The sequence below is a fragment of the Aegilops tauschii genome, chromosome 7, assembly GCF_002575655.3.
Source record: "Aegilops tauschii subsp. strangulata cultivar AL8/78 chromosome 7, Aet v6.0, whole genome shotgun sequence".
NCBI classification, from domain to species: Eukaryota; Viridiplantae; Streptophyta; class Magnoliopsida; order Poales; family Poaceae; genus Aegilops; species Aegilops tauschii.
The window spans coordinates 31,158,651-31,230,739 of NC_053041.3; the positions used below are offsets into that span (position 1 = coordinate 31,158,651).

General features: G+C 43.2%; 1 protein-coding gene, 2 long non-coding RNA genes and 1 pseudogene across 6 annotated transcripts; all 4 read left to right on the plus strand.

Moving 5' to 3' along the window:
* The first annotated feature begins 5,779 nt into the window (after positions 1-5,779).
* LOC120967890 (uncharacterized) lies at positions 5,780-7,923 on the plus strand. Of its 2 annotated transcripts, XR_012189178.1 has the most exons (3): positions 5,780-5,875; positions 6,816-7,512; positions 7,611-7,923. It is a non-coding gene; the product is annotated as an uncharacterized lncRNA (long non-coding RNA). The 2 variants fall into 2 exon arrangements; XR_012189177.1 differs by lacking the exon at positions 5,780-5,875 and having other exon boundaries at positions 5,882-7,512.
* Positions 7,924-16,150: 8,227 nt separating this feature from the next.
* Positions 16,151-16,985, plus strand: LOC109745563 (lipoxygenase 7, chloroplastic-like; annotated as a pseudogene).
* Positions 16,986-23,464: 6,479 nt separating this feature from the next.
* Positions 23,465-24,136, plus strand: LOC109745562 (NDR1/HIN1-like protein 10). The gene has a single exon (XM_020304687.3). The coding sequence runs from the start codon at positions 23,465-23,467 to the stop codon at positions 24,134-24,136; it is 672 nt and encodes a 223-aa protein (XP_020160276.3).
* A 3,413-nt stretch (positions 24,137-27,549) lies between these two features.
* LOC120967889 (uncharacterized) lies at positions 27,550-29,700 on the plus strand. 3 transcript variants are annotated; one of them, XR_012189222.1, is made up of 4 exons: positions 27,550-27,662; positions 28,597-28,702; positions 28,979-29,291; positions 29,391-29,700. It is a non-coding gene; the product is annotated as an uncharacterized lncRNA (long non-coding RNA). The 3 variants fall into 3 exon arrangements; XR_006667097.1 differs by having other exon boundaries at positions 28,597-28,674; XR_012189221.1 differs by lacking the exons at positions 27,550-27,662; positions 28,597-28,702 and having other exon boundaries at positions 28,709-29,291.
* Positions 29,701-72,089: the final 42,389 nt, after the last annotated feature.

Genomic DNA, 72,089 nt, shown 5'->3' on the forward strand with positions numbered 1-72,089 from the left:
CAATTAACAAGACAATCTAAGATACTACTTATGATACTATGCATTATGAAACTGGCATACATGCATGATACTAGTATATGATACTTCCCATTATGACCAGCCTCATGGCCATTAATTATTAATCAGACTCTAAACGCCATGTGAGTCTAGCTAGCATTACTCATACAGGGGTGGAGGAGAACGAACCCAGTAAAAAAAACTTACCTTCTCTCACTTAAGAGATGATATCCGAGCAACCGTATCTCTCATCATATTTTAAGCTACATTTAGATAGTAGAGATAAGACTAGAAAACGATCCATTGTACATATTTTTTTAATACAATGTTTGAATTACATTATAGACATAAGATAAGACAATATCTATTTTTTTAGAAGAGATAAGACAATATGTAAACTGATGATGCACATGCTCTAAGATCCTTTGGGTTGCGTGCATAGTCAAGTATACAAACGAAAGAAAATGAGCAACATAATGACTTGGTTATTTAGTCAAATATTTGGAGGGAAGAGACTGAATAAATTCTTTTAGCGAAGTCTAATTTTTTCCTTATATAAATAACATAAGTCAATTTCTTTTGACTTTTGACCAGGTACACAGATGTGGTAAAAGTAAAAAAGAAATCACCCATGATACCTTAGCTACTTTTTAGAATTCGGTGACTCACTGTGGTCAGGAACACCATTTTTTGATAAAGGACATCATTGAGTTGATATATTGAAGTGATATAACTGCATCAAAATAATGCCCGGCCTCTGCATAGCATGATGCACACAGCCAAGTTCAACTCATCCAAAAATAAATATCATTTTACAACAATAATAAATCAATCCAGCCTAGAGTGGGTAAGATCCTATCCGGAGATTACACCGATATCCATGGGCGAAGAAAACCTCGCTGGCCGTGCTCTACGATGTAGACACCGTCATAAAAAGGTCATCATTCTCTGACCTCTACAGGATAGACCAAGTACAGAGTCATCGCGTACATACATCAATAACAATGTGGCCAGGAACAACTACGAAGCATTTTGCTTAGGCGGAAGGTCATACAAGCATTTTGCTTAAGAGTAAATATAAGTTATATGTAATAAAATTTATACCATTCAAATATTTTCTGAATATAAATCAGGTATTATACTTTTTGTGGTGAATAAGACCTCGGCCTACACCCTATAGTGTTCTAAGCCAGATGCAACACTCAGCTTTAAATGATTCAACTATAGCTGGGGCAGCGGGGCACAGCTTTAAATGGTACAAATGAATGATGCTCATATTTTTCTGATTTCTGACTGCCCGATTTGATTTATTCTTCTCAATTCTCAAGTGATAAACGAAATAACAATTATTGTACTCCCTTCGGTCCATGTTAATTGTCGTTGATTTAGTACAATTATTTGCACAGTTATAGCATCAGTCTTTGTTTGCATTTGCAAATCTGCAATCTTCATGTCCTCCTGTTTGCTTCGCTGTTTCCCCCGTCCATTGCTGACGTGCCTGGCTTTCTTAAGCATGTTTACTGCCGCTACGAGCCTTGAAGGTTTCGTCAGTTTTTGTCTCTGGATCTTGCCACATCGACCCCGGATCAGCTTTGAACAAGGGCATCCACTACTATATCCGTCAATTCCTTCATGTCAGGTCACCTGGGTCGTCTCCCTCTAGCCATGTACCAATCAGAGCAAGAACGCCATGTCTATACCTTTGAAACGGGTTACGTCGACAACGGCATCCCCACCCACTGTGCTCCTGATCGGCGTCGGCGGACAGACGCGGTGCGAGCCATGCTCCAAGGGAGCTCCGCCGGATACTTCGATAACGCGACGGGAAGTGGAATGGGTGTCTTCCCCGTGGACCTGTGGGTCGTTGGCACCGTGCGGTACAAGTTTGACGAGCTGACGACAACGCCGGCGAGCACGCTGTCGGTGAAGTGCCCGCTTGTGCTGCAGCTGATGGAGGCCTCAACCAGGGTCGAGTGTATTGTGATCAGCTCTTGAATCTACTACGTAGAGCTTTGTATATCCTGGCCGATGCTGGTGTACTGCTCTCATCTGGAAAACGGCAATAGATACAAGCGCCCGTCCTTGACAGGCCCGAACTGCTCCGAGTTTTTCTTTTTCGGTTTTGCTAATTCCCATCTAGATGAGAATTGACAAAGTCTCAGCTAAGTCCTATGCTATTTGATTAACCTTTTTTTTTTCTTGAATTGTGACTTCCTCCGAATTGGTTCAGTCATTTCAGATGAGAAATAACAATGATTTTTTATTTTGACTTCAAATTAGCCAGGTGGAATCTAATTTAGAAGCCCTTGTTGATACGAAGCCAATGATGAAACCGAATCGCAAATCGGTATAGTCTACAAAGCATTTTTAGTCTTGGAAATACCTTTAAATGGGATAATGTCACCATGATTTGTTCTTGGTTGTGCGCACTTAGCAGCTCCACTTTTTCCTTGTATGTGCACCTAGTAATGATTTCTTTTGCATGTCAAGCATAATTTGGGATTAACTTCATTGCATGGAGCAGGAACAATTTTGCACTAGATTGGATCACGCTATACTGCTCGAATTCTAACATTCGCGTTCGAATTTCCGTTTTACATGGAGTGGACTGTATAACGACTGTTTGGTTGTTGCCAAACTCTCCCGCTCGAGCTCTAGCACGACAAGGCACATGAGGGCAGCCGTGCGTGGTTTCTTGTCGCACCAAGCAAAGAAGAGCAAACGTTCCTTTTGCAGGCGCACGACTCCGAGAAGAGCACTCACGCGAGGATCGCTCCTATTTGTCGCGCAGGTCGCCACCGAGCGACCTGCCGCGTAACCCCCCCCCCCCCCCCCCCCACCCCCACCGAACACACACGCCAGTTCCCATATACCGATTTCATCTCCACCAGTTTCAATTTCTCCACCAGCTGCCAGCCTATTACCGTATTTCATCTCCACCAGTTTTTGGAAGGTTCTAGATCTGAACCGATTTTTTCTCTATCAATTTTTTTTAAAATTTCATTTTCATTTTCATTTTCGTTTTCATTTTTCTTTTTTGTTTTCCATTTCCTTTTTCTTTTTCTCCATTTTTTATTTTTCATTTATTTTTATTTTTTTAATTTCTGAACATAATTTAAATTCTGAACTTTTTTTGAAATCATGACCAATTTTCAAATAAGTGAATATGTTTTCCAATTCCAAACATTTTTAAAATTCATGAACATTTTTTGCAAATTCATTATAAAAATTTAAAATTCACTAGGAAATTTTAAAATTCATGAAAAATTCTGAATTTTTGTAAATTTTTGGACAGGGGACAAATTTTTTTAACCAATGAATATTATTTTTTCATATTTGTGAATAATTTTTGAAAATTAGGAACAGTTTTTATTTTGAAAACCTTTTTATGAGTTCATGAATACTTTTGAATCAGCATTTTGTTTATTTTGGAAACTTTTTTTGAAATTTAGGAACAATATACAAAATTTCCCACTATTTTTGAATATTTGTACATATTATAGAAATTCATGAACACTTCTCGAATTTGTGAGCATTTTCTGAAATAGACGAACATTTTGTGAATCCGAGAGAATTCTTCATTTTTTGAATATGTGAACATTTGTCAGAATCACGGACATTTTCTGATTTGCCAAAAAAATCAAAACTATGATTTTTTTAATTCAAGGACATTTTATGTTCTATTTAAAAATTTGCAAAAAATAAATAAATTCGGTTCTCTTTCGAAATCATGAATTATTTTAAAAATAAAACACAGAAAAAATAAAAATCGAATTGAGAAAAACGTGGGCATCGCGCTCTAGACATGGGCCGGCCCGAAAGGGCACAGGGAGGAGCTGGGGCTACGCGTTCGCTTGATCCCTGGTGCGCAGCCAAATTGGGGGTCCCTCATGCCAGCAGAGCATTTTTTATGTTTGCATGATTATCAGCCCCTAGGAAGAAGAAACAAGACCAAGTCGGCCCAGCCCAACACACTTCATGGAAGAAGAGAGTTATTATTCCCTGCTAGCACATAAGGATTGATGTGGTGGTGAGTGAAAGGGCATAGTTTTAAAGACCAGACCAAAAGCGTTGGTTGGACCCAGAAAACCCAGAACTGGTGTGTCCTGAAGCTCTAGATACGACCCCCCACCCGCGACACTAAGGGCATGTATAATGGTTGATAAGATAGTTTTATGTTAAGTCTTGCATGTAATGTAGAGATAACAAAAAGGAATGTCTACAATGGGTCATCTCTTAGTCATATCTTCAATAATTATCTATTCCTAAAAACGTGGTGAGACATATTATGCTAAGAGATCATCTCTTGTCTGCTCTTAAATAAGAGAAGACAAGTCTTTTCTTATTAATTCTCTCTCTTCCACCTCATCATTTATCCTACGTGGCACACATAAGATAGCACCATTGTACATGCCCTAAGGACTAAAGGAGGCGGAAAACCAGGGCACGACTACCTTTGACAATGAACCTCATTCACATCGTCGTATCATGAATCCACCGGCTTTAAAAATGGATTAGCTTTATTCTTGTGTATGAGTCAGCCAAAAGTATTGGCCGGAAGCAATCAATCATTTGCACTTCGGCCAGTATACATGTACAAGACGTAAGTCGGGCGAGGGGCGCGCAATGATGCCGTGGAAGACATGGTGACTATTAGCACACGATTTGACAACCTCCAATTCTATCTTGATCTAGTAGAGTGCATGTGTTCTTATTATACACATGTCTTCGGCAGCACATACAAAGTACAAAATTTGTTTTGGTAGATCCAGGATATAATGATAGTGTGATAGAAGTTACCTGTAATTAGTTGTCTTGCATCTATGTACCACCAACGCTCCAAGCTCAAAGATGTTTACAATACGTCATGTGTGACACGAGTCTGCCTACAAACAATTATTGGACGATGTACTTTTTTAATATACTTTTGTCTTGTTAAGTAACGTGTTCAGGAGAGAGGAACTAAAGTTGGAAGATGTAGATATTGAGTCAGCAAATTAATCCTAGATTATCGAGATTAGATATGGTTATCTCTCTTCACGCCTTGGCGGCTCATGGTTGTACCTTTTCCAAGACTGACCCCTCCTCTCTTTTTATTAAAAAAATAATCCCGTCCTAATTCAACCATCGATTCAACACCAACAGGTGGAAAATTGATGCACAAATTATTTTACCAGTGGCAAAATCATAATTCGGTGGAAGGAAATTTAGAAATATGCAATCACCGTATATAATGTGCCTTGTATTAGCACCTAGGGAATACATTCTTTGTATTAGATTTATTCATTTTTTTGTAACCCATATAAACCCCAACATATATAAATACACTCTGCGAATTCCAACTGTTAGCCCCAAAAAATGTGTTTGTGCCCCAACAAGAGTTATCCACGTAGTCGGAAAGGTGGTTACCGATGGATGCTGTTCGACATTGTGAATGCTGAGCCAAAATCTGTCGAGAGGAACTTATGTTGAAATATGAAGATGCAAAGCTTGCACAAATCCAAATCATCCGGACATGAGATGGTGGCCCCTCCTCACACTTTAGCAACTCTAGGTTGTTCCTTTATTGGACTCTATTTCGGTAAATGTGCACAGTCACCAACACAAAATTAACCTTCTCCTATTTTATTTTATTTTGAAAATAACTCCCCTTCCCTTCCACACACTACTACCGAAACACGACATAGTGACATCTAAATGTTTGGTGGGAGTTAGGATATTTATCGCGTGATGACTATAAAGGCGGGGGGGGGGGAGGGGGGGGGAGCGGCCGGAAGAGGTGCAGATCCCCCATGACAACCTAAATGTAGGTGAGGGAACCAAATATCGTAGGTGTGCTCTCAGCGAACTTCCAATGAGAGTCTTGTTCGGAGGCAAGGTATTATTCGCTCTAACATCATACTCTGTTGAGTCATTGTACAAAGGTAGATTATTTGGGTAATGGCATACTTAAATTAGTTCACAGATTTGTTCTCATGCCATTAAAAGGTTAATTTTGTGCATAATTGCTCAACCTTACAATGCAAACCTTTGTAGTTGGCAATGCTCAAGGTCTAGCCATGAATTTATTGTGTGCTGGAATTGCTCAGTGATTGGGTTTGTGGTTTACTACGGGGTACGGGATTTGGTTGGTTCAGAACTAGTTACCCACTTAATAGCAATTGTTAGTGTTATACTATATTAGATGCACCCAGGAACTATCTTTTAAGTAATTTTAATGTTCGTAAGTGTCGTTATGCAGCTATAATGAATGAAAGAAACACTCAAATTGCGGAAAAATTTCCTTTTGAAGTAGAAGTAGACAAGGGTGTGAATGTATTTAGTTGGCAGTTCGAGTTAATGAGGTCAAATGAATAGTATGGGCTATTGGACGAGAACCACTGAAAATAGGCCAGTGATGCTTAAGAGGAATATAAGAATAGCAGATTTCCAAATAGAAATATACACGGTATGTAGAACTACATATTGGTACGCCTAAAAAAGGATTATGAAGGTTTGTCCCAAAATGGAATGATTGGAATAGTTAGTTGAAGATATGTGCAAAACCATACAGAAAGTGTACTCCGCATTTACATGGTAATTCTAAAATTGTGAGTTAAAACTAGTCATCTTAATCCAGATTAATTTTCTCATGAAACAATTTAGCTGTACTACTACAAAAGATTGAATTCATATTGTATAGCTATGAAAAAGGTAACATAAGTACTCTTCAAAACATCACATCATGTCTACGAGAATTGTAGAAAATGGCTCCATAGTCCAATGCAAAAGCTTTCAATATTGTTATTTCAAACTAAGGTCGTATCTATGTAATGTAGCAATATCACTGGAATTTGAGAGGAAACAGTTCAATCTTCGCTTGTCGTAATTCGTATGGAGGAGATGGCGCTTGCGACCTATTGGTGTTAACCTTTCTATACGAAGGTACTAACTAGGATAAATGCTTCCCCAAAAGAGAAATCCTTTGGAAGTTATGCAATTACAACATGCCCTGCCAGCACTAAACTAACCCCTCCACCCCTACCCTACACACACACACACACAAACACACAAAGAGATTAAAAAGGTTTTGCAAATACAACATTCTCTCCCAGCACTATATAAATCCCATCCTCCTCCTCCTCCTCTACACGTAGGGTAGTTGAATTCCATCAAAGACAAACTAATTAGGCACCACCTTTGCCACCTGACCGTGCCTGCAATAGATATTCCAGGGGCATCATCTCAGCGCTCCATGGCCTCACTGCTAAAGCGATTCAGCGATGTAGCACAGTCGCCAAAAGGGTGCCGCTACAACCCAGAGAGATCCGGCGTCGGTATTGTCTCAGCTATTATGGAACCAACCGCTACACGCCTACGCATGGTCCGGCCTCTCATCCACACCAACGCGCGTGAGATCCTAGAGGTTACACTACCGAACCTCTGTTGGAGCAATAGGAGGCCATTCCGAGCAGCCATACTGTCATGCGGTCTATGCCGCAGGTGGATCGGTAGTGGCACCATCTATATGTTCAAGTAAGCAATTGATTGTCAAGTCAACACTTCCCCTTAGCATCCAAGAAACGTTAATTATATTCTATGCGTGCATGGCATGATTCATATTTTTTTGGCAGAGGTGAGATGGGATTTTGTAAACAGGAGTGTCTCTTCGACTATATCGTGGAGCAATTGGAAAAAGAGACACAGAGGGTGAGATGGTGTGGAAGAGAAAAGGTGCCAACAATGGAGGACAAGGAAGGCGACCAGAGCTGCATTTTCTTCACCCGCGCTGGCAGCCTATGATGCACCTACATCTATGTTTGAGAGATGTATGGGATTAGAAGGACTGGAACCTATTTTTCACAACTGTATAACTTTGTGCTTTTGTAAGTATAGAACACCTGATGGTTAGTAAATAGCAATACACTTTTGATCATGGCACAAGCATATCTCTTCCTTCACATGTAACGAGGGATGCATACGCCCGAGATAGTGTTCACCTTTTTGCATGCTAGCTATATAACACTCTCACGTATAGATTGTCACAACTAGCTCGACGTGAAAGCTACACTGCTTTATACTTTTGCTAACTATGTAACAAAAGTTGTTTGCCTTCGAGACAAGATCTGTTAGCTCGCTGGGATAGAAGGTTTACATGCAAAACATGCATGGTCCCAGCTGTATATTAACTCATCTAAAATATGATTGGGTGTAATCCATATGTTCGGCTAAGATTTGCCCTTCATTGGAAGGCACCAGTCAATTTCCGTGTATGCCTTCCCCAAAAGCACTGTCCGGAAGTAATCCATCATGAGCAGTTCGGCGAGCTTGCGTCAGCGAAACGCGAGTCGGGGCGAGTGGGTGCGCAACAAGCCCGTGGTGACCCGTAGGCAACACATGATTTGACAATATCTAATTATCCAGACCTAGTAGAGTGTGTGTGTTCTCAGTATTCGCATGTCTCGAGAAGCATAAGAATATACGTCACTCAAAAATTTGTTTTGATGGTTCCAAGATAGCATGATAGTGTGCCACAAGTTACCTATAATAAGTTCTCATGTGTGTACCGCGGAAGATCCAATCTCAAAGGTGTTCACAATACATCAGTGTGACACAAGTATGGCCACAAACAATCATCACAATAAAGTTAAAAATGCTGTAAACGATGGGAGCAATTCTACAGGTTGGTTCGCGCAACCGTTGTTTTTCAGGCTCAAGAGGCCCAGAGGAGCACTCACGCGAGCACAACAGTTTTTTGCCTGCACGATTGTCAGCCCTCAAGTTGAAAAAACAAGACCGAGTTGGCCCAGCTCAACACACTTCACGGGAGAAGAGAGAGTTATGATTCCCTGCTAGCACATAAGGGCTGATGTGGAGGTGAGTGAGAGGCATAGTTTTAAAAACCAGACCAAACCATTGGTTAGACCCAAAAAAACCCAGATCTATCTACATACTGTTGGAATTTTCTACTCGGCTTTTGGCCCAAAGACCAACTAAAATTTTGAAATTCTCTTGGCCCATCCATGCACACATGTGAGTGGTGTAGTGAGACTAAAATTTAGTCCCACCCCTAAAGTTGAGAGAGAGTTGCACCTCTTTATAAGGTGAGCTCTTCTACCACTTGTATGAGCATGAGAAGAGGAGACCTACACGCGCGCTCCTCCTCCTCGCTCGCCGCGGCGCGGCGCGGCGTGGGTTGCGGGAATGAGCAGAGCCGAGGACAGAGCTATGCACGTTGTCTACATTTTTGCGTCTACCCTAGCCGCCGTCGTATCATATGGTTTCGCACCACCGTTCCAGAGCATTGCGCCACCACGCAAGTCTTCTCCATCCCTCCTTCCGGCGTGCACCGCAAGAAGGAACAGCAGGCCTCCGGAACCCCGCCTCTCGTGATCCTGTACGGGAGAGGGGCAATCAGGTTTTTGGGGAGCGCACTCGCTCGACTGCTGGCAGTGACGACTTCGCCGACGATGACTTCTTCCCCGACCTCAGCAACCTCATCCTCAACGACATGAGCGACAACATCAACGTCGGCGGTGCTGCTCCCGCTACACCTTATGTGATTCTATCCTTCTTGTTCGAGATCGTGGTAGAATTTATGTTTCTAGTATGTGCCCTAGATGTGATATGTTCGTTTACTATGCTAGTTCGCATGAGTTTAATCTCTGCTAGTGCTATCATGATTTATCTTCTATTTATTCAGATTAAATCTCGTAGTAATTTGCTCATATTTCAAACAATCCAAAAACCTGATGATAGGCAATTTACTCCGAGTGGTTTTGCTGTGCATTTGAAGCCGCCTGCCTTTAAGGGGGTGCAATATAAGAGGTGTCACACGAGAGCAGTCTATTGGTTTCAGACCATGTGCTGCTATGACGCCACCAAGGGCAAGCCCGAGGGCGGTCTTAATCCTGCACAGCAGGAAGCTTTTGAGAAGATCGATACCCTCTTTAAAGGCGCCCTTCTGAGTGTTCTTGACGGTTCCATTGTGGATTCATATATGTCGTTTGACAACGGCAAGGACATGTGGGCAGCGCTCGAGGCCAAGTTTGGGGCCTTGGACGTTGGCGGTGAGTTATATGTCATGGAGAAATTCTATGACTACAAGATGACTGATGAGCGCTCTGTTGTCCAGCAGGCTCATGAGATACAGTTGCTCGCAAAAGAACTTGAGTACTTCAAGTGTGTGTTGCCGGAGGCATCATTGCCAAGCTTCCACCTTCGTGGAACAATTTTGCTACTTCCCTGACACACAAGAGACAGGAGTTTTCCGTTGCGGATCTCATTGGTACTCTTGATGTTGAAGAGAAGGCGAGAGCAAAAGACACACGTGCTTGAGTTGCTGAGGGAGCTTCTAGTGCCCACATGGTACAAAAGAAGAACTTCCAGCCCAACAAGTTCAAAGATAACAAGAACAAAACTCAGGGCAAAGGCAAGTTTGATGCAAAGAACAAGCCGTCACATTCTACCAACTTCAAGAAGAATTCTCACAATAAGGGGAAGGGACTTTGCCATGTCTACGGTGATCCTAATCACTGGCCTCCAAAGTGTCCTAACCGCTTTGAGGAGCGCGAACATGAGAAGAGCGGCAAGTCCGCTAATGTTGTCATCGGTGATACTGATATGAAGGAATCTCGGTATGGTATTCTTCCTACCATCCTTTCAGTATTTCAATCTCCTGATTGGTTAATTGACACCGCTGCCAATGTGCATGTTTGTGCTGACGCCTCGATGTTTTCTTCTTACCAGGTCACAGGGACTTCTCCCATGCGGATGGGGAACGGGTCACATGCCATCATTCGAGGTGTCGGTACGGTCGATCTGAAGTTTACTTGGGGAAGACTGTGTGTCTGAAGAACGTTCATCATGTGTTGTCCATCAATAATAATCTCGTCAGCGGTTCCCATTTATGTCGAGATGGTTTTAAGTTGGTTTTTGAGTCCAATAAAGTTGTAATTTCCAAGTGTGGACAATTTGTTGGAAAGGCTGTGAGTGCGGAGGCTTGTTCCGCCTATCTTTGTCAGATATTTGCACTAAAGTTATTAATAATGTTTGCCACAATAATGAGTCCGATATTTGGCATTCACGACTTTGTCATATTAACTTTGGTTGTATGACGCGGCTAGCCAATTTGAATTTAATTCCAAAAATCCCTACTGTCAAAGGCTCCAAGTGCCAAGTATGTGTGCAAGCAAAGCAACCTCGCAAGTCCCATAAGACTGCAAAGGCAAGAGACTTGGCGCCACTAGAGCTTATACATTCTGATCTTTGTTAGATGAATGGCATGTGGACAAAAGGTGGAAAGAGATACTCCATGACGTTGATTGATGACTCCACTAGATGTTGTCATACGTATCTTCTAAAATCAAAAGACGAGGCTCTAAATTTCTTAAAAAACTATAGAGATGAAGCAGAGAACCAACTTGATCGAAAAATTAAACGGCTAAGGTCTGATCGTGGTGGAGAGTATTTTTCTAATGGATTTGATTTGTTTTGTGTGGAACATAGTATTATCCATGAGAGGACGCCTCCCTACTCACCTCGGTCCAATGGGGTGGCCGAAAGAAAGAACCGAACTCTAATTGATTTGCTTAACGCCATGTTAGACACATCGGGTCTTTCCAAGGAGTGGTGTGGGGAGGCGCTAATTACTGCATGTCATGTCCTAAACCGAGTTCCCACAAAGCATAAGACCATGACTCCATTTGAGGAATGGGAAAGGAAAAGGTTGAAACTCTCTTACCTACGTACTTGGGGTTGTTTGGCGATAGTCAATGTACCAATTCCCAAGAAGCGCAAGCTTGGACCAAAAACCGTGGATTGTGTTCTTCTGGGCTATGCTTTTCATAGCATTGGTTATAGATTTTTTATAATAAAATCTAAGGTATCCGACATGCATGTTGGTACGATTATGGAGTCGAATGATGCAACTTTCTTTGAGGACATATTTCCTATGAAGGATATGTCGAGTTCATCAAATCAGGAGATACGTACTCCATCTAGTGATGAATTCATTGTAATTCCTGAACCCACCATTGCGGTGAAAAACGTTGAGAATCCTGTTGAGGGTGACAATGAAACTCCTGTAAGGAGTAAGAGACACAGGACTGCAAAGTCCTTTGGTGATGATTTCATTGTGTACCTCGTGGATGACACACCCAGGACTATTTCAGAAGCATATGCATCTTCTGATGCTGACTACTGGAAGGAAGGTGTCCGTAGCGAGATGGATTCCATCATAGCTAATGGAACCTGGTAAATCACTGACCGTCCTTATGGGTGCAAACCTGTAGGATGTAAGTGGGTGTTCAAGAAAAAGCTTAGACCTGATGGTACGATTGAAAAGTACAAGGCACGGCTTGTGGCTAAGGGTTATACCCAAAAAGAAGGTGAAGACTATTTTGATACTTACTCACCTGTGGCTAGACTGACCACTATTCGGGTGCTACTATTACTGGCTGCCTCACACGGTCTTCTCGTTCATCAAATGGACGTTAAGATGGCTTTCCTCAATGGAGAGTTGAAGGAGGAAATTTACATGGATCAGCCAGATGGTTTTCTAGTACCTTGTCAGGAAGGAAAGGTGTGCAAGTTATTAAAGTCTTTATATGGCCTTAAACTAGCTCCTAAGGAGTGGCATGAGAAGTTCGAAAGAACATTAACTGCTGCAGGCTTTGTAGTAAATGATGGTGACAAGTGTGTGTACTATCGCCATGGTGGGGACGAAGGAGTTATTCTTTGTCTGTATGTCGATGACATACTGATCTCTGGAACCAAACTTGATCTAATCAAGGAGGTTAAGGATTTCTTATCTCGCTGTTTTGAGATGAAGGATCTAGGAGTAGCTGATGTTATCTTAAACATCAAATTGTTAAGAGATGAGAATGGTGGGATGACACTGCTTCAGTCTCACTATGTGGAAAAGATCTTGAGTCATTTTGGGTATAGCGTCTGCTCGCCTTCTCCAACTCCATCTGATGCTAGTGTGCTGCTTCGAAAGAATCGACAGATCACTAGAGATCAACTGAGATATTCTCAAATTTTTGGCTCGCTTATGTATTGGCGAGTGCCACGAGGCCTGGCATCTCTTTTGCTGTGAGCAAGCTGAGCCGGTTTGTGTCAAAACCGGGAGATGATCATTGGCATGCTCTTGAGAGAGTTATGCGCTACTTGAAAGGCACTGCGAGCTATGGGATTCACTACACCGGGTATCCAAGGGTACTGGAGGGTTAGAGTGACTCAAACTGGATATCTGATGCTGATGAGATTAAGGCCACAAGTGGTTATGTTTTTACACTTGGTGGTGGCGCTGTTTCCTAGAAGTCTTGCAAGCAGACCATCTTAACGAGGTCAAATATGGAAGCAGAACTCATAGCATTAGACACTGCCACTGTTGAAGCAGAGTGGCTTCATGAGCTCTTGATGGACTTACCTATGGTTGAAAAACCAATACCCCCCATCCTAATGAACTGTGATAATCAAATTGTGGTCGTCAAGATAAACAGTTCTAAGGATAATGTGAAGTCCTCAAGGCATGTGAAGAGGAGACTAAAATCTGTCTAAAAATTGAGGAACTCCGTAGTAATTACGTTGGATTATATCCAAACGTCGAAAAACTTGGCAGATCCCTTCACAAAGGGTTTATCACGTAATGTGATAGATAATGCATCGATGGAGATGGGTTTGAGACCCACCGCATGAGTTGTCCATAGTGGTAACTCACTCTATGTGATCGGAGATCCCGTGAAGTAGTGGAGACAAGCTGTTGGTCAGCTGGGAGGAGAGTATCCCTATGTTAATTATCCCACTCCGTGAAGATGCAATACTCTCCTGATCTGCATGGCAGGGTGATACTTATCTTAATGTGTTCCAAGTGGCTTTTTCGGGTAAGCAGAGATGTTGCCCTGCAGAGCATCTCCTGAGGAACACACCTATATGAATTTGACTGTTAACGTCGCAGTCTATGAGAATTGGGTGCTCTCTAATAAATTCATGAAATGCCCTAGAGTATGATGCATACGCTCCACCCGCGGGGAAGCCTTGCGGCAACCCAGTTTCGGTCGAGAATTTGTGTGAAACTAGTCTCGCAGAAAACTTGTAGTTTAAGGCATAGTCCACTATTCAAGTTGTGACCTAGTCTAGCATACACCTCTAAATGGAAGTTTAACTTTACAGTCTCCACTAATCACCTGTATATAAACAATGATTTGGAAATAAATAATGAGATGTGCCAATGAGACTTTGTGGGGGATTGTTGGAATTTGCTAGTGGGCTTTTGGCCCAAAGCCCAACTACAATTTTGAAATTCTCTTGGCCCATTCATGCACACATGTGAGTGGTGTGAGTGAGACGAAAGTTTAGTCCCACCCCGGAAATTGAGAGAGAGTTGCACCTCTTTATAACTGAGCTCTTCTACCACTTGTATGAGCATGAGAAGATGAGACCTACACACACGCTCCTCCTCCTCGCTCGCCACACCTCGTCACAACGCGACGCAACGCGGCTCGGGAATGAGGCGAGCCGAGGACAGAGCTATGCACGTTGTCTATATTTTTGCTGCTCGGGAATAATTAATAAGTCATTAATTAACAATTATGGACGCGTTAATTACTCAGCCGTTTCCGATCCTTTTGGATCATCGGGCCGTTACTTGGACGTGGGGTTTTCTCCACGACCTACCCGGCCCGCATTATATAGTCAGGCACACGTCTACCCTAGCCGCCGTCGTATCGTATGGTTTCGCACCACCGTTCTAGAGCATTGCGCCGCCACACAAGTCTTCTCCATCCCTCCTTCTGGTGTGCACCGCAAGAAGGGACACTAGGCCTCCGGAACCCCGCCTCTCGTGATCCTGTACGGGAGAGGGGTGATCAAGTTTTTGGGGAGCGCACTCGCGCGACTGCCGGCGACGACGACTTCGTAGACGACGACTTCTTCCCCGACCTCGGCAACCTCATCCTCAACGACATGGGCGACAACATCACCGTCGGCGGTGCTGCTCCTGCTGCACCGTATGTGATTCTATCCTTCTTGTTCGAGATCGTGGTAGAATTCATGTTTCTAGTATGTGCCCCTAGATGTGATATATTCATCTACTATGGTTCGCATGATTAGTTTAATCTTTGCTAGTGCTGTCATGATTTATCTTCTGTTTATTCGGATAAAATCTCGTAGTAATTTGCTCATATTTCCAACACATACGACCCTCCTCTCCTCAGTCAAACCAGTGAAAACTGGTCAAATAGACTGGTTAATTGGGGAATAAACCGGGTGTATGGACCAAAATGTCATAGGAGAAGAGGAGTCGACTGGCCCGTGCATATATTCGCATGTATACACTACTTGTAGGTTGTCACCATACCCGTGACACTAAGGAGTAAAGGAAGAAAATGACACAAGACACGAGACAAATCACTGGCAACAAACCTCGTTCACATGCATCCTATCAGGAATCCATCAGCTTTAAAAATGGATTAGCTCTTTATTCATGTGTATGTGTCGGCCCAAAGTATTGGCCGGAAGCAATCAATCGTTATCAGTTCGGCCAGTTTACATGGGCGAGACGTAAGCTGGGGCGAGCGACACGCAATGAGGCCGTGGAAGACACGGTGGCTACTAGACAACATACGATTTGACAATTGTCAAATTCTATCCTGATCTAGTAGAGTGTGTGTGTTCTCATTATTCACATGTCCTGGGCAGCACATACAAAGTACACAATTTCTTCTGGTAGATCCAAGATATCATCACCCGCAAAAAAAATGGAAAGATCCAAGATATCATGATAGTGTGGCAAAGTTCCCATTAATTAGTCGTCTTGCATCTATGTACCACCGAAGCTCCAAGCTCAAAGATGTTCACAATACGTCATATGTGACTCGAGTCTGCCTACAAAAAATTATCAGCATAAAGTTGAAAAAACTATTGGACGATGTACTTTTGTCTTGATAAGTAACGTGTTTAGGCGAGTGGAACTAAAGTTGACATGGTTCTCGTTCTTCACACTTTGGCTGCTCGTGGTTCTACCATTTTCAATACCCGGTTTTGGTAATAGCATTCCACGTAATTAAACCCTCCTCTCTTTTTCTAAAAACTAATCTCATCCTCATTCATCCGTCGATTAAACACTAACAGGTGGAAAATTAGATTTATTCTTTTTTTGTAACCCATATAAACCCCCAAAATATATAAACATACACTCTAGGAATTCCTAATGTCATCCCCAAAAAATGTGCTTCTGCCCCAACAATAGTTATCCACGTAATGGGAAAGTTGGTTAGGGATGGCCAAGGAGGACCCCACGGCGGAGCACGGCCTCAAGCTTGCCATCAAAGACTATCCGTTCGCTAATGATGGGCTCCTCATCTGGGACGCCGTCAAGGGGTGGCTCCTGGCATACGTCTCCCGGTATTACCCGGACGCTGCCACCATGGCCAGCGAGACGTGGAGCTACAGGCGTTCTGGAAGGAGGTGCGCACCGAGGGACAAGGCGACAAGAAGGATGCGCCCTGGTGGCCTAAGCTGTATACGCAGGAGAACCTAGCGCACAAGCTCACTACCATCATTTGGGTGGCGGCGGCGCACCACACGGCGGTCAACTTCGGGCAGTATGACTTCGGGGGACACTTCCCGAACCGCCCCTCCATCGCGCGCACCAACATGCCGGTTGAGAAGTTCCTGGACAAACCGGACCAGGCGCTCCGAGAATGCTTCCCGTCGCAGGTGCAGGCAAAGCTGGTGATGACGGTGTTAGATGTGTTGTCCAATCACTCTCCTGACGAGGAGTACCTCGGAGGGATGGAGAGCGCACCGCGGGGCGGCGACACCATGGTGCATGCGGCCTACCTGAGGTTTGTCTTAAGGAGGTGGACGGGATCATCGACGGAAGGAACAAGGACAGGAAGCTCAAGAACCGGTGCCGCGTCGGCATCGTGCCGTAGCAGCTCATGAAACCATTCTCCCAGCCCGCCGTCACCGGCAAGGGCATCCCAAACATCATCTCCATCTGATCCTACAGAGCTAAAATAAACCACATGTCTCTGATCCCTTTTCTAGCTGATGAGTTCGACGCACTTGTGGAAAACCTGCTGCGAGGTGCTTGGCTTCTGATCACCTACAGCGTCGTGACAACTCACAAGCACGAATCTTACATTCTTAACAAGTTGGTCCCAATTCTCACAACATGCATAGTGTCCACCTTAACGTCCCCACTAAGGGAATGCATTTAAGGCCGTCGCTGTTGCCGTAACGGATTATTTGCTTCATTCTTTCAAATTAATACTTCTATAATGTATAAACTATGGCGGGTACTTCAGTTCATTGCTCTATACATCAAAGCGAAAGCTTATTTCAAGAGAATAATAAGACGACTTGACGTTTCACAGAAGGCATAGCAAATGTTGGTTTCGCTTTGTAGAACTAATCTACATCATCTACAACTTCAGTTTTGAAAGTTGGGGTTTGCTTCGTACAACTCCTTTAGAAATGTATACAATTCCCTTCTTCTTCGATGTACAACCCACTTAGACACATCGATGTACAAGATCTGTCCATACCCCTTCATAAGAATGCGCAGGATGGTCTTTTTTAAAGTACATCTCTTTATATACGGCTTGTGTACATCCTGCACACACACTCTCCGCCCTGGGCCGACCCATTTTGCACATTTTTTCGCTTCGGTAAACCTTCAAAAAATAAATGCCTTGATAACATTCGAACCCAGCACCTATTTGCTTAGTACAACCATAATAACGGACTGGCCAACTTTCTTATTGTGTCTAATTACCTTCCTTTTCTTCTTCAAATATAACACTAACCAATGAGAGCCTATTTGTTTTTTTTTCAAGTTTTCGTTTGTCTGGTTTTTCTTTTGTTTTTTTCAATTTTCTTTTCTTTTGAAAAATTCATTAACTATTTTTCAATCATGAACTTTTTCTTCAATTCATGAACATTTTATTAAATTCATGAATTTTGTTTTCAAAACCACAAACTCTTTTCAACTGTTATGAATTTTTTACAAAGCCTGCGATTTTTTTCAAAATTAATGAACTTTTTCAGATCAATAAACGCTTGGGCCGACCTGCTATTTCTTTTCAAAATAATGAACCTTTTTCAAATCCGCATCAACCTAGCAGTCGGGTTAGGTGAGGTTTGGCCGGGTCAAGCTCTCCTAGATCCATACCCGAATATTTAGCGGGCGTACAGTCTGCACACCATCTTAGAAGGAGACCCATGCTAGAACCGGATGGGCGACCTGACCCAATAGTACACACGTCGGGTCTAATATTTCATTTCATTTTTATTTTGCCGAACTGACCGCAGATCTTGCGTTTAGCATTCCTTTGAACTTTGCCGACGCCTTTCTTTGTCTCTTTTGCCGCCGTGCGCTCAAGCAAGCGAGGTGGGACTAAATAAGCTACTCCTATGTTCATTTTGTTGCGGAACACGCACAGCACACCCTCGTGCATCACCCAATAGGCCAACATACTGCACCATTTTGAAGTTACATACTTTTTTTTGAGCAAATGAAGTTACATACATAGACTAGTAGTATTTATACAATTCAACTATGGGCCTTACCGTTCTGAAGCGATCGACAAGAAATAAAAGGCAGAGCAAAGATGCATACATGCATCCTTACCGGCAGCGTTGGTGTGTACTAAACTAACCTTAAAAAAATGGTGTGTACTAAACAAATTAATTACCATGTATCTTCACCACACACCTCGTAAAAAATAAAATTGTATTTTACTCACTAATCTTAATCTGGTGACCCATTGGGCTACCCAAAGGGCAAAACCCCATGCCCATACCCCACTCATGACTAATCGGGTTACCCATAGGGCTTATCAATGGGTGAATATGGCGACCGATACCCTACCCATTCGGGTCGGGTTTCCATGGCGCGGTCGCCCATGGGTCGGATTACCGGGTTGAGACGGGAGCGACGTCGTTGCCTAGTTGGGCCAAGGCCTAATCACTTTTTTCTACTTTTTTGTTTTTATTTTCTTTTTCCATTAATTCATTTTTATCTTTTTTGAATTTTATTATTCTTTTTTTAAATATGTTCAAAATTTTGAAATGTTCTTTGGAATACCAAAAATTGTACTTGTTTTCAAATATTGTTTACAATTTATAAAAATGTTCTAGAATTTCAAAAATGTTCCGGTTTTATATGAGTTTTGTTCACAAATTTAAGAAATGTTTACGTTTCAAAACAAGTTGATAAACTTAAAAAAACACGCGGTTTGCAATTTGTGTTCAACATCAATTGTTGAGAATTTGTTATTATTTTTGAGAAAACTGCATCTGCGCCTACTCCATGGTGAAGTGGCGTACACAGAAGTCGCGGGAGCCAGGGTGGAGTCGTCGGAGTCTGTCTCCATCGTGGTGTTGTCCTCGTCCTCGTCCTCGCATACCTCGGGTGAGCTGGCCGGCAAGCCGGCCTCGATCCAGCTGGCACGAAGGCTATGCAAGGCCGCAGCAAGGGTGGCCACCGCGTGCTTCATCTCCGGTGATAGATTATCCCACAGAGCTTTCCCGCTGGCGGTCATGGCAGATGTAGTGCAAGGGAGGAGGATGTGGAGGGGCTAGTGTTGTGGTGTGGATTTAGTCGGGTGTGTCCGCCTTTATATAGTGGATTCCGGTGAGGCGAGGCGTCCAGGTGCGTCAATGAGCGCCGCCGGAGTGGGTTTCTTGGTTGGAAAGCCTGCTTAATGGTGGTAGATGGATGGACAACGGCATTAAATGAGCGCGGTTGATATCTGTCCCGTTTCGTCCAGTCACGCGTCTCCGCTTTGAACAGGCGCAGACACCGGAGACGTGTCATGGGCAGCGCCCTTGGCTGGCGCGTCGCTTCAATGGCGGAGGCAGTGAGATGTCGTGTCGGCTCTGAGGCGTCTTCAATGTTGAGTGGTGCGCTCTACAGCGGCATGAATGCGGGCAGCTGGCGCCGGGCAGGAGCGCTCGTGGGATGGGAAAGGGGGTTTTGGTGGGCCAGGGCGGTCAGAAACGGCCTTGAGATCTGTCCGGACTCCGGCAAACCTCCCCCACGTTTGTCTCCAATTTGTAGGAGAAATCACGTCCGGACCGCCCCGCGGACTGATACAGATCGGTATTGGATGGCTTCCGTGATTCAAACGGTTGTGGGAGGTTTACTGAATCCGCCTTAGAAATGCCCTCACTATTACTCCCTCAGTCTCATTATGTAAGAGCATTTTTAACACTAGATTATTGGATGGAGGGAGTATCAAACAAGTTTATATTCAATAACTGAACCTAAGAATATACAAGATTAGTTTGACCTTTAACTTTAACACCCAGCATTTTGCTCCGTAACCTCTGTCAAAGCGGTCTGGTTGTTCACAAACACTTTTGTTTTTGTACAATGACAGCGTATGCAATCAAAAAAATATGTAAGGGCATCGACTCACATAATTTGTCCCCCATCCACCTATTGACACGGGTACCAGTCCACGGACATGGATGCGAGAGACCGCCATCCAATTCGAACAAAACGGACGAAATTCGTTCAAACCGGGTGGATTTCATTAAAGTTCGCATATAGTTTACATAAAAGATCCATATTTCGACCATTTAACAAAAAAAGTAGAAAAAAAACCCAAAACCCTATACAAGACGACTAGCTCGTAAATGTGGCCGCCCTGCAATGCCACGCCGTCGTCGCCCTTTGTGCCGCCTCGTCGTTGTCGTCCCTCCAGCGGTGGAACGCCACCGGAGGGCCATGACAGCCTTGTCCGGTGGCTGCCTGCCACTCGTGTAGGAGTCACTCCGCCTCCTGCTACGCTGGGTGGAGTGACTCCGCTGCCACTGCCGATGTTGCCTTCGGAGCCCAGGTGGTGGCCTTGCCGCTATCGGCGTTGGTGAAGCGGTCGCGAAGCACCCACTCCTCGCCAATCTTGGCGAGCTCGCCGTCAAGCGATGGCGGCGCCTGGCGGCCGTCGCCACGGTCGATTGCCCAATTGGCGGCGAGGTCAAGGTCATTGCGGACCCAGTCCGACGCCACGTCGTCCCTCATGGCGAACGCGGAGCGGCGACCAGCATTGCGCCGGTTGTACCTTGCCTGCTGCCTTGCCGCGTGCTCCGCCTCGGATACGACGGACCTCGAGCCCGAGGCACCGCCATAACTGCATCCTATGAGGTAGTGGAGGAGGTGGACCCGCACCATCTAGATTGCGGGCGGCGGCTCCTCCAAGATGGGGAGGCAGTGGCGGCTGTACGGCTGCGTGATTAGGACACTGGCTCCTCCTTGACCCGGGGGCGATGACGGCTTGTCATTCATGCGGCGTCCGATTTGTATGCCGCGGTTGTGCTGGGGCAAGGCCGACTCGTCCTTCAAAGGCTGGAGCAGGGACGCCGGCTCGCGCTTCACACAGTGGCGCGACGGGGACGCTGGCTCCTGCTTTACGTGCGCCGGCGATGGTGGTGACGGGCTCCTGTGATGGTGCGACCGCTCTATCATTATCTCGATCTAACCGACCAAATCTATTGCCGTTAGAGCGGCTTCCTTGAGGAGTCGGGGCGGCTGCTGCTGCAGCGCTTGGTCCTCCTCGTCGCCAGAGGATATGACGATCTCCTCCTTCCTGTAGGAGCCAGCCGTCGTGGACGCCGACGGGTCCGGAGAGCGTGTGCGGCGCCGCCAAAACCCTTAGAGGAGGAGTTCCCACCTACTCCGCCTGTCGGCGCGGAGCATCATTACTCCGCCGCTGGGCTCGGAGAGGACGAGGGGCTTGGGCATGAAGATGGGGCAGGGGAGGGGCGGTGCTCGGGGAGGGAGACTGCGGCTCTGTGCGTCGCCGGCGCACGACCTAAATAGGCGCGGCCAAGTCAGGCAAAGGGGCGGTCAGCCTGCTTCAATGTGGTGCAGTGGCCGGAGTTGGTTCCTTGGGACGCGGCATCCACATTGAATCGGCTACGCCACAGAGGTCACGTCCGTCAACGCTACCCTCCCGTTAGGTCAAATCGCGGCATCAATGTCGGCTGACACATGATCTGGGCTGGCATGAATGCGGCGCGGCAAACGCCGCAGGCGCCCGATGAAAAGCGCGGGAGAGGTGGCGGGGGATTTTTGGTAGGCCAGTTAGACACAGGCTTGGAACCGGTCGAGACGCACACAAAGACCCCCACGTTTGTCTCCGGTTTGCGGGAGAAAGTACATTCGGACGGAACCGATACAAGCCGGCATAGGATAACACAACACGTCCGGACCATGCGGTCCGAACGGTTATGGGCAATTTGTGGGTCGCCGTTGGAGATGCCCTAAAGGATGCTAAAAAAAGTATGGACAAAGATGACAAAAATTATGTGTGTCATAAGTGAGAGCGGTAGAAGATTACGTGTGTGAGGATAGATAGGATGACAAAATTATGTGTGTGACGATACAAGATCTGTACAGGATTAATCAACCGACTGCGTACCTGCACAGGAGTTGAACTAAAATATCAATTTGTTGGGTGAGCGTCGGACGGGAGCTGTACAAATATTTTGTCTTTCTCACTTGACTATGACTTGGTAGCTAGGTAACTACTGTCTCAATGGAGAAAATCTTCGTCACTTACCATGCCTACATGTATACGTATGCACACACGGTTGTTATCAAGAAGCATATTTTCACAGTCATGACAAAAAATAAAGTGATTTTGTCAATCTTTTTCAGTGACAAAGTTGCTGAGGTAATCAGGATAATTAAGCTGCAACAACTTTACGAAGTAATGCACGTATACCAGCTTTGTTAATATATTGAGTTGCTGTACATTGTAGTTAAGTAGACTAATTAAATAAGGTATATTTGGAATCTGCAGTATTTAGAGCATCAATAACCATAAACACTAAAATCCTGCCACCAAACGCCCGTCGACGCGTCTGTGACCAGGCAGGACACAAAAAATTGATTCCACAACTACGAACGCCATTTGATCACTGCCTCACGCCCCTCCTAACCCTAGCAGCCACCGCCTCCTAATCTCGTCGCCATAGCCGGATCACCGCTAGACAAAGGTTGACGGTGGATGACGGCGGTGGCTGGGCCTTCCTCCGTCGTCGCTCTAGTGCGCGGCTGTGGCAGATTCTCGTGCAGGTCCCGTCGATTTCTGACTGCCCAATTTGATTTATTCTTCTCAATTCTAAAGTGATAAACGAAATAATAAATTTTGTACTCTCTTCGATCTGTATTAATTGCCGTTGATTTAGTACAATTATTTGCACAGTGGTAGCATCAGTCCTTGTTTGCATTTGCAAATCTGCAATCTTCATTTCCACGTGTTTGCTTCGCTGCTTCCACCGTCCAGTGTTGACGTGCCTTGTTTTCTTAAGCATGTTTATTAATATTGCCGGTAAGAGCCTTGAAGGTTTCGTCATTTTTTGTCTCTGCATGTTACCACATCGATGGGATCAGCTTCGAACAAGGGCAACCACTACTATATCTGTCAATCCCTTCATGTCAAGTCACCTGGGTCGTCTCCCTCTAGCCATGTACCAATCACAGCAAGAACGCCATGTCTACACCTTCGAAACGGGTTACGTCGACAGCGGCGTGCCTACCCAGTACGCTCCTGATCCAAGCCCTCCGGCCCAAGCTCCCCCACGCCGCCGTTTGACCCCATTCCGCATCCTGGTGAGAGTCTTCATCGGCATCTGCACCTTCATAGGCGTCCTATCCCTCCTCATCTGGCTCATCTACCGTCCCCGGACGATCCAGATGGCCGTGGACTCGGCAACACTCTGGAGCTTCAACCTGAACTCGACGACGAGCCCCCCGCTGCTGTCCTACAACCTCACAGCCGGTGTGTCCATCTCGAACCCGAGCAAACGGGTATCCGTCTACTACGACCGGCTGCAGGTGGAGGGATTCTACCAGGAAGAGCGGTTCGGCCGTGCCGCCTTGCCGCTGTCGTTCCAGGGCGTCCGGCGGACCGACACGGTGCGAGGCATGCTCCAGGGGAGCTCCGCCCGATACTTCGATAACGCGATGGCAAGTGGAACGGGTGTCTTCCCCTTGGACCTGTGGGTCGTTGGCACCGTGCGGTACAAGTATGGCGAGCTGACGACAACCTCGGCGAGCACGCTGTCGGTGAAGTGCCCGCTTGTGCTGCAGCTCATGGAGGCCTCAACCAGGGTCGAGTGTATTGTGATCAGCTCTTGAATCTACTAGAGCTTTGTATCCTAGCCGATGCAGGTGTTCTGTACTCATCTGTAAAAGGATGCAAGCGCCAGTGGCGAGCACGCTGTTGGTGAAATGCCCGATTGTGCTGCAGCTGATGGAGGCCTACCAGAGTCGAGTGTATTGTGATCACCTCTTAATTCTACTAGAGCTTTGTATCCTGGCCGATGCAGGTGTTCCGCGCTCATCTGGAAAACGGCAATAGAGGCAAGCACCCGTGGAGTCCTCGACAGGCCCGAGTTGCTCCAAGTTTTTCTTTTTCGGTTCATAATTAGTAGCAAAACCAAAATATAAGAGCGTTAAGATCACTAAAATAGTAATCTAAACGCTCTTATATTTCTTTATGGAGGGAGTACCATCTAGATGAGAATTGACAGTGTCATCTAACTCCTGCGCTATGTGATAGACCCTTTTTTTTTTCTTGAGTTATGACTTCCTCTGAATTGGTTAGTCATTTCAATAAAACATGCAATGGTTTTTGTAGACAGGAATAGAGAGCCAACACAATCTCCCAAGCTCTATAGCATGACGGGTGTAGATCTTCGAAACTATGCCCTATGTTGCTATGTCTCAATGATTTTTTATTTTGAGTTCAAAGTAGCCACGTGGAATCTAATTTTGAAGCCCTTGTTGATACAAAGCCAATGATGAAACCGAATAGCAAATCGGTTTAGGCTGCAAAGCCTTTTTTTCTTTTCTGGAAAACGCCTTCAATTGGGATAATGTCACCATCATTTGTTTTTGGTTGTGCGCACTTAGCAATTCCACCTTTTCCTTGTATGTGCACCTACCAATGATTTGTTTCGCATGTCAAGCATAGTTTGATATTAACTTCTTTGCATAGAGAAGGAACAATTTTGATTGCATCATGCTATAGTGCTAGAATTCTAACATTCGCTCGTTAGAATTTCCGTTTCACTTGGAGTGGACTGACTATATAATGACCGTTCGGTTGTTGCCAAACTCTTCCGCTCGAGCTCTAGCGCAACAGGGCACATGAGGCCGAGCCGTGTGTGGTTTTTTGTTGCACCAGGCCGAGGAGAGCTAACGTTACTTTTGCAGGTGCACGAGGCCGAGAAGAGCACTCACGCAAGGGTGGCAGGCCCATTACCAGATTCCATCTCCACTGATTTGGGAAGGTTCTAGAACCTTCCATGAACCAGTTTTTTTCCTTCCGCTTTATTGTTTTTCGGTTTTTTCTTTTCCTTTTGATTTTGATTTTTTCCTTTTTTTCCAACTTTTTTTCTATTTTTTGATTTCTATTTCTTTTTCTTTTTTTGTTTTTATATTCATTTTTTCGAAGAGCTTTTAAATTGATGAACATTTTTTCAAATACATTAACATGTCTTTGAATGGCGAACACTTTTTAAACTCGTGAAGATTTTTTTAAATACGCGAATATTCTTTCAACATTGCGAACAGTTTTTTGAACAGGGGAAAATTTGTTTTGAACAGGAGAACTTTTTTGGTATTTTGAACCTATTTTAAAAATTAAGGAACATTTTTTGTTTTTGAAAAAAAATCTTGAGTTCATGGATGCTTATTGAATCAGTGAATTTGATTTTCTTTGAACATTTTGCACGAACAAATTAGAAATACACGAGCATTTTTGAATATTTTTAACATATTATATAAATTCATGGACTTCTTTATAAATTCATCAACACTTTTTGAATCCATGAGAATTTATCATTTTTTTAATGTGGGAACATTTTTCAAAATCACGAACATTTTAGGATTTCCTTGATATTTTTTAAAACCTTGCACACTGTTTCTAATTCATGGACATTTTATGATATTTTACACTTTTCCCAGAATTCGCAACTTCTTTTGAAATTCACAACTTTTATGAAAACCTGAATTATTTTACAAAATAAAAACGCAGAAAAAAATAAAAATCATAGTAAGAAAGAGGTGGGCATCGCGCCCTATACATGAGCTGGGGCTGCGCGTTCCCTCGATCCCTGGCGCGCATGTCTCCAAATAGGGGGTCCCTCATGCGAGTAGAGCATTTGTTTTGTCTGCGTGATTGTCACCAAACACAGGGCATGACTACCTTTGGCAATAAACCTCGTTCGCATACGTCCTATCATGAATCCACTAGCTTGGAAAAATGGATTAGCTTTATTCATGTGTATGTGTAAGCCAAAAGTGTTGGTCGGAAGCAATCAATCATTATCACTTCGGCCAGTTTACATGGGCGAGACGTGAGTCGGGGCGAGGGGCAACAAGGCCGTGGAAGACACGGTGACTAGTAGCACACGATTTGACAACCTCCACTTCTTTCCTGATCTAGTAGAGTCCGTGTGTTCTCGTTGTTCACATGTCTTGGGCAGCATATACAAAGTACAAAATTTGTTTTGGTAGATCCAAGAGATCATGATAGTGTGACAGAAGTTACCTGTAATTAGTTGTCTTGCATCTACCAAGCTCAAAGATATTCACAATACGTCATATGTGACACGAGTCTGCCTACAAACAATTATCGGCATAAAGTTGAAAAACTATTGGACAATGTACTTTTGCCTTGATAAGTAACGTGTTCTGGCGAGTGGAACTAAAGTTGGAAGATATAGATGTTGAGTCAGCAAAGTTATCCTAGATTATCAAGATTTCATATGGTTCTCTCTCTTCACGCTTTGGTGGCTCTCGGTTCTACTTTTTCCAAGATTCGGTTTTGGTAATAGTGTTCCACGTAATTAACCCCTCCTCTTTTTTTCTAAAAAATAATATCGTCCTCATTCATCCATCAACTCAACACCAACAGGTGGAAAATTGATGCATAAGTTATTTTATCAATGGCAAAATCATAATTCGGTGGTAGGATATTTAGAAAAATGCAATCGTTGTAGATAATGTGCCTTGTATTAGCACCTAGGGAATACATTCCTTGTATTAGATTTACTCTTTTTTTTTGTAACCCATATAAAGCACAACATATATAAATATACACTGTAGGAATTTCTACTGTTAGCCCAAAAAAATGTGCTTGTTCCCCAACAATAGTTATCGACGTAGTGGGAAAGGTGGTTACAAATGGAAGCTTTTCGACATTATGAATGTTGAGCCAGAATCCGTCGAGAGGAACTTAAGTTGAGATATGCAGATGCAAAGTTTGCAGAAATCCTGATCATCTGGACATGAGATGGTGGCCTCTCCTCACACTTTAGAAACTCCAGGTTTTTCGCCTTTATTGGACTCTATTTCGGTAAATGTGCACCACTATTTTGGTAAATGTGCACCACTCATCAACACAAAATTAACCTTCTCGTAATTTTTTTTAAATTAACCCCCCTTCCCTGCCTCGCTCCACTACCGAAACACGACAAAGTGACATACAAATGTTTTCTGGAAGTTAGGATATTTATTGCGTGACGACTAAAGGGGGGGGGGGGGGGGGCGCAAGAGGTGCAGATCACCCATTGACAACCTAAATACAAGTAAGGTAACCAAATATCGTAGGTGTGCACTCAGCGAACTTTCAATGAGAGTCATGTTCGGAGGCGAGGTATTAGTCGCTCTAACATCATACTCCATTGAATCTTTGTACAAAGCTAGATTATTTTGGTAATGGCACAATTAAATAAGTTCACATATTTGTTCTCATGCCATTAAACAATTAATTTTGTGAATAAGTGCTCAACCTTAAAATATAAATCTATGTAGCTGGCAATGCTCAAGGTCTAGCCGTCAATTTATTGTGTGCTGCAATCGCTCGATGATGTAGTTTGCGTTTTACTACAGGGTACGATATTTGGTTGGTTCGGAACTAGTTACCCACTTAATAGAAATTGTTAGTGTTATACTATATTAGATGCACCAAGGAACCCTCTTTTAAGTAATTTTAATGTTCGCAAGTGTCGTTATGCAGCTATACTGAATGAAAGAAACACTCAAATTGCGAAAAAATTCCTTTTGAAGTAGAAGTAGAGAAGGGTGTGAATATATTTTGTTGGCAGTTTGAGTTAACGAGGGCAAATGAATAGTATGTGCTATTGGACCAGACCGACTGAAAATAGGTCAGTGATTCTAAAGAGGAATATAAGAATACCAGATTCCCATAGAGAAATATACACGGTAGGGAGAACTACATATTGGTTCACCTAAAAAAGGATTATGAGGTTTCTCCCAAAAGGAATGATGGGAATAGTTAGTTGAAGATATGTGCAAAACCATACATAAAATGTACTCCACATTTACGTGGTAATTCTAAAATTGCGAGTTAAACTAGCCATCTTAATCAAGATTAATTTCCTCAAGAAATAATTTAGTTGTACTACTACAAAAAATTGAATTCATATTGCATAGCTATGAAAAAGGTAACATAAGTACTCTTCAAAACACCAAATCATGTCTACAAGAATTCTGAAAATGGCTCTACAGTCGAACGCAAAACCTTTCAATATTGTAATTTCAAACTAAGGTGTATCTATGTAATGCAGCAATATCACTGGAATTTGAGAGGAAACAGTTCAATCTTCGCTTGTCATAATGTGTATGGAGGAGACGACGCTTGCAACGTATTGGTGTTAACCTTTCTATACCAAGGTACTGCCTAGGATAAATTCTTCCAGAAAAGCAAAACCCTTTGGAAGTTCTGCAATTACATCATGTGCTGCCAGCACTATACTAACCCCTTTGCCCCCCTCCCCATGCACACACGCAAAGAGATTAAAAAGTATTTGCAAATACAACATGCACTCCCAACACTATATAAACCCTTTCCTCCTCCTCCTCCTGCACATAGGGTATTTGAATCCTCTCAAAGACAAATGATCAGGCACCACCTTTGCCACCTGACCGTGCTTGCAATGGAAATTCCAGGGGCATCATCTCGGCGCTCCATGGCCATGTCGTCAACCTCACTGCTAAAGCGATGCAGTGGCATAGCACAGTCGCGAAAAGGGTGCCGCTACGACCCAGAGAGAGCCGGCATCGGGATTGTCTCGGCTATTATGGAACCAACCAATGCACACCTACACATCGTCGGGCCTCTCATCCACACCAACGCACATGAGATCCTAGAGGTTACACTGCCAAACCTTATTTGGAGCAATAGGAGGCCATTCCGAGCAGCCATACTTTCATGTGGTCTATGCCGCAGCTGGATCGGTAGTGGCACCGTCTACATGTACAAGTAAGAAATTTATTGTCAACTCAGCCTCTCCCCTTAGCATCCAAGAAAACTTAATTATATTCTATGCATGCATGGCATGTTTCGCCTTTTTTGTGGCAGAGGTGAGACGGGATTCTGTAAACCGGAGTGTGTCAACGACTATATTGTGGAGCAATTGGAAAAACAAACACGGAGGCTGAGGTGGTGTCAAAGAGAAAAGGTCCCACCAATGGAGGACGATAAGGAAGGCAATCAGAGCTCCATGTTCTTCACCTGCGCTGGTAGCCTATGATGCACCTACATATATGTTTGAGAGATGTATGGGCTTAGAAGGACTGGAACCTATTTTTCACAACTGTATAACTTGGTGCTTTTGTAAGTAACAGAACACCTGATGGTTAGTAAATAGCAATACACTTTTGACATGGTATGAGCATATCTCTTCATTCACATGAAACGACGCTTGCATACACTCGAGATAGTGATACACCACACATTACATGCTAGCTGTACGACACTTCCAAGCATATTGTCATAACTAGCTCGACGTGAAAGCTACACTGTTTATTACTTTTGCTAATTATGGAACAAAAGTTGTTTGGCTTCGAGACAAGATCTGCTAGCTCGCTCGGATCCAAGGTTGACATGCAAAGCATGCATGGTCCAAGCTGTATATTAACACAACTAAAATATGATTGAGTGTAATCCATACGTGAGGCTAGGATTTACCCCTCATTGGAAGGCACCACTTAATTGCTAGACTGTGTATGCCTTGGCCAAAAGCACTGTTCGGCAGTAATCCATCATGAGAACTTCAGCCAGCTTGCATCAGCGAAACGCGAGTCGGGGCGAGTGGGTGTGCGACAAGCCTGTGGCGACCCGTAGACAACACATGATTTCACGACATCTAATTCTTTCTAGACCTAGTAGAGTATGTATGTTCTGTATCCACACGTCTCAAGAAGCATAAGCATATACGTCGCACAAAAATTGTTTTGATAGTTCCCAGATAGCATGATAGTGTGCCGCAAGTTACCTGTAATAAGTTGTCTTGCATGTGTGTACCGCAGAAGCTCCAATCCCAAAGGTGTTCACAATACATCAGTCTGACAAGAGTGCCACAATAAAGTTGAAAAATGCTATGAACGATGGGAGCAATTCTACAGCCAGAAACACCGAGAAAAAATCTGTTTAATTACTTATGTCTTGAGAAGGAACATATTCAGGCGAGTGTAACTAATGTTGGAAGATGTAGATATTATTTCAGCAAACTAAATCCTTATTATTGAGATATGATATAGTTCTCTCTCCTCACGCTTCATCAGCTCTTGATTCAACCATTTTTACACTCCATTTTGGTAATAGCACTCGACTCACTCAGCACGTAATAAAAAAAACCTCCTCTTTTTAGAAAAATAATCTCATCAATGAACTCAGTGCCAACCGGTGTAGCAAATTGATGCATAAAATCGCTTATTACTAGTTGTAAAATTGTAATTCTTTACTTTGAGGGGTGGTAAAACAATAATTTGTGGAATGAAATATAGAAGAAAAATCGATATACGTAATGTGCTTGTTTGGCCAAACAATATTGTCTCCACCTAGTGGGAAACACTACTTATCGATTGATGCTTTGGAACCATTTAAAATATTGAGCTAAATTTGTTTACTTTGGCTTCAAAATGAAATGTCGTATGTCTAGAGGAACTGAAGTTGAGAGATGTAAATCCAGATCATCATGACATGATATGGTTGCCTCCCCTGACAGGCTTGCACTTTGGCAATTCCAACTTTTCTGCCTTTTTCTTATAACATCCAAATCTTTCCTGACCTAGTATGGTGCATGTGTCCTCTTTATTCACATGTCTCAAGCAGCATATACGTAGTACAAAATTTGTTTGATAGATCCGTGATGTAGCATGATAGTGTACCCTAAGTTACCTATAATTAGTTGTCTTGCATGTATGTACCACAGGAGCTCCAAGCTCAAAGGTGTTCACAATCACAATACATCAGATGAGACACGTATATGCCTCACCATAAAGTTGACAAGGCCATTGAACGATGGAGCAATTTTGCACTGTTGTAAACACGAGACAAAATTTGCTTAATTACTTTTGTCTTGAGAAGGAACATGTTCAAGCAAGTGGACCTAAAGTTGGAAGATGTAGATATTGAGTCAGAAAATTAAATCCAGATCATTGATATTTGACATGATATTCTCTCCTTGTGAATTTAGAGCTCTTGAATCTACCTTTTTTGAGACTTGTTTTTTATAATAGTGACCCACTCACTCAACACGCAATTAACCCCTTCCTATTTTTTTAAATAACCTTGTCCTCATTCAGCAATCAACTTAGTGCCTAAGGTTGGAAAATTGACGCATTAATTCTTTTACTACAGGTAAAATCGTAATATGGAGAAACAAATTCATAAAATGCAATAATTATATGTAATGTGGTTGTTGGCCCCAACAATAATTGGCGCCATGTGGTAAAGTCTATTTATTGATGGATGCTTTTGGACCATTGCAAATGTGGACCAAAAATCTGTTCACTTTGGCTTTACGACAAACCATGTTCTGTCGAGAGGAACTGAAGTTGATAGATGTAAGTCCAGATTATACAAACATGGTATGGCTGAGTTCTCTCACACTACAGTAACTCCAAGTAATGCCTTTTTGGTACTCAATTTCTGTAAATGCACACCACTCATAAACACAAAGTTGACGCTCTCATCTTTTTCGAGAAACATAAAGCCCACTCCCCTTCCTCCCTCGCACTACTACCGACACACAGCAAAATGACCTCTAAATATTTTGCCAATTTTTATAAACAATAAGTCGGTCCAAAGTTAGTACATTTTATCACGTGACAATTATAAAATGGTGGGGGGGGGGGGGTGAGATCCTCAATGGAAACCTAAATATAAGTAAGGTTACCAAATATTGTAGGTGTTCTTTCGACAGAAATACCAATGAGGTTCATGTTTCGAGGCAAGGTTATATTCATTCTAACATCACACTCTCCATTGAATCTATGTAAAGCGGCTGAGTATTTCGGTAGAATTACAATAAGTTCACAGATTTATTCTCATGTTAAAACTGAATGTTGTGACTAATTGCTCAACGTTAGAACACGAACTTATATAGCCACCAACGCACAAGGTACGACCATGGTTTTAAAGGTGTGTTGCGGTAGATTGATGACAGGATTTGTGTTTTACTACAAGGTATGTGCTCTGTTGGGTTAGACACTCGTTACCCTCCTAATAACAATCCTAGTGTCAAATAATAGATGTAGTAAAGAAATATATTGTAGGTAATTTAAATGGTGGTAAATTTCATTATGGGGCTCTTCCCAAGGAAAGAAACACTATCAAATTACTAAAAGTATATTTTAGAAGAAGTAGAGAAGGGTGTGATCGGTCTGTAGTGGTGGCCATCACCGGGGTCGACTATATGCTCAATGCTAGTGAGGTAGGAGCCGACACCGCCTTGCCCTACGAGGAATGCTTCTGAGAATTTTGTTATACCAACTAGGGTAAATTTGTCCATGAAACAAAAATGCTTTGAATGTTTTGCAAGTACATCATGCATGCACTCCCTGAGAGATGTATGAGTTTCGAAGGATTTGGTTCAATTGTTGGTATTGTCACAAACTGTACAAATGAAGTGAGAGCAGTGTGTGTGTGTGGGGGGGGGGGGGGGGGGGGGCACAGTGTTAGTCTCTCCACTTGTTGCCTGGAGGTCCTGGCTTCGAACTAGCCGCCTTGAAGGGTAACGTTGAAAAATTCCCTTCCCCTGACAAACCTTGTGCGTGAGATTTTAGCATTGGGTATGCCCTTTGTACAAATTAAGTGAGTCCGAAGTGAAATAATGCCAAAGTTGAGAATTGTCCCAAGAAAAAGTTAGCTCTTCTCTTAAATTTTATCTTTGTGTTTTCGTCAGGCCCAATTTTTGTATAACTTGATTTCTTATCCTTTCGTGAATGGTTACCTTTGATATATGTATATCTAATTCTGGAGTGTCTAGTGTATCAAATGTGGGTTGTACTTGACAAGATACAAAACAGAGAGGAAAATCCTTTGAGAAGAGTCTAAGCATTTTGTTATAAGTACTGATAGTTCTCTCCATATATATCCCATATGTTCTTATGGAAGACCAATTACTTGATCGTACGGCCATATCCCAACAACATTTGCCACAACTGCAAAAGCCAGTAAATACACAGTGCTTTTGTATGTTAGAATCAGATGGTTAACAATAGCAATATACTTTTGACGTGTTATGAGCTTATGTCTCCATTCACGTGTAACGAGGCATGCGTACATTCAGAGAGAGTGTTACACCACACAGTTTGCATGCTGCTTAGAGAACAATTCCAGTTAAGTTGTTACAGTAGCTGGACCTGAACGGTGGTATAAGCTGCACAGTTTTGTACTTTTCCTAACTCTGGAGCAAAAACTGTTTGGCTTTGAGATGACGAAACAAATAATTGCTTTTCTGGCAAGGACTAAGAAGAGAATTCACAAAAAAAAAAAAGGTCAGACAAGAGAAGGATGAATGCATCATGCGCAAAAGCTATGTGTCAACCGTAGGGGTGAAGTAGTAGCGCCCTAGCCCATTTAGCTGTGTCGATCAATGGTTTTGCTCGCGCCACGTCTGGTCCCTACGTTCATTGGTTCAGGCGCCTTTTTTTTGGTTTTCTTTGTTTTTCTCAGGTTTTGTTTGATTTTTTCTTCATAATTTTTTCGGGTTTTCTTTGTTTTACGACAATTTTCATTGATTTTTTTCTTTACTTACTTCGGTTTTTTCTATTATTCTTCTATTTTTTATTTTTTTTCATCTTTGTACTTTGATAATCTTTGTTTTTTTAGTTTCTACGTTTTCCTTTTTATTTTTTGTCGGTTTTCTTCGACTTTCGTTTTTCAAACATGTCTACTTCTTTTTTCCTTTATGCAGCACATGCCTACTTTTGTACATTTTTTGTAAACATGTCAATTTTTTATAAATGAACAATTTCTATAGACATCTTTATTTTATTTTTTCAAAAACCATGTTTTGAATATGTTTTTATATACATTTTTCAAATACATGTTGAAAAATATATCAAATGGTAAAAAAACTTTAATATACATGTTGAAAAGCATACATTTTTCGTAAAATGAATAAACATGTTTTGAAAATTTCATGAACACAATTTTGATTTTTGAAACTTGTGAAGATTTATTTAAATGCAATGTATATTTTTCTGGCTATACGTAAAAGTTTGTTTCAATTTCACAAACTTTTTTTTCCACATTGTATATATATTTTTAAGTGCCACATACATTTTTTTTGAATGTGTGATATTTTTTTAATATGACAAAATCCATACACATGATTAACATTTTTACATACACATGCTAATTTTTTTTTCATTCATGCTATACAATTTTTGTATACATCAAAAATATTTGTCCATACAGGTATAACAATTCTTGAATGTGAGATTAATTTAAAAACAAATGTCCAAAATGTTTTCTTATATATATATATATATATATATAATATTACAAAATAAAGAAAAGTAAAAAATGGAACATATTAACATGAAGGCAAAAAAACACAAAAAAGTTAGCATGATGTTGCAAGTAGTTACTAGGCCGGCCCAGTTCAGGCTACCTGCTGGTGAGCCATGCGTCGGCCTTGCTTCTGGCGGCATGTAGCCAAAAGTGCGTACATTTACTCTACGAGGACGAAAAAAACACGCTTGGGCTGCCGCCCGGATTTGTGTTTCCGAGAAGCACAACTCCCAGAAGTAAATTTGTGTTTTCATGAGAAGCAAATACGTGCTTCCTGTAGAAGCACTGCTTTTTTCGGACAAGTAAGGACGAACATCTCATGAAAGCAAATATGTGCCTACATGAGGTGCAAATTTGTGCTTCTTGTAGAAGCACAATTTTTTACCACGCAGAAAAGATCTACAAAATCTAGGGAAAGCCGGTCAAAAACCAAAAGCTAAAGAAACCTGAAAAAATCTCATCAAAACCCCGAAAACACGTATGAAAATAATAATAATAAAACAAAATCCAGAGGGAGCCCAGCACGCGACATATGCGGTGGCTGGATGAACCAGTTGGGTGCTAAACTTCAATTAGTTGCTATCTACATCGAACTCTCTTTCTGGGAAGGGATATGTCTTGCTTCTAGTCAGACCAAATGAGTCTCGTACCAAGGGCGATGTCCTGTCACAACTATTATGCTGGCTCAATTATCTTTTTCAGGTTAGTAGCTTTTTCTTTTCTGATTACTCAATTCTGGTTTCATTTTTTTTATTTTGGTCATATTTTAAAAAATATTCCCAGTACACATAGTTTAAAAATTGAAATGAATAAAAAATCAAAACCATGATTTTGAAAATGTTAACGTAGTGTAAAAAATTTTGTTAGCAAAGATAAACAATATATTGATCACATTCAAGAAAATGTTTATGACATTTAAAATATGCACACGTGTTCCAATAAATTGTATATGCCATTTAAATATGTGTATACAATTCAAAATAAATATCTTTGTAATGCAAAAAATATATCTTTTTTGCGAATGAATGCAAAAAATATATCTGACCATTCGCAACATGTACTTTACATTTAAAAATGTTCATGAGTTTCAGAGAAAAAGGTTCTCGAAATTTAAATATGTATATATACAGTGTAAACAATGTTCGCATAGTCTAATAAAAATGTTTCATATCAGTTAAAATAATTTTTGTATGTTGAATTGGAAAATAATTGTTAATACTGTATTTGAAAAAAAATTCAATGTGTATAAAAAGTGTTTTAGATGTACACAGAAAATGTACATAATATGTTCACAAATGTAGACATGTATTTAAAAAGATGTTCAAAACATGTATTTCACAAAAATGTTAATCATGTATTTGAAAAATATTCATTGCACAAAATATTTTTTCCTGATGTACACGAAAAATTCACAATCTGTATTCAAAAGTGCACATGTACTGAAAAAGAAGATGTTCAAACATGCTTTTGGAAAAAAAATTAACACGTATTTGGAAAATAATCAGTGTGTATAAAAAATTATGTAGTACATATGAAAAAAGAAGTCATTGTTAGTACTATTAGTGGATCATGCGCAAACCATCATGTGGTTGGATGGTTAGGTGGACAGTGGTATACCAGCCCACCAGGGTTTAAGTCTTGATATGCCGTCTCAGTCTCTCAGAGGTGGTCATAGGGATAGGGGTGCGTATGTGCGTTCATAGGGGTAAGTGTATCCGTGTATATCTGAGCGCTTGCGTCTGCATTGCGTTAAAAAAACATTGGATCATGCAATATTCATGACTCTTATTTGTTTAGGCAGTCTAAAATTTCTCAGGTAGTAATATACTACTTCTAATACTAGTACGATATCGGGTTTTGCAGACGACATTTTGTACATGGGTCCGCGGCGGTTTGTCATCCCGCCTGAAAACATGTGTTGCTAATACTGAGCATAGCGAAAGTGGTTTCGAAACCACCTCTAATTTCTTACCGACGTGAGGGGTTTCGCGTGCACAACTACCTCCAACTTCTGTAAAACCACAAGCGGCTTCCAATATATAACCACCTAAAGTAATCATTTGAAGCGGCTTTCTGGATAGAAGCTCATGTAATCTAGTAGTTGAAGCAGCATTCTGGATAGAAGCTCATATAGTATAGTAAAAAAATTACCAAAGCATTTTGTTGCAATTCAAATGCCAGAAAAGATCACATGTACATCTAACGAGGCATAAATATTCTCATTAATCGCAGAAGTAAATTACATCACATAATACATTAAAATATGCCGACCAATTTTACATTGTTTATATCCCAGATAACAAACTAGAGAGAACCGAGGACATAGATCTAAACTACTCATAATATTGAGTAGTTTACTTGTCACACCTCATACCTAAATGCAGGCCGCACTATAGCAAGGAGATGGCCAGAATGATTATCTCACTACTCTGTATCCAACTTTCCAATCCAATCACCAATGGAACAAGTCCTGATGAAACCCGTCGATGCTTACACCAATAGGTAAATTTGTAGCGGCCCCGGTTATCTTTAGTGCAATGTAACCAAAATATAACTGTTCATAGAACAAAAATTGTCAAGAATTAATATAATATTGATTTAATAAATGCATGTTATTAAGAATATCATATCTAAGTTCAATTCATTGCAATTGCAATGGCTGGGGTGTGGACCTATGCGGCCTATATTGACACAAAACCTACTACGGAGTAACCGCCCATTCATTTTGTGCAATGCAATGCAATGGAAAACATGGTTAACTTATTTGAATTCAAATGCGAGAAAACTTAGTTATGCATAAGTGAAAGAACACGCGGTGCCCCCATCTTTAGTTTTGGTAATTCATGACAATCTCTATGGACTAATGGTTGCCTTGAGTTATATTTGAAGGATTTGTCGATAGGAATTTCTTGATGTCCATGTGTTGATTTCAAGGAGTTTATGTGTTGACCAATGCTATTCAAGGAATTATCTAAAGATTGGTCATGTGAGAGGTTGATCGAGACTAAGTCAAAGTGTGAATCAAGTTGATCAACACACAAAGTGTACCAGATGTACCGAGAGGGATCAAATGATCCCATGGTTTGGTAAGCATTGTCCATTACGCTTTGTGTGTCGGCGTCCTGGGAACGGGGGTGCCCAGACTTGCCTACCTGCGGCCCCTGGCGTGGCTCCATCAACGGCCCAGTACGGCCTAGCTTCGGCAGCAACAACTCAAGACCCTCGCGAGGGGCCAAGCCTCACGAGGCGGACGACACCAAGACCTCCTTGGCGGCAGCCTCTCTAGGCTGGCTCCCGAGGAGTAGAGATATCTATGCGTCGCGAGGTTCACACGACGTGAGCCATGACGACCAAGGCCAGGCGGGCGCCAGCGGGCGCAGTGTACCAGTTTCCTCTTTGGTGCTAAGGAGGTAAGCGCAGGCGCGGAGTCCCGAGGAATCAAGCAAAGGTTTCCATTCCGATGCAACGAGACCAAGACCGCCAGGACGGCAGGACGGAGGTCATCGCGGAGCCCACTGCAGCGTCACCACCAGAGCCTTTGGCAGGTGAAGACTACTTTTGTGAGGATAGCTTGTACTAGTTGTCTCCCTTCAAATTTGGACGTTGTGGGATCCCTTCCCGCCTACATTTGGGAAGAGGACCAAGGCCACTATAAATAGGACTTAGCCACCACCATAGCGAGGCATCTTGGATCGGATCCATTCCACCCCGACCACCTCACCAGCTCATCGAGCTCAAGACCATCTCACCGCCCGAGGCTGTTCCACCACTGTACTAGTTCAACCTCAGCCCCTCGAGGCAATCCACCACAAAGCTGGAGTAGGGTATTACACCGCAAGGTGGCCCGAACCAGGATAAATCCCTATGTCTCGTGTTCTTTGGGTTAGTCGAGCTAGGCCGTGGAATCGTTGAGCGGGCAGACTGTGAGGAGAGAGTTCTTCGTGCGCAGCCCAGAGTTCGAACCTCTCAAGGGTCTGCGGAACCCCGAATCCGAGATTTGGCACACTAGGTAGGGGTGCGTCGAAGCCTCTTTTCCGTCGGTCGCCGCACCGCCGCTCCACCGCTTCCATGGCTGATACCCGTCGAGCCCGTGCTGAGCACCGAGCCGCTCTCGCCCTCGCGTCGCCCAGACGGTGCCAGTCGGCGGGCCACCCCATCGTTCTCCGTCACCCGCCGTCAACGCCGCCACCGGCCCAGCGGGGAATGAGCAGCAAGCTTCGTCGCTGCACCCCTCCGTGCGGAGGGACGGACGCACCGCCACCCCATCGCTGACCCCGGCCGGCTCATCGTCCCACGCTCGTCACGGGCCCGCGGACATGCAGGCTGTGCTACTCATGGCGCGCGGGCTCCTGCGCTATCGCCCTATCGACGACCTCTACGAGGACTGGCTGGACCGCATCACCGAGCTCGTCAGTGCCGCTGGGGGCTCTCCTGCACCGTCCCTCTCCCTACCTCACCCGCTTCCCGTTGCGGGCGACGTAGCCCATGGAGCGCCCCCACCACCACCCCCCCCCCCCCCCGCGTCAAAATGTCGTGGTGGTGGCGTCCGCGATGTCAAGATGAAGGAGGAGCTCGCCATACACGAGGACCTCTGCACGGCCCTCGAGATGTTCAACATGGCGACCAAGTGCGCGAGAGCTGAGGAAGGGCGCCTCTCCCTCCTCGAGCTTCCAGCTGCCGACACGGAAGACAAGAAGGCCAAGACCAAGGATGTGAAGCACAAGGGGGCGACCGTGCTTGCGGCCGAGCCAGAGATGAAGTGCGGCTGCGACCACCTAGAGTCATCCAAGGCCAGCCGCCCGTTCTGCGCCTTCCACAATGTACACAGCCACAACACCAATGACTGTCAAGAGCTCAGGGCCATCCGCGACGGGCGCTTCAGTCGACGCCCCGAGCGCAATGACCGAGGTTATGGCCGCGGAGGAGGCAGAAGTGGAGGGTGCTGGGACGACCGCGGCCCCCGCCAGGAGTGGCGCGACCAGCCTCGCGAGGACCCCTGGCAAGTCCAGCCTCGGAGGGCGCCTGGAGAGATCAACCTCGTGAGGACCGTCCTCAGGGCAATGCCGGGCTCCCTGCCACCACCACCAAGGAGGAACGAAGACCACCACCAGGACGAGGGGGCTGGGGGTTTCTAGGAACCTCACGCCACCGCCTGCATCTTGGGCGGCGCTCAGGCCCCAGCCTCCCAGCGCATCTTCAAGCAGTTCGCTCGTGAGGTGAACGCGGCCCTCTGTGGCACCCCGGCTCAGAGCGACCGGTTTACCCTGCATTGCCAGCCCAGAGATCATGTCTTCTGGAAACACACAACATATTGGTACAGAAAACAACCGCTTTATTGATGCTAGCGGAAGAGAGTTCATATTACAATAGTGGTCGAGGCCAAGCGGCACACTCGGTGCGGCGGAACAATATGTACATTATTTAGTGAACATAAAAGGGCCTCGACTCGAACAACTACGTGGCAGCAGAATAACATCGTAGCGGAAGCTCCATATCACAGGGACACTGATGTGGACACGATCTAGACTCGAACAGCGCTCCTTTCCAACGAGACTTTCCTGAAATCTGGCATAACACGCCAGGTCAGTACATTGAATGTACTTGCAAACTCACAACAAGCATAATCATACTGACAAACAATATCATGATATTTAAACAATTATTAATAATGCAACATTATATGTCAACATGCTGTGATCAAGCCCGAACGTCCCTCAGGACAGCTTACCAACTGTGATCATCTCTGGACCACAAACACACCACCATAGTGGTCTTTCTCAAGAACAACTCGTGATCCTTACGGCGATCACAACCACGACCATCATTTGGTCCCAAATACCTCGATGGCCTTTCTGCCATCCATTGACAATGCAAAGTTCATAGCTTAGTGTGCAATTTTTATTAAACGTTGACTCATGGTGGGACCTAGTACTAGGTGTCCGTGACCGTGGACTCGGCTATCGATAGATTATACACTCTGCAGAGGTAGCACACTGTACCCACACCACGGAACCCATGGCCTCGCATTCCCATTCGGGTGGACCAACCGCATTCCAACAAAACCCCTCCATTGCCACAGCACTCTCCCGGCCACTCCGACCCAAATCCCCAACGGGCTGGTCCTGGGTGGCCCCATGTCTACCAAAGACACCCCGACCACCGTCGTGGTCAAAGCACTCCCACTCGGGGACTCGGTACCATAATCTCATCAATGAGCACACAAGATTATGTGTGCTTACCGGGCCAGGGCAAGCACGACATAATCTTCCCTAGATGGAGGCACCGACCAGAGGCCGTGTCAATGGACCGAATCAAGGCCTCCCATAAGGCAAATGTGGTTGCACTAGAAAGAAACTCGATTTAGCGGCACCATGACCCAGTCAACGGTATATTCAAGTTGAATTATATTCAGGATTAATCTTTAAACTAAAAATGACCGGTGTCATAGCATGCCATGAAATGCAAAACAACACATGCATCACATATTGATAAAAATGACCGACGTCATCCATATGCACACCAAGCATAAACGTCACCAACTCATATTACTCTACTTGCTCAAAATGACTCACAACTTAACCAAAATATTTTGCAACAAGTTTTATTAATTTCCTACGCAAGAAAGTAACTCCGATAAATCTTTCATATGCTTGATCAAAAGATATCATTATCAACAACTCTTAATTTTTTTATCACTAAGTTGGGTTCAAACATTCTGTAAGACAAGTAATATGATTAAACAAGTATTAACAGAATATTTTCTAACAAATTTTTATCAATATAAGAATGCAAACACAAAGCTTTACATAATTACTAACATGCATAACAAAATAATTTCTAACATCACCTCAAATAAATTTTAACTTGCTTTACTAGTTTCAACTATTCTGTAAATCAAGCATAACAACTGACCAATACTTAACAGAATATAAATAATTCGATAATTATTTACATGCATGGGTTAATCATTTCATTTAAGTGAGAAAATCACAAATATTGAAATGGCATCATAAAAATGTTGCTGTGGCTTGCCTTAGTACAGATGAGGTTCACAAGCCTCCTGGTGATCCTCAAGACAAGCCTCATCTTCTGAAAATAATTTTAAACACAAAAAGAGAATATCAAGAACACTTCTGAAATTTACCAGAAATTCTAAACAGCTCAGAAAAATCATATCTTTGGTGAGCTGTTAGATTTCCTTTCAAATAACACAATGCAAAAAGAATCATCTCATTTGGAATTATGTTTAAAAAGTTAAAATTGTTTGAAGCTCTCTGGAATATAAATGAATTTGAATAAAAAGAAACAGCTGGGGGGGGTGACGTCGAAGGCGTAAAGCCCAGGGGCGCCAAACGATTACTGAGTGGCTGACTAGCGGGCCCCGCTAGTCAGGTGGGGGAAGAGGGAGAGAGAAACAGAGAGGGCCGCGGCTTCGCCGGAGCTCTCGCCGGCGACGAGGGCTCCTTGGCCCAAACGAGAGGGAGGGATGGTAAGAGGAGGTCGAGGCGCACCTGCCCGTACCCGTAGCGTGGCTAGGGGTGGTCGGACGGCGTCGGAATCTAGCTCGTGAGTGGAGGCAGAACGAGGAGGTCGTCAGAGTTGAGGAAGACGACGAGCAGAGGCCGCTCCAGGGGCTCCAAGCGGGCGAGACAGCCTCACCGGAGAGAGGCGGAGGCCCTGGAGAGGTCGCCCAGGCCTGGGAGGGGCTGGAGCTACCGCGGCGACCAGAGGGGATCGCCTGCGAGGTCGAGCTCGGGGACGGCGGCCCGAGGCCTGCCCGGCCGGGCGACGGCTTCCTACTTGACCGTGGAGTGTGTGTGAGTGCTGGAGGATGCTCAAGAAGGTTGGGGAGGGGCTCTATTTATAGGCGAGCGGCGAGGGTGCTTCGGGCTCCGCCGGTGGACACCTGTCCACGGCGCCCGGCGACGAGCGGCGTCAGTGAGAGGGGGAGAAGGCGACGGAGGTCACGCGGCCACTGTGGGCGAGCGGAGACGAGCACAGGATCAAGGGGGGTGACGACGAGCACAGTGCGCCCGCACTGTTGGGCTGGCCGGACCTTGCCCGTGCTCGCTGCGGCGAGCTCCGGCGTCGGCGAGTGCCAGGGTGGAGTTAAGGACGTCGAGACGATGATGGTGGCGAGGTTTGGCATGGTTGGGCAGGCGGGGGAAGCAAGCACGCGCGAATAGAGCGTTCGGCGGCACCCAGAGCACGTCGACACGCATGCCTGGCATCGTGGACACGCGTGGTCACCGCGCGAACTCTCTCCTCCGGCCAGCCTTCGTCCAAAAATCATGTCTGGCATGTTGTTCGTGGTAGTTTTGAAGTTCACCACGGTTTGGTTTGGATCCAGGTGTAGTAGAGAAGATTTTACAAGCCAGGTAAGTTTCTGGTCAGTAACTTTGTGATATTACTGTGGTCAAATGGCTGGGAGTTTGGGGCTGTGCTTTGGAGGCTAGTAATAAGTTACTAAGGTAAAGATGCACAAGAAAGTTCAGGTCAAATGGATCAAGTAAAATGGTAGTTGCTGTAGAAACCACCATTTCTGTCCAGAACAGAAAAGATTTTCTGTAGCAAAAATATTCCAAAAAGTGATGAAATATTTTTGCTCAGGGAGGTGCCCTAGGGTCCCTAGAATATTTGTGAATTATCTTACAATTTTCCGAGCCATAAAAAATAGGGTTGCCTTGAAGCAAACAGATCTGGCTTAGGGTTTTTGAGAGAAAATGAATATTTTTCATTTAAGAAAAATATTCCAAAGGTTATTTTGTGGTGGATCAGAAGTGAAGTGATGGTTTGGGAGAGAAGTGAACACTTGGGTGAAAGCCAAGGATGCCCAAGTGTTTAAGTCCAAATGAAAAGATTCAGAAACTCCAAGTTTCAAAAACTTTCAAATGAAATTTCAAGCAAATAAGAAAGGGCAAAAACCAGGCTGTCACAAACCTCCCCCACTTAGAATGAATCTCGTCCTCGAGATTCGGTTGCTTGGGAAAACCACTCTGGATACTGACTCTTAAGGAACTCTTCCTGCTCCCAAGTTGCTTCTGACTCGGTGTGATGCTCCCACTGAACTTTGAAAAAATTTCTGACTTTGCTGCGAGTGACCCTTTCCACTTGATCCAAAATTTTGGACGGTTTTTCTCCATGAGTTAAATCCTTTGCCAATTCTATCTCAGCCATTGCAGTCCTTTTCTCAGGCGGGGATATGCATCGTCTCAATTGCGAAACATGAAACACATTATGTATTTCTGACAACTCCGGGGGTAGTTCCAGTTGGTATGCAACCGTACCTACTCGAGACATAATTGGGAATGGACCAATGAATCTGGGTGCCAGCTTTCCACGAGTCTGAAATCGCTTAACTCCTTTCATAGGAGTGACTCGGAGGTACACATGTTCTCCGGGTTCAAAACTGACCTGCCGGTGCTTTGCATCATAATAACTCTTTCGACGGGATTTGGCCAATTGCAGTCGGTCTCTGATTTCCCTGACTTGTTTCTCGGCTTCCATCATGAGATCGGTTCCGAAGATATGGCTATCTCCAGCTTGAGACCAATTTAGAGGAGTGCGACACTTACGACCATATAGAGCTTCATAGGGTGACGTCTTTAGACTGGTCTGGAAACTGTTGTTATACGAGAACTCGGCGTATGGCAAGCAATCTTCCCAGTTCGCCCCGTTGGCTAGCACACAGGCTTGCAACATATCTTCGAGTATTTGATTTACTCGCTCTGTTTGACCGTCCGTCTGGGGTGATAAGCAGTACTATATTTTAGTGCTGTCCCCAAGGCTTGATGGAGGCGGGACCAGAAAGTGGAGGTAAACAAAGAACCTCGGTCGGAAGTGATAGTCCGGGGTACCCCATGCAGACTGACGATTCTGGATACATACAGTTGCGCCAGTTCATTTGCTCTGTATCTGGTGCTGACCGGAATGAAATGAGCAACCTTGGTTAGGGTCTCCACTATAACCCAGATTGCGTCTTTGCCTCGCTGTGTCCTAGGCAATCCGGTGATGAAGTCCATGCAAACATCATCCCATTTCCATTGTGAAACTGGCAGTGGTTGGAGAAGTCCGGCTGGCTTCTGATGCTCTGCTTTCACCTTGTTGCATATGTCGCAACAGGCTACAAAATAGGCAATGTCTTTCTTCATCCCATTCCACCAGAATATTTGTTTAAGGTCTTCATACATTTTCGTACTTCCCGGATGAATGGAATACGAGGATTCATGTGCTCTGACAAGATTTTCCTCTTCAAGTCTGGTTGATTTGGTACACAAATTCGTCCACGGAATCGGAGGGTACCGAAGTTGTCCTTGAAGAAATTTGGGGGCTGCCTTGCATGTTTTTGTAGCTTGGCGTCATCTGGCTGGGCCTTGCGGATTTCCATCTCAAGTGTGGGGGTAACTCCCAAAATATTAGTGAGGCCAGCATCCACGATGACCAAGTTGAACTGAGCGATCTCCTCCTGAAGTTTGGTAGGCAATGATTTTAACATGACATTTAAGCTGACGGGCTTTCGACTGAGCGCATCGGCAACGACGTTGGCCTTGCCTGGATGGTAATTTATTCCAAGGTCATAATCCTTGACCAACTCTAACCATCTTCACTGACGGAGATTTAAATCTGGCTGAGTGAAGATGTACTTGAGGCTTTTGTGGTCGGTAAAAATTTGGCACCTTTTTCCAATGAGATAGTGTCTCCAAATTTTTAATGCATGAACCACTGCAGCCAGTTCCAAATCTAGAGTAGGATAATTTCCCTCATGTGGTCGTAGTTGTCGTGATGCATAGGCTACCACCTTGCCGTGTTGCATCAATACACAACCAATACCTTGTCTGGAGGCATCATAGTACACGTCAAAGCTGCGATAAATGTCTGGAAGAGTCAATACGGGTGCGGTTGTCAGACGCGTTTTTAGCTCATAAAAACTCTTCTCACAGTCCTTGGTCCACTCAAACTTTGTATCCTTTTTGAGCAGTTCCATCATAGGTTTAGCAATTTTGGAAAACCCTTCATTGAAACGACGATAGTATCCAGCTAATCCAAGGAAACTCCGGATCTGTGTTACAGTCGTGGGCGGTACCCAATCGAGCACATCCTTTACTTTGCTCGGGTCCACGCCTATGCCTTCGGCGGATAGTACATGCCCGAGAAACCCAACTTGCTTGAGCCAAAATTCGCACTTACTGAACTTGGCGTATAGCTGATGGTTGCGGAGCCGTTGTAGCACTGCCCGGAGGTGATCCTTATGCTCTTCTTCACTCTTGGAGTAAATGAGGATGTCGTCGATAAAGACTACCACAAATTTGTCGAGGAAGTCCATGAACACCTTGTTCATCATATGCATGAAGAAGGCAGGGGCATTGGTGAGACCAAAGGACATCACAGTATATTCGTAAAGACCGTATCATGTACTGAATGCGGTCTTAGGAATATCTTCCCTTTTAATCTTGAGCTGATGATACCCGGTCCGTAAATCGATTTTTGAGAATACTTTAGCCCCATTGAGCTGATCGAATAGATCATCAATCCTTGGCAGTGGGTATTTATTTTTGATGGTGACCTCATTCAGCTGGCGATAATCTATGCACATACGGAGACTGCCATCCTTTTTACTCACGAAGATTGCAGGTGACTCCCACGGTGAAGAGCTGGGACGAATATAACCTTTCCGGAGTAATTCGTCAAGCTGTTTCTTTAGTTCCACTAATTCTGATGAGAGCATCCGGTAATACTTCTTGTATAATGGTGCGGTTCCGGGCACAAGATCTATGGCAAATTCCAGTTCCCGATCTGGTGGCATGCCTGGCAGTTCTTCTGGAAACACATCAGGGTACTCACTGACCACAGGAATAAATTCCAATTTGACCACAGCAGTGCACACTAGTTCTGGCTTGGGTATATGCTTGCGAGCATAGAATTTGGTGAGCTGCCCATTCAGACTGGTTAAATTGACTTCTCGGGTTGCGCAGTTTATACAAACTTGATATTTGGTCAGCCAATTCATTCCCAATATAATATCCAACTGTTCAGACTCAATGATTATCAGAGATGTTGGAATGTGGACCCCGTTGATATTGATCTCCAGATCGCGGCAGACTAGATTGCTCTTGATTATAGATCCCGGGGTTTGTACCAACATATTTTTGCCCAAAATTGTGCAAGGAAAATTGTTTTGGGCGGCAAAACTCCGAGAAATAAAAGAATGGGAAGCCCTAGAGTCAAATAAAATTACTGCAGGTATGTCATTAACAAAAAACATACCAATGACGACTTCTGGCTTCTCTTGGGATTCATCGGCGGAGATATGATTCACGTGCCCAGTGAAGTTTTGCTGGGTTGGCCCTGACTCCATAAAGTTGACTTGTGGCCTGCTCAGCACATTCACTCTGTGGTTCTTGGGGCACTGTTTGGCATAATGTCCGGGCTGCCCGCAAGCGAAACAAGAATTATTGCGCTGCCGCTCCTCATGCATTGGATTGGCCACAACATTCTTGACTTGAGTGGTGGTCTTGTTAACATTCTGCTGCCAATTTGGCCGGTATTCCACCTGAGTCTGCTGCCAGGTACGAGCCTTTTGCATAGGTTGCCCATCCTTCTTTGGCTCAAACTTGCGCTTGTTGTCGTCAACAGGCCTATTATCTGATATAAGCTTGTGTTCCCGTTCAGCAATAAATTCCTTGTCTACCAGAGTTTGGAAATCCGTGAAATCAAACATACTGAGAGCACACCGAAGTTGCGGATTTAAACCTCCAAGAAATCTGTCCATCTTCCTTTCTTCGGTGGCTACGTCATACAGAGAGTAACGAGCCAGATGATTGAATTTTTGCAGATACCCAGCCATAGATTGATTTCCTTGGACAAGCGCGAGAAATTCACGCTGCTTGGCCTTCATAACTCCAGTAGGGATGTGATATTTGCGGAACTTATCCTTGAACTTTTCCCAGGTGACTTCCTCATCAATCGGCCACATGGATTTTGTATTTTCCCACCATATGGCAGCTGCGCCTTCAAGGTAATGGGTTGCAAATGGGACTTTATCATTTCCTTCAGTACGGGCGATCTCAAGCTTTTTCTCCATCGTTCGCAACCAATCGTCTGCATCCAATGGGTCAACAACCTGACTGAAATTGGGTGGACTGGTCCTCTGAAAATCTAACAGCTTTGAGTGATGACCATTCTGATTTCCATTTTGTCCAACTATAGCTTGCACACTTCTCAATATTTCAATCAGATCATTGTTCCTTTTTTCTTCAAACATACACAGAACTTGCTCGGTGAAGGGAGGATCAGGCGGAGGAGGTGGTGGCTGAACGTACGGCTCGGGAGAATATCATGCCTGTCGTGCGGAACGACGAACAGGAGTTCCCTCACGAACGTTGCTACTGCCGCCTCCCCGCATCATCCTATTGAGTATTTTTCCCAAGGCAACGAAATCGAGATGAGGGACATCCAAGAATAAAATTGGGGAAAAGCCAGCAACAATTCTCGAAAATAAACAAAAGAGCGAAGAGAATACGGCGATTAAAGTCCCATCATAATTATACATAGACTCATACATGAAAATTTAACAACCTAACTGATTCCACTACTCTCATACATGAAGCATCATGACTCGTACAACTACATCTGTACACCATCTAGACGACTGCAAATACTCAAAGACACTACTGCTCTGCTGGTGCTGCGGTGTCCTCCCCTGAAGCGGTCTCAGATCCTGAACTGACGTGGTTAACGGAAACCTCCGGGTTAAAGGTAACACGACGACGCTGCCTTGAGGGCTCTCCCTCAGGGACAGGGGTAGGATGAAGCATCGGGACTGCAGGAGTAGCAAGAGGTGAGACCCACTCGGCAGGAGTACTGAGAGGGTTCACGGCCGGAACGCCTGTGCTACTCAGGGGAGTAACCGGCGAAATAGGGGAGCTAGAGCTAACTGGGACATAAGGGGTAAATCCCAGTGAGGATGGAGTAATGGTGGATCTAGTAGTGATCAAGGTAGCGGCTAAAGCAGTACGGGCACGAGTCTGCTCTCGAGCCAGCTCGTGGATCATCAGATAGCTAGCAGTGATATAGCGAGCAAGATGGCTAGCAACACTATCAGACTCCGGGTTAACGAGAGGAAAACGGACACGGCCGTTGTCGTGCAGAGATGGGTAGTAGTAGAATCCTGGGTGATGCTGCATTTGAACCTCGGTATAACGAAGCTCGACAAGGATCTCAAATGCGACAAACTAGACAGCCTGAGAAGCGGTGGAGGCGTAACCGCTCCGAGAAGTGAGAGTGTAAGAGCCGGAATCGGAACTGGTGCGCAGAGTAACCACTGCGTGATACTCATACACTGAGTCTGCTAGACGCTCCCGGTACACACGGTAGACTGGTTCGTCTCCGTGAGGGTACAACCGACGCCACACGTTGCGGGGAAGGTGCGGTGACGTGTACGGCATCAACTGCAACTGGCACGGATACGGCACCGGAGCCATCTACACTCACAACCATTAACAGGTTAGCATAAAAATAATAATCAAATGACTACAATGCAACAACCAGCTATAACTGCTACCGACACTCACATTTACTCGTGTCTAGCGTCCAGTTAACACGTCGTAGTCTAGCGTGGCCTACAGTCAGCACGGCCCTGATACCAACCGTTGTGGCACCCCGGCTCAGAGCGACCGGTTTACCCTGCATTGCCAGCCCAGAGATCATGTCTTCTGGCAACACACAACATATTGGTACATAAAACAACCGCTTTATTGATGCTAGCGGAAGAGAGTTCATATTACAACAGTGGTCGAGGCCAAGCGGCACACTCGGTGCGGCGGAACAATATGTACATTATTTAGTGAACATAAAAGGGCCTCGACTCGAACAACTACGTGGCAGCGGAATAACGTCGTAGCGGAAGCTCCATATCACAGGGACACTGATGTGGACACGATCTAGATTCAAACAGCGCTCCTTTCCAACGAGACTTTCCTGAAATCTGGCATAACACGCCAGGTCAGTACATTGAATGTACTTGCAAACTCACAACAAGCATAATCATAATGACAAACAATATCATGATATTTAACCAATTATTAATAATGCAACATTATATGTCAACATGCTGTGATCAAGCCCGAACGTCCCTCAGGACAGCTTACCAACTGTGATCATCTCTGGACCACAAACACACCACCATAGTGGTCTTTCTCAAGAACAACTCGTGATCCTTACGGCGATCACAACCACGACCATCATTTGGTCCCAAATACCTCGATGGCCTTTCTGCCATCCATTGACAATGCAAAGTTCAAAGCTTAGTGTGCAATTTTTATTAAACGTTGACTCATGGTGGGACCTAGTACGAGGTGTCCGTGACCGTAGACTCGGCTATCGATAGATTATACACTCTGCAGAGGTAGCACACTGTACCCACACCACGGAACCCATGGCCTCGCATTCCCATTCGGGTGGACCAACGGCATTCTGACAAAACCCCTCCATTGCCACATCACTCTCCCGGCCACTCCGACCCAAATCCCCAATGGGCTGGTCCTGGGTGGCCCCGTGTCTACCAAAGACACCCCGACCACCGTCATGGTCAAAACACTCCCACTCGGGGACTTGGTACCATAATCTCATCAACGAGCAGACAAGATTATGTGTGCTTACCGGGCCAGGGCAAGCACGACATAATCTTCCCTAGATGGAGGCACCGACCAGAGGCCGTGTCAATGGACCGAATCAAGGCCTCCCACAACGCAAATGTGGTTGCACTGGAAAGAAACTCGATTCAGCGGCACCATGACCCAGTCAACGGTGTATTCAAGTTGAATTATATTTAGGATTAATCTTTAAACTAAAAATGACCGGTGTCATAGCATGCCATGAAATGCAAAACAACAGATGCATCACATATTGATAAAAATGACCGACGTCATCCATATGCACACCAAGCATAAACGTTAGCAACTCATATTTCTCTACTTGCTCAAAATGACTCACAACTTAACCAAAATATTTTGCAACAAGTTTTATTAATTTCCTACGCAAGAAAGTAACTCCGATAAATCTTTCATATGCTTGATCAAAAGATATCATTATCAACAACTCTTAATTTTTTTATCACTAAGTTGGGTTCAAACATTCTGTAAGACAAGTAATATGATTAAACATGTATTTAACAGAATATTTTCTAACAAATTTTTATCAATTTAAGAATGCAAACACAAAGCTTTACATAATTACTAACATGCATAACAAAATAATTTCTAACATCACCTCAAATAAATTTTAACTTGCTTTACTAGTTTCAACTATTCTGTAAATCAGGCATAACAACTGACCAATACTTAACAGAATATAAATAATTCAATAATTATTTACATGCATGGGTTAATCATTTCATTTAAGTGAGAAAATCACAAATATTGAAATGGCATCATAAAAATGTTGCTGTGGCTTGCCTTAGTACAGATGATGTTCACAAGCCTCCTGGTGATCCTCAAGACAAGCCTCATCTTCTGAAAATAATTTTAAACACAAAAAGAGAATATCAAGAACAATTCTGAAATTTACCAGAAATTCTAAACAGCTCAGAAAAATCATATCTTTGGTGAGCTGTTAGATTCCCTTTCAAAGAACACAATGCAAAAAGAATCATCTCATTTGGACTGATGGTTAAAAAGTTAAAATTATTTGAAGCTCCCTGGAATATAAATGAATTTGAATAAAAAGAAACAGCTGGGAGGGGGGGTGAAGTCGAAGGCGTAAAGCCCAGGGGCGCCAAACGTGTACTGAGTGGCTGACTAGCGGGCCCCGCTAGTCAGGTGGGGGAAGAGGGAGAGAGAAGCAGAGAGGGCCGCGGCTTCGCCGGAGCTCTCGCCGGCGACGAGGGCTCCTTGGCCCAAACGAGAGGGAGGGATGGTAAGAGGAGGTCGAGGCGCACCTGCCCGTACCCGTAGCGTGGCTAGGGGTGGCCGGACGGCGTCGGAATCTAGCTCGTGAGCGGAGGCAGAACGAGGAGGTCGTCAGAGTTGAGGAAGATGACGAGCAGAGGCCGCTCCAGGGGCTCCAAGCGGGCGAGACGGCCTCACCAGAGAGAGGCGGAGGCCCTGGAGAGGTCGCCCAGGCCTGGGAGGGGCTGGAGCTACCGCGGCGACCAGAGGGGATCGCCGGCGAGCTCGAGCTCGGGGACGGCGGCCCGAGGCCTGCCCGGCCGGGCGACGGCTTCCTACTCGACCGTGGAGTGTGTGTGAGTGCTGGAGGATGCTCAAGAAGGTTGGGGAGGGGCTCTATTTATAGGCGAGCGGCGAGGGTGCTTCGGGCTCCGCCGGTGGACACCTGTCCACGGCGCCCGGCGACGAGCGGCGTCAGTGAGAGGGGGAGAAGGCGACGGAGGTCACGCGGCCACTGTGGGCGAGCGGAGAAACATCATATGATCCGACTATATTAACAAAGCCCATGATATAGATCATGAGAGAGAGCGAGAGATTAAACACATAGCTACTGGTACAAACCCTCAGACCCGAGGGTGGACTACTCCCTTCTCATCGTGGTGGCCGCCGGGATGATGAAGATGGCCACCGGAGATGATTCCCCCCTCCGACAGGGTGCCAGAACAGGTCTAGATTGGTTTTCGGTGGCTACAGAGCCTTGCGGCGACGGAACTTCTGATCTAGGTTAACCCCCATGGGTTTCGGAATATTTGGGAATGTATAGTGCAAAGAGGGGGTGCGGGAGGCCACCGAGGTGGGCACATCCCACCTGGGCGAGCCAGGCCCTGGCGCGCCCTGGTGGGTTGTGCCCCCTCGGGGCACCCCCCAGGTGCTGCACTGGCCCAATGGATGTCTTCTGGCCCATAAAACAAGCAAAAAAACAGCAACTGGCACTGGGTCAATAGGTTAGTCCCAAAAATGATATAAAGTTGCTATAAAGTCATTGTAAAACATCCAAGAATGATAAAATAACAGCATGAATACTTCATAAATTATAGATACGTTGGAGACGTATCAGCATCCCCTAGCTTAATTCCTACTCGTCCTCGACTAGGTAAATGTTAAAAGAAATAATTTATGAAGTGTGAATGGTAGCAAAGTGCACAAGTTTGATCAATGACAATTTCAATCACTTCTCCTAGCATCATAACAACAATTCTTTCTTATAAAACTTCTCATGTTATAGTAGCAACCAATTCACATGTTAAGATTCAAACAATGAATTATCTTGAAACTCAACAACCTATGTTCTTAGTCACCAAGCAATTGCAATTCAACTTATTCAACGGAGTTTAAGTAAGAGCTCCACATACTCAACCATCATATCTTCTATGATTACTAACACTCACCGTATACACATGAGCAAAATGTTTCAACCGGACACATAGAAAGATAGGGGCTTATTGTTTTGCCTCCCAACATATTCACCTCAAGGGTGATGTCAACAATAATAAATCATGCTACCCATATTCAGCTAGACATATTTGCCTAGATCTTTCCTCACCACATGTTGCTTGCCAAAGGAGAAAAATAAAAAGGAATAGAGAGAAAAACTTTGACTCTTTGCATAAAAGTAAATACTGAAAAGTAAAAGATAGTCCCTTCACAGAGGGAAGCTGAGGTTTCCATGCGCTTACTTGTTTGTATGCTCAACCCCTTAGTGCAAAAGAACGTCACATTATATTGCCCCTTATGATAGCAACCTTTATTATGCAGTCCGTCGCTTTTATTGCATTGCCATCATAAGTTCATACAACGCTCAATTTTCTCTTACACTAAATGATCTAACACTTCTCGATGCAATTTTATTGCCTTATTGCACCGATGACAACTTACTTGAAGGATCTTGATCAATCCTTAGGTAGGTATGGTGGACTCTTGAAAATAAGATTTGGGTTTAAGGGTTTTTGGATGCACAAGTAGTATCTCTACTTGGTGCGGAATTTTCAGCTAGCAAAGATGGGGGGCAAGCACCACATGTTGAAGGATCTATGACAATATGACTTTCATGTGAATTTGAACAAACATAAATCATTACGTTGTCTTCCTTATCCAACATCAACAATTTTGGCATATAATATTTTGATGGGGGCTCACAATCACAAAAGATTTCTAGGATAGTGTATTTGCATGTGAAAGTTCTCTTCCTTATACTAATTATTCGTGAATTGCTTGTATGACCAATATTGTGATTGTCAAGCCTCAAAAGGTTTCACTTTCTAAACCCAAATGTGAAGCTACCACTAGGCATGATATGATTTCAACTTCATGACATTCAATTTATTCAACAATTTACTCATAGGATATAAGTGAAGCAAAAGAGCAATTCCAAAGAAAAGAGCTTCGTTGACGGGATATGAATGCCGCTTACTTTGCCTCCTTAGCAACTAATTGAGGACTCTATTTTATTTAAAAACTTACATATATAAGTATTTTATTAAAACAGCAAGTAAAACAAAAATAAAATGACATTCTAAGAATAGCACAACTCATGTGAAGAAGCAAAAACTTAGGCTCAACCGATACTAACCGATAATTGTTGAAGAAGAAAGGTGGGATGCCTACCGGGGCATCCCCAAGCATAGATGCTTGAGACTTCTTGAAATATTTTTTTGGGATGCCTTGGGCATCCCCAATCTTGAGCTTTTGTGTCTCCTTAATTCCTTTTATATCACGGTTTCCCTAAATCTTAAAAACTTTATCCACACAAAACTCAAGAAGAACTAGTGAGATAAGTTAGTATAAACCAATGCAAAAGCTTTATCATTCTCTACTGTAGCAAAGCGCTAAAATTATTTTTCAAAATTGCATAGTAAATGCATCTGCATATTTAATAGTCCTATCCTCAAATATATTCATTAAACAAGCAAGCATATGCAAACAATTCAAACATAACAGTAATCTGCCAAAACAGTACAGTCTGTAAAGAATGCAAGAGTATCAATACTTACCTAACTCCAAACATTATGTAATTCTACCACACTGTAGAAAATTTATCAGAGCTTATTATGCAAAAAGTTTCAACATTTTATCACATTATGACTTTCCTCGGGAATCTTTGCAACATGGATAAACTTTCTGTTAGCAACAAGTATACTTGCAAGATCAGCATGGCAGAGGCTATCAATGCCACTTTTATTGAAATAAAAGATGCAAAACATTATTCTAAATAACAGCAAGCAAATCCTAACAGAATAAATTGACGCTCCAAGCAAAACACATATCATGTGACGAATGAAAACATAGCTCCAAGTGAGGTTACCGATAATGTTGAAGACGAAAGAGGGGATGCCTTCCAGGGCATCCCCAAGCTTAGTTGCTTGGATATTCCTTGAATATTACCTTGGGGTGCCTTGCGCATCCCCAAGCTTAGGGTCTTGTCACTCCTTATTCTCCTCATATCGATATCTCACCCAAAACTTGAAAACTTCAATCACACAAAACTTAACAAAACTTCATGAGATAGGTTAGTATGATAAAGAGCAAACCATTGCACTTTTGGTACTATCAAAGAAAAGATTCACAATTGTTCTCACACAATGCCTACTGTAGCATATCATTTCAACAAATTATATTGAGCAATATAAGCCATAGAAACTAGAAAGCAAGCAAACTATGCATTGAAAACAGAATCTGTCAAAAACAGAATAGTCTGTAATGATCTGGATAACTACCATACGTCTGCTACTCCAAAAATTATGATAAAAATTGGAACATGTGAGAAATTTGTATATTAAACTTCTGTTTTTTAGCAGGGTCAAATCAACTATCACCCAACATGATCCCAAAGGCTTTACTTGGCACTTTATTGAAACGAAAGCAATTAAACATGATCAATACAGTAGCATAATCATGTGAACAAATAAAAACAGTAAGTAAAAGTGTTGGGTTGTCTCCCAACAAGCGCTTTTATTTAATGCCTTTTAGCTGGCATGATGATTTCAATGATGCTTGCATAAAAGATAAGAATTGAAACATAACAAGCGCATCATGAATCATAAGTTCCTATCTCATAATAATTTTCAGTAGCATCATGAATAGATTCATCAATATAACCATCATATAAAGCATTCTTTTCATGATGCACAAGCATAGAAGATTTATCACTCTTTATGGCATACGTGTCATCATAATAATCATCATAGATAGCAACTTCATTGTCACAATCAATTGAAACCTCTTCCAAAATAGTGGAATTATCACTAAATAAAGTCATGACCTCTCCAAATCTACTTTCATCAATATAATCATCATAAATAGGAGGCATGCTTTCATCATAATAAATTTTCTCATCAAATCTTGGGGGACCAAAAATATCATCTTCATCAAACATACCATCCCCAAGCTTGTAGATTTGCATATCATTTGCATAATGGATATTCAAAGAATTCATATAAACAACATTGCAATCATGCTCATCATTCAAACATTTTGTGCCAAACATTTTATTGTCTTCTTCTTCTAACAATTGAGCACAATTTTCTGAACCATCATTTTCAAGAAAGATACTACAAAGATGATCAATAATATGATGCAACCTAAATTCCATATTTTTATGTAGTTTTCTTTTTATAAACCAAACTAGTGATAAAACAAGAAACTTAAAGATCCAATTGCAAGATTTAAATATATACCTTCAAGCACTCACCTCCCCGGCAACGGCGCCAGAAAAGAGCTTGATGTCTACTACACAACTTTATTCTTGTAGACACGTGTTGGGCCTCCAAGCGGAGAGTTTTGTAGGATGATACGTCTCCGTCGTATCTACTTTTCCAAACACTTTTGCCCTTGTTTTGGACTCTAACTTGCATGATTTGAATGGAACTAACCTGGACTGACGCTGTTTTCAACAGAATTGCCATGCTGTTATTTTTGTGCAGAAATAGAAGTTCTCGGAATGACCTGAAAATCAACGGACATTATTTTTGGAACTAATAAAAAATACTGGCGAAAGAATCAAGGCCAGGGGCCCCACACCTTGTCCACGAGGGTGGGGGGCGCGCCCCTGCCTCGTGGGACCCCTGGTGCTCCACCGACCTGAACTCCAACTCTATATATTCACGTTCGGGGAGAAAAATTAGAGAGAAGGATTCATCGCGTTTTACGATACAGAGCCGCCGCCAAGCCCTAATCTCTCTCGGGAGGGCTGATCTGGAGTCCGTTCGGGGCTCCGGAGAGGGGAATCCATCGCCATCATCATCGTCAACCTTCCTCCATCACCAATTTCATGATGCTCACCGCCGTGCGTGAGTAATTCCATCGTAGGCTTGCTGGACGGCGATGGGTTGGATGAGATTTACCATGTAATCGAGTTAGTTTTGTTAGGGTTTGATCCCTAGTATCCACTATGTTCTGAGATTGATGTTGTTGTGACATTGCTATGCTTAATGCTTGTCACTAGGGCCCGAGTGCCATGATTTCAGATTTGAACCTATTATGTTTTCATGAATATATGTGAGTTCTTGATCCTATCTTGCAAGTCTATAGTCACCTATTATGTGTTATGATCCGTTAACCCCAAAGTGACAATTAATCGGGACCACTATCGGTGATGACCGTAGTTTGAGGAGTTCATGTATTCACTAAGTGCTAATGCTTTGGTCTGGTACTCTATTAAAAGGAGAACTTAATATCCCTTAGTTTCCAATAGGACCCCGCTGCCACGGGAGGGTAGGACAAAAGATGGCATGCAAGTTCTTTTCCATAAGCACGTATGACTATATTCGGAATACATGCCTACGTTACATTGATGAATATGAGCTAGTTCTGTGTCACCCTATGTTAGACTATTGCATGAGGAATCGCATCCGGCATAATTCTCCATCACCGATCCAATGCCTACGAGCTTTTCACATATTGTTCCTCGCTTATTTACTTTTCCGTTGCTACTGTTACAATCACTACAAAACCAAAACTATCACTGTTACTTTTGCCACCGTTACCGTTACTTCCATACTACTTTGCTACTAAATACTTTGCTGCAGATATTAAGTTATCCAGGTGTGGTTGAATTGACAACTCAACTGCTAATACTTGAGAAAATTCTTTGGCTCCCCTTGTGTCGAATCAATAAATTTGGGTTGAATACTCTACCCTCGAAAACTGTTGCGATCCCCTATACTTGTGGGTTATCAAGACTATTTTCTGCGCCGTTGCTGGGGAGCATAGCTCTATTCTTTGAGTCACTTGGGATTTATATCTGCTGGTAACTATGAGGAACTTGAAAGACGAAAGAACTAAGATTTTCCCTCAACTACGAGGGGAGGTAAGGAACTGCCATCTAGCTCTGCACTTGATTCACCTTCTGTTTTGAGTAAGCTTGCGACACCTAAACCTGCTTCTGCTATTAATTCTGATATGTCGCATGTTATTGATGATGCCACTTCTGCTATGCATGATACTTATGATGAAACTACTTCTATGCTTGATACTACTGTGCCACTAGGTGAATTTCTTGATGAAAAACTTGCTAGGGCTAGAGAGAATGAAATTATTGAAACTGATAATATTGATGAAAGTGATGATGAAGATTCTCCCCCTAGATATGAATTGCCTGTTGTGCCTGAGGGTTATGTTATGGATGAAGAAACTGCTAGAGACTTTCTTGCTTGCAATGATAGGAGTGATCTTAAGAAATTATTAGCTAAGCTGAAAGAAAAATCTCTGAATGCTAGAATGAAATATGACGCTGCTTTTGCTACTTCACCTATCTTTATTGCTGATAAGGATTATGATTTCTCTGTTGATACTGAGATAATTACTTTGGTTGAATCTGATCCTTTCTATGACTAAGAATCTGAAACTGTTGTGGCACATCTTACTAAATTAAATGATATAGCCACCCTGTTCACTAATGGTGAGAAAACCCGCTATTACTATATCCTTAAATTAGTTCCGTTCTCATTAAAGGGTGATGTAAGATATGGTTTAATTCTCTTGATCCTGGTTGTGTGTGTAGTCCCCAGGATATGATTTACTACTTCTCTGCTAAATATTTCCCCGCTCATAAGAAACAAGCTGCTTTAAGGGAAATATATAATTTTGTGCAAATTGAAGAAGAGAGTCTCCCACAAGCTTGGGGGAGGCTTCTCCAATTACTTAATGCTTTGCCTGATCATCCTCTCAAGAAAAATGAAATACTTGATATCTTTTATAATGGACTAACCGATGCTTCCAGAGACCACCTGGATAGTTGTGTTGGTTTTGTTTTCAGGGAAAGAACTGTTGATCAAGCTAAATTTCTATTGAATAATATGTTGACTAATGAAAATAATGGGACACTTCCTGAACCAACTCCTAAGACAACTCCGAAGAAGAGGGGTATTCTATTTCTCAGTCCTGAAGATATGCAAGAGGCAAAGAAATCTATGAAAGAAAGCTGAAGATGTTAAGAATTTACCTCGTGCTGAAGAAATTCATGGTGTTAATTTGCCACCTGTTGAAGAAATATATGGTCTTGATAACCCGACACGGGTAGTCTATAGATTTGATGAAGGTGATGTTCCTTGTTATAAGTCTGCTAGCCAATGCTTAGATGAGTTTGATAATTTTATTGTCAAACAAGAAAACTTCAATGCTTATTTTGGTAGACAATTGAAACACAATGCTGATACGCTTGAACACTTGAGTGATTATATGTCTAGAGTTAAAGGTGAACTTAAACTCATTAGTAAACATGCTTCTATGGTTACCACTCAAGTAGAACAAGTGCTTAAGGCTCAAAATGATTTTCTCAATGAATTACATAATAAGAAAAATGACTTTGTCATTAGAGTTGCAACTAGAGGAGGTAAAGTGACTCAGGAACCCTTGTATCCTGAGGGCCACCCTAAGAGAATTGAGCAAGATTCTCAGAGAACTAATGTTGACGCACCTAGTCCTTCTAAGAGGAAGAAAAATAAAAATGATAGGACTTTGCATGCTTCTAGTGAACCTATTGTTGACACACCAGAGAATCCCAATGATATTTCTATTTCTGATGCTGAAACACAATCTGGTAATGAACATGAACCTAGTGATAATATTAATTATGATGTTCATGTTGATGCTCAACCTAGCAACGATAATGATGTAGAGATTGAACCTGTTGTTGATCTTGATAACCCACAATCAAAGAATCAACGTTATGATAAGAGAGACTTCATTGCTAGGAAGCACGGTAAAGAAAGAGAACTATGGGTTCAGAAACCCATGCCTTTTCCTCCTAAACCATCCAAGAAAAAGGATGATGAGGATTTTGAGCGCTTTGCTGAAATGATTAGACCTATCTTCTTGTGTATGCGTTTGACTGATATGCTTAAAATGAATCCTTATGCTAAGTATATGAAAGAAATTGTTACAAATAAGAGAAAGATACCGGAAGCTGAAATTTCCACCATGCTTGCTAATTATACTTTGAAGGGTGGAATACCAAAGAAACTTGGAGATCCAGAGTACCAACTATACCATGCTCCATTAAAAGAAACTATGTTAGAACTGCTTTATGTGATCTTGGAGCCGGTGTTAGTGTTATGCCTCTCTCTTTATATCGTAGACTTGATTTGAATAAGTTGACACCTACTGAAATATCATTGCAAATGGATGATAAATCAACCGCGATACCTGTCGGTATTTGTGAGGATGTGCCTGTTGTGGTTGCAAATGTTACTATTTTAACAGACTTTGTTATTCTTGGTATTCCCAAGGACGATAGTATGTCGATTATCCTTGGTAGACCCTTTTTGAATACTGCAGGGGCTGTTATTGATTGCAACAAAGGCAATGTCACTTTTCATGTTAATGGTACTGAGCATTCGGTACACTTTCCGAGGAAACAACCTCAAGTCCACAGTATCAATTCTATTGGAAAAATTCCATCGATTACTATTGGAGGTTTTGAATTTCCTCTTCCTACTGTCAAAAAGATATATGATATTCTTATTGTTGGGGATGTGCATATCCCCGTTGAGGTAACATAGTGTTATTCGAAATTTCTCCGGTTCCATGTTATTCGGAATGAGTTTGTTAACAAGACTTGATCAACCTTGTTAGTGGATTCCTTTTGCTGAGCATGAGATGGATGAAGTTAGAAAGCACAACCTTCTGTACCCTCCTTTTACTTTCTGTTATTTAGATTAAAGCAAAATAGTATTTTCTGTCTATATTCTGATTTATCCGTGCAATAAAAAATACCCCGAGGCTCCTTCACAGTACAACCCCAACTACAACTTTGGATATCCGCCAGGCCAGCCGTGGACATAGACCAACTTAGGCCAAAAGCCTAAGCTTGGGGGAGTACGTATTTCTCACCGACATTACATTCATGCTCACACACTCATGCTAGTTGTCGGTGCTCATACTTTTTCACTTTAATATCCATGCTACTTTATTTTCTTTTCTTGCTTTCCTCTTGTGTGTTTGAATAACCTTAAGAAAAACAAAACAAAAATTAGTTGTAGCTTTTAGCTAGTTCACTTTCCAGGCTTGTAGTAGTAATAATTAAAAGAAAACCCAAAAAGATTTCCTGTTATTCTTTTGTTTGTTGGGAGCTTTCCCGTGTAAATAGTTTTATTTCTTTTCTTTTCTTTGGGGGTCGAGAGGAGAAGACCAAAATGAAAATGTCGAAGTGGCTCTTATATGCATTATTGTTGATTTAACCAAGAGCCCATATTATCTTGTCTTCTCCTGTGTGTCAGATGCCTGCAGATTCCAGCATAGTCCAATGCACGTGCACTATTATTATTATACACACCGTTCGGTCGTGCAAGTGAAAGGCAATAATGACGATATATGATGGACTGATTGAGATGAGAGAAGCTGGTATGAACTCGACCTCTCTTGTTTTTGTAAATATGATTAGTTCATCGTTCCTGATTCAGCCTATTATGAATGAACATGTTTGCAATGACAATTAGAGATTATAGTTTCTTATGCCATGCTTAATTAGCTAGGAGTTTATAATGGTTTACCTTGCGTGCCAACATGCTATTAAAATGGTTGTGATGTGGTATGATAGGGTGGTATCCTCCTTTGAATGATTCGAGTGACTTGACTTGGCGCATGTTCACACATGTAGTTGAAACAAAATCAACATAGCATCCACGATATTTATGTTCATGGTGGATTATATCCTACTCATGCTTGCACCCAATGTTTACTAATTTTAATGCATGTTCATCACTGTTGTCGCTCTCTAGTTGGTCGCTTCCCAGTCTTTTTCTAGCCTTCACTTGTACTAAGCGGGAATACTGCTTGTGCATCCACTTCCATAAACCCCAAAGTTATTCCATATGAGTCCACCATACCTTCCTATATGCGGTATCTACCTGCCATTCCAAGTAAATCTGTATGTGCCAAACTCTAAACATTCAAATGAAATTCTGTTTTGCATGCTCGAATAGCTCATGTATCAACTAGGGATGTCTGTTTCTTCCATGCTAGGCGGGTTATTCTCAAGAGGAGTGGACTCCGCTCCTGATACGTCTCCGTCGTATCTATAATTTCTTATTGTTCCATGCCAATATTCTACAACTTTCATATACTTTTTGGCAATTTTTAGGACTAACATATTGATCCAGTGCCCAAAGCCAGTTCCTGTTTGTTGCATGTTTTTGTTTCGCAGAATATCCATATCAAACGGAGTCCAAACGGGATAAAAACGGATGGAGATTATTTTTGGAATATTCGGAGAATATGGGAAGAAAAATCCACGCGAGACGGTGCCCGAGGGAGGCATGAGGCAGGGGGCGCGCCCCTGACCCTCGTGGGCCCCCCGTAAGGCGGTTGATGCCCTTCTTCGGCCGCAAGAAAGCTAATTTTTGGAAGAAAAAAACACGGCGAAGGTTTCAATCCAATGGGAGTTACGGATCTCCTTATATACACGAAACGGTGAAAGGGCAGCAGACGAGAACGCAGAAACAGAGAGAAACAGAGAGACAGATCCAATCTCAGAGGGGCTTTCGCCCCTCCCGCGCCATGGAGGCCAAGTACCAGAGGGGAAACCCTTCTCCCATCTAGGGAGGAGGTCAAGGAAGAAGAAGACGAAGGGGCCCCCTCTCCCCTTCTCTTCCGGTGGCGCCGGAACGCTGCCGTGGCCATCATCATCACCGCAATCTTCACCAACAACTTCACCGCCATCATCACTAACTCTTTCCCCCTCTATGCAGTGGTGTAACCTCTCTCTTACCCGATGTAATCTCTACTTAATCATGGTGCTCAACGCTATATATTATTTCCCAATGATGTATGGCTATCCTATGATGTTTGAGTAGATCCGTTTTGTCCTATGGGTTATTTGATGATCAAGATTGGTTTGAGTTGCATGTTTTATTATTGGTGCTGTCCTATGGTGCTCTCCGTGTCGCGCAAGCGTGAGGGATTCCCGCTGTAGGGTGTTGCAATACGTTCATGATTCGCTTATAGTGGGTTGCTTGAGTGACAGAAGCATAAACCCGAGTAAGGGGGTTGTTGCGTATGGAATAAAGAGGACTTGATGCTTTAATGCTATGGTTGGTTTTTACCTTAATGATCTTTAGTAGTTGCGGATGCTTGCTAGAGTTCCAATCATAAGTGCATATGATCCAAGTAGAGAAAGTATGTTAGATTATGCCTCTCCCTCAAATAAAATTGCAATAATGATTACCTGTCTAGTTATCGATTGCATAGGGACAAATAACTTTCTCGTAACAAAAAGCTCTCTACTAAAACTAATTTAGTTATGTCTTTATCTAAACAGCCCCTACTTTTTACTTACGTGCTCTTTATATTCTTGCAAGCCTATCCAAAAACACCTACAAAGTACTTCAAGTTTTATACTTGTTCTAGGTAAAGCGAACGTTAAGCGTGCGTAGAGTTGTATCGGTGGTCGATAGAACTTGAGGGAATATTTGTTCTACCTTTAGCTCCTCGTTGGGTTCGACACTCTTACTTATCGAAAGAGGCTACAATTGATCCCCTATACTTGTGGGTTATCAAGACCTTTTTCTGGCGCCGTTGCCGGGGAGTTATAGCGTGGGGTGAATATTCTCGTGTGTGCTTGTTTGATTTATCACTAAGTAATTTTTATTTGCTGTTCTTAGTTGTTTTCTATCTTTAGTTATGGGTAGGAAACGCAAAATACCAGTAAAATTAGTTGTGCCTACTGAACCAATGGTTGAAGAACCACCCAAAATCTATCACACTCCTCAAGCTTATTACATGGATCATCTTCGATCCCTATGTGCTCGTGCTGAAACCCCAACTAGCTTAGTTGAGGGCAAATCTTTAGATGAGCATGCTTGTTATGTGGGACACCGTATATCTGAAAAAGCGAAACGTTTATTGGATCAAATTCATCGTTTGCAATGCTATGCTTGGAATTTTTGCGAAATATATGATATTACTTGTTGTTCCGAAGACCCTAAGAAACACCTTCCCTACCAATGTTTGTTTAGTGATAATGGAATCGTATCTTGTTATGCTAAAGGTGTTTATAATTACTATGATGTTCAACAAATTGAAGAATTTGTTGCTTTTAAGGGTGCTTATGAAATTGCTTCTTTGATTGAAAAGTATGATGCTACTCTTTACAAATCTGAAAATTTTGCCATACTTAAATATTGCTATGATAATTATGCTTCTAATGCCTATGTTGAACCATATATTGAGGATTACTCCGCTGACCAAGAAGAGACTAATATTTTGCAGGAGTCTATGGAAGAAGAAATTGATGAAACTATGAGCTCATTGGATGAAAAAGATGATGAGGAGAGCGAAGAACAAAAGGAGGAAGAGCGGATTAGCTACCCGTGCCCACCTTCTAATGAGAGTAACTCTTCAACTCATACATTGTTTAATTTCCCTTCGTGCTTACCGAAGGATGATTGCTATGATGACTATTATGATCTTGTTGATTCTCTTGAAATATCCCTTTTTGATGATGATTGCTATGCTTGTGGCCAAGATGCCAGTATGAATTATGCTTATGGGGATGAACTTGCTATAGTTCCTTATGTTAAACATGAAATTGTTGCTATTGCACCCACGCATGATAGTCCTATTATCTTTTTGAATTCTCCCAACTACACTATATCGGAGAAGTTTACCCTTATTAAGGATTATATTGATGGGTTGCCTTTTACCGTTGCACATGATGATTTTGATGAATATAATATGCATGTGCTTGCTGCTCCTACTTGCAATTATTATGAGAGAGGAACTATATCTCAACCTCTGTATGTTTCCAACACGATAAAATTGCAAGAAACTATTTATACTATGCATTGGCCTTTACTTTGTGTGCATGAATTGTTCTTTTATGACATGCCGATGCATAGGAAGAGAGTTAGACTTCGTTGTTGCATGATATATGTTACTTTGTGCTCACTACTAAATTATAAATCATTGTTAATTAAAATTGGCTTTGATATACCTTGGGATTCGGGTGGATTCATTACTTGAGCACTATATGCCTAGCTTAATGGCTTTAAAGAAAGCGCTGCCAGGGAGACAACCCGGAAGTTTTAGAGAGTCATTTATTTCTGTTGAGTGCTTTCATATAGTTTAAAAACAAAAAAATAAAGAGGGGAACCCAAAACTTTTTCAAAAAGGAAAGTGAAAGTGAGAAAGACGAGCATTGTTAAAGTGGGAGCTAGCCTTGAACTTTGTTCATGCTCACGGAAACTTTGTGAATCTTGATTACAGAAACTTTTCAACAAAAATAATTATCCCCTTGTACAATTCCATTGTATTATAAAAATAATGTGCCAAGGTTTGCCTTTAGGATGTTTACAATGCTTGTTGGTTTGTGCGGTGCAGGACAGAAACTTTGGCTGTAGTGCGCGATTTTACATTTTTTACTGGAACGTCAAATGTTTCTGAAACTTTTTGCACTGTCTTTCTATAAAAATTGTTTATTTTTTCTAATTTTGGAAGAATTTGTAAAGTATCAGAATTATGGTGAATGTTCAGATTATTACAGACTATTCTGTTTTAGACAGATTCTGTTTTTGATGCATAGTTTGCTTGTTTTGATGATCAATTTATATCAGTGGATTAAGCCATGAAAAAGTTATATTACAGTAGACATCATGAAAAAACAAAATATGAATTGGTTTGAAACAGTACTTAGAGTAGTGATTTGCTTTATTATACTAACGGATCTTACCGAGTTTTCTGTTGAAGTCTTGTGTGGATGAAGTGTTCGAGGATCGAGGAGGTCTCGATGTGAGAAGAAGGAAGAGAGGCAAGAGCTCAAGCTTGGGGATGCCCAAGGCACCCCAAGTAAATATTCAAGGAGACTCAAGTGTCTAAGCTTGGGGATGCCCCGGAAGGCATCCCCTCTTTCTTCAACAAGTATCGGTATGTTTTCGGATACATTTCGTTCATGCGATATGTGCAAATCTTGGAGCGTCTTTTGCTTTAGTTTTAATTTTTCTTTTATGCACCATGCTGGTATGAGATAGTCCTTGGTTGATTTATAGAATGCTCATTGCACTTCACTTAAATCTTTTGAGTATGGCTTTATAGAATGCTTCATGTGCTTCACTTATATCATTTGAAGTTTGGATTGCCTGTTTCTCTTTACATAGAAAACCGCCATTTGTAGAATGATCTTTTGCTTCACTTATATTTGTTAGAGCGTGGGCCTATTGTAACACCCCAAAAAAATTTATTTGGTTTTGTCAGATTCTTTATTTGATTTGAAGGAGGTTATTTGAATTTTTTTAAAGGACTCTCCTTCTCAAAAAATTTCTTTTATGACAAGTATTTTCTCTGGGTTCATCCAAAACTTGATCTTTGGACTTGAGGGTTTTTCATCTTGTGTTGACTCAACCCAAATGTTTTTCTTTGGGAAAGTTTTTGAAAATCTTTTCTTTTAAAAATAACCCTATGGCTTATGGAGTGATCCTTCCCCTTTCAAAAAATTTCTCTTGCCATGACCTAAGTTGAAATCCTCCTCCCAAAAGCCATCTTCCCACTTTGTGTCTAGTCAAACTCCAAATCCAGCAAGTTAAACTTCCCCTTGGATTTATTTCCATTTATTTTGAATCAAAAATCTTTTCTGTCTTCTATTTTGGCCCCTAGAGGTTTACAAAGGAACCACTAGAATTCCTTTGAGTTTGGATTCCAAATAAGTTTCCCTGGCTAGTCCTTAGAACCCTCAACCAAGATCCATGAAGATCCACTGGCCCACAGTTCAAAATTTTCAAAATGTGCTTGCTGCAAGTTTGGACCATATTTGCAAATTTTGGTGAAATTCATTTGTTTTCTTCTCCTAAAAATCTGAGAAAAATCAGGGAGCCTCTAGATGCATCAAGAGGTCACCTCACCAAGTCCCAGCTCCAGAAATTTTTTCCTCGTGCCCAAAACATATCGTCGAACACCTGGCGTGCACTGTTACTGTCAAGTTCAGAGTTTCAGAGAACAGTTTCAGTCATCGGTGTCGTTTTCTTCAGAACCTCCCGTCGATCTCGCCAGTAACTGCAGTGGCGCCTTGCTCCCTGTTCCTCCTTCTTATCCACCGCGCCGCACGGTCGCCTGGACAGTTGCGGGCGTCGGCGGTGGGCTGGCAGAGGAGCATCGCCCCGTGAGCGGCGGCAGCAGCACCCGCTGCGGCTGCCAGAGAGGCGCAGCGAGGGACGGCGCCGTCCAGCACCGCCCAAGCCACCAGAAGCCTCCGCGTGGCCGTTCCCTTCCCTGTGCGTGCTGCAGAGCCATCGTCGTGAATTGGAAGGCACAGAGCGCGCTCCCTGCCGCCGACGTGCCCGTACGGCCGTTCTGTCGAGGGCCGGAGTGTCACCCCAGTCCGACCGAGATTCTAACTAAGAAACGGAACCAGTGGACCGTCACGTTGTTTCCCAATCACCTAAACCCCCAGCCCGACCACTGCCTCACCGTAATCACCCGCCGGAGTTATCCGTTCACGGCAACCACCTCGGGTCGACTATAAAAGGAGGCCCCGAGCTCGATCTCGACCAAGCACCATCACTCCACCCCACCAGAACCACGCCCAGCCACTGGAGAGACCTCAGGGAGGCCCTCTTCCCCGACTCCGGCCGCCCCAACCCGCTTCGGGATCCGGCAAGATTCGCTCAAGTGCGTGCACCCCCGCCTCCCAACCCATGCCAGTAGCCTCCTAGTGCATCCACTTCTCTAACCCGCGCCCTAATTTGAAGGTTGCAGCTCCCGTCGGAGAGAATCATCCTCGCCCGAACCACCGTCCGCCGGAGTTAAGGCCACCGTCGACGTGGTGCTCGCCGACGGCCAAGTCCACCACCCACCGACGCGGAAGGACACAGTGAACCTTAGGTACCCTCCGATCCCCCTACCTCGTCGTGGATCAACGCCGGTGACCACCGCAGCCCTCGGGCGTCGGCGAGCTCTGTTCGAAGTTTGAACCTGGCGGGTGGGACCCCCCCCCCTCAGTCTCTCTCTCTCTTATTCGAACCGTTTTCTGAAGGTGCCTTCGGGCAAAGTGCGTTTTCCCTCTGGGCTGGCGTATTTCCTACCGAAACGCTTTCTGCTTTTTCAAACTAGCCCCTGGGTCTTTTCTGTTTCATCACAGATTAGTCCTTGGACTAAAACCCTTATATCTTTTAAACAAAAGATGCTTTTTGGTTGATTCCTTTTCTGTCAGTCTTATATTTTTGTCTAGTTTTTTATAGTATTTATTTGAAATATTTTTTTATACACACACGTTATTTACGTTAGTATGCGGTTTCTTTATACTGTAGATACCGGAGGAGGTGACGGAGCCGCGAACTTCGCCAAGCTAGACTCCGACTACTCCGTACCAGGCAAGCATGTTTGAACCTTTGATATGGCGAGTGTTTTGCATGTTTGCTTGAACAGTAGTGCATGGCATGTTTACATGAGCATCAGTGAGTGTTATATTGCATGCAAGGCAAATACCAGTATGCTTCGAAACTTGATGCGATCTTTTGATGAGAGATAACCTGAGCATGTGGTGACATGAAAGGTGGTAAGATGGTATTGTTGAAGCATGCCAGTCTTATGTCAACCGTCAATCTCCGGCGTTAACGTGGACCGAGCCACGTTACCGTTTGTTCCCTTTTCGTGCTGCCACATGTTTTCTGCAAAGAATACGGTTTAGTAAGTTGCAAACCTCTTTCCTTGTACGCACCATATAGAGGGGCCGTGATGAGGGTTCCATGGCCCTGGATTAAAGCCAGTCATCCGGTCAGGGGGCATGGGTGTTTCCGGTTGGGACCGAGAGGGGGCACCCCTTAGAGCGCGCGATATAAATTTGATCCCATGCTACGCGAGGTTGTAGCCTCCCCGTCTCAAGGTTTTTCTTGAATGTTGCCTAGGGTGATGCCTGGCAGCGGAATGTGGAATGGGTGTGTACTGGTTAGATGTGTTTCTCCTAAAATACCGTAAACGGAACTAGTCCGTTGTGACTACTGAAATCCGTTGGCTGTGGTTAAGAGTACAAACTCTGCAGAGTCAAAACCTTCCGAGTAATCGTGTCCATGGTCAAGGACCTTGGTCAACATATCCATATCAGTATCCATGTCAGTCTTAGCGTCAGTCCCTGTGTCAGTCTCAGTGAAAATCCCCGGTGAACAAGCTTGAGTGGTAAACCATGTTGAATGTTATTCCTGTGGATGGACTAACCATTTTATTATTACGTACCTGAGTATTTCCTTGAGATGATTTAAATTCATGAGCTACTTGAATTTCGAGTAATGAAATATAAGCCCTTTTCGTGATGTCGCTCAGACGTCCGACTGTGGCACTCTTGTTATTTAGTTTTGATATAAGCCCTTTATGTGATGTCGCTCAGACGTCCGACTGCGGCACTCTTGTTATTTACTTTTGATATAAGCCCTTTAGGTGATGTCGCTCAGACGTCCGACTGTGGCACTCGTGTTATTTACTTTTGATATAATCCCTTTATGTGATGTCGCTCAGACGTCCGACTGTGGCACTCTTGTTATTTACTTTTGATATAAGCCCTTTATGTGATATCGCTCAGACGTCCGACTGTGGCACGCACTGTCGTTTATATTCCAATATAAGCCCTTTATGTGGTGTCGCCCTGACGCCCGACTGCGGCATTTTTAATTTATTTTTACCCTTTCGGGGCGTCATTTCAGACACTCGATTGGCCTTTAGTATTTCATTGGGATTTCGGGAGGACTACCGCCTGACTTCCTTTTTTACTTGTCATGCAGTGCAAATTTTATTATCGAAGTGCGCATTACTAATCTGCTCATGTGCATCATGTTTGCATTTATTATATCTTATGTCCAAACTGTCTTGCGAGTACTTTCATAGTACTCACCTGGCTTGTTGATTTGGCCAGATGTTGACGAAGGCGATCTTATGGATGAAGAGTTCGATAGCGAGTCCGACGCCTAGAGGAGTCCCAGTCAGTCCCGTGCGATCCTGGAATTTGTCACTTGTATTATATACGCTTCCGCTACCCAGAATAAAAGTCCTCGAGCCTCACTCCGACGCTCGATGAGCTGTAAGATTTAGGAGTCATGTCACCCACCTCACTTTGACATATCCACCACCACTTTTATTACGAGCCAGTAGTTATGCCACCATACCCCTTGTGTCATATCCGCCTTTATGTATGATATCGGCGTGCTTGTAATAAATTGTTGAGCAGCCTCCGCTCAACCTTGTATTATATTTAGTACTTCTGGATTTCTGTATCAAGGATTTTTCCACCAGTAAGAAGTATTCTTCTATACGGGTCCGTTAAAAGGTCGGTTTCTCAATCAAATGTTTTATTGGAAAAACCGGTCGTGACACCTATCTTTTGTAGAAAGAATTAAACTCTCTTGCTTCACTTATATCTATTTAGAGAGATGACAGGAATTGGTCATTCACATGGTTAGTCATAAAATCCTACATAAAACTTGTAGATCACTGAATATGTTATGTTTGATTCCTTGCAATAGTTTTGCGATATAAAGATGGTGATATTAGAGTCATGCTAGTGGGTAGTTGTGGATTGTAGAAATACTTGTGTTGAAGTTTGTGATTCCCGTAGCATGCACGTATGGTGAACCGTTATGTGATGAAGTCGGAGCATGATTTATTTATTGATTGTCTTCCTTATGAGTGGTGGTCGGGGACAAGCGATGGTCTTTTCCTACCAATCTATCCCCCTAGGAGCATGCGCGTAGTACTTTGTTTCGATAACTAATAGATTATTGCAATAAGTATGTGAGTTCTTTAAGACTAATGTTGAGTCCATGGATTATACGCACTCTCACCCTTCCACCATTGCTAGCCTCTCTAGTACTGCGCAACTTTCGCCGGTACCATAAACCCACCATATACCTTCCTCAAAACAGCCACCATACCTACCTATCATGGCATTTCCATAGCCATTCCGAGAAATATTGCCATGCAACTTCCATCATCATCATATACATGACTTGAGCATTTATTGTCATATTGCTTTGCATGATCGTAAGATAGCTAGCATGATGTTTTCATGGCTTGTCCGTGTTTTGATGTCATTGCTACGCTAGATCATTGCACATCCCGGTACACCGCCGGAGGCATTCATATAGATTCATATCTTTGTTCTAGTATCGAGTTGTAATATTGAGTTATAAGTAAATAAAAGTGTGATGATCATCATTATTAGAGCATTGCCCCAGTGAGGAAAGGATGATGGAGACTATGATTCCCCCAGAAGTCGGGATGAGACTCCGGACGAAAAAAAGAGAAAGGCCAAAAAAAGGAGAAGGCCCAAAAAACAAAAAAAATGAGAGAAAAAGAGAAGGGGCAATGTTACTATCCTTTTACCACACTTGTGCTTCAAAGTAGCACCATGATCTTCATATAGAGAGTCTCTTGAGTTATCACTTTCATCTACTAGTGGGAATTTTTCATTATAGAACTTGGCTTGTATATTCTGATGATGGGCTTCCTCAAACGCCTGAGGTCTCCATGAGCAAGCAAGTTGGATGCACACCCACTTAGTTTTCATTCTGAGCTTTCATACACTTATAGCTCTTAGTGCATCCGTTGCATGGCAATCCCTACTCACTCACATTGATATCCATTGATGGGCATCTTGATGGATATCCATTGATGTCCATGGCTCACGCTCATGTATTGCGTGAAAGTTGAAAAGGTTTGAGAACGTCAAAAGTATGAAACAATTGCTTGGCTTGTCATCGGGGTTGTGCATGATTTGAATATTTTGTGTGGTGAAGATGGAGCATAGCCAGACTATATGATTTTGTAGGGATAACTTTCTTTGGTCGTGTTATTTTGAAAAGACATGATTGCTTTATTAGTAGGCTTGAAGTATTACTGTTTT

Coding starts and splice junctions, on each gene's coding strand:
- LOC109745562 (XM_020304687.3), top strand. CDS start 23,465: ATGTACCAATCACAGCAAGAACGCCATGTCTACACCTTCGAAACGGGT.